We start from the raw sequence: 69,145 nt of genomic DNA, 5'->3' as shown, positions 1-69,145 counted from the left end.
CTTACTTCCAGGCATGGCTTCATGCGGGGTGTGCCGGGAGCCACACAGCACGCTAAGGTGCTGACTTTCTCCTCGAGCAGAGTGACTTCAGGCACGAGGGCGGGCCTCGCAGTGTTGCAAGCACAGCGTTCTCTCATGGCAGCTCACACAAGGGCCGTGACAGAGTCTTCCTGGGCACCTCGCACCCACCAGCCATGTTGTCCCGAAGGGCGTTCGAGGGCTCTGGAGATGTAGCGCTCCTCAAGGAACGCGCAGTGTGTGGTTGCCCAGCACTCGGCACGCACGGGGGTCCTCCGAGGGAATCAACCAATGGACCTCGACGTTGCTCAGCCGGCCCACAGGTGTCTGGAGGCACTCAGGGACCTTGGAGGGAAAACGCTGCACGCCCCTGGGGCCTAGGAGTCCCCGGGCGTGTACTGCCTTGAAAGCAAAGCGACTAAGAACTCCCGGAAAGAGCTGCATGCCTCCCTTTCTGCACGGCTACTCAGGGCCTAACCTGGAGGCCAGTTCTCACGTTGAGGCTCCCTTTGGCTCTGGAGCCTGCCGTGCGGACCGCCACCGCGGCCGCGGCAGCCCCTGGTTTAGAGAGAGCAAACTCATGATTTTCCCCGAAGCACTCTTCCAGGGCTCACTGGCCTGTCGGGAGCCGGGAATGTCAGGGAGCGTCAAGGCAGGCATGAATGCTGCCCTCAAAATGGGAAAGCAGGGCTAGTTCCAGCAGGCCCCCGTGTTCATGGGCACACTCAGCGTACATCCCTGTGGTTTCTGACGAGTCCCAGGAGACACCGGTTACCCTGCGTTTCCTTCCCCGAGTCAACTTATCGCAGGAGGGAGTCCCGCATCCAGCGAACTGTCTCAACCAAGGAACGCCGTAGCCGCTCCTCTGGGCCTGGGGCTGCCTGCAGTGCCAAAGAAGGAACAGGACTTGAATTGCAGTAAGAACCCAAGCCGCCGTCCTCTAGGAGGCACGGTGCCTTCAGTCAGGAGGTCCTGGATGGAATGCGAAGACGAGGGTTACTCTGAGCGCAGCTCCGATTAGGGCAACGCGTAAGACCTCCGCGCCATGTGGGATGTGGCAGAACGGCGTTCGTGAACGTGTGCGAGTGCTGAGGAAACCAAGCTGCTCCAAAAGAGAGGGCAGTGCGTTTCCCTACGCTCGGCGTGCACAGAGGGGCTCTAAGGGGCTACGGGCCTGGATGGTGCTTAGCAGAGCCAGGTGCGCCTTGGGTTGGTTACTCAGTGTTCCTGCCGGGAACAGGGCGCCCCGGCTAGCCTCCCAGGTGTCCAGAAGGCTGTGCTGCCGTTCAAGGTATGCAGAGCAGAGGCCACCGCCTCCTGGAAAGTGCAGCACGCCTCCGCTTCTGCACGGCAAACCAGGGCCTTACTTCCAGGCATGGCTTCATGCTGGGTGTGCCGGGAGCCACACAGCACGCTAAGGTGCTGACTTTCTCCTCGAGCAGAGTGACTTCAGGCACGAGGGCGGGCCTCGCAGTGTTGCAAGCACAGCGTTCTCTCATGGCAGCTCACACAAGGGCCGTGACAGAGTCTTCCTGGGCACCTCGCACCCACCAGCCATGTTGTCCTGAAGGGCGTTCGAGGGCTCTGGAGATGTAGCGCTCCTCAAGGAACACGCAGTGTGTGGTTGCCCAGCACTCGGCACGCACGGGGGTCCTCCGAGGGAATCAACCAATGGACCTCGACGTTGCTCAGCCGGCCCACAGGTGTCTGGAGGCACTCAGGGACCTTGGAGGGAAAACGCTGCACGCCCCTGGGGCCTAGGAGTCCCCGGGCGTGTACTGCCTTGAAAGCAAAGCGACTAAGAACTCCCGGAAAGAGCTGCATGCCTCCCTTTCTGCACGGCTACTCAGGGCCTAACCTGGAGGCCAGTTCTCACGTTGAGGCTCCCTTTGGCTCTGGAGCCTGCCGTGCGGACCGCCACCGCGGCCGCGGCAGCCCCTGGTTTAGAGAGAGCAAACTCATGATTTTCCCCGAAGCACTCTTCCAGGGCTCACTGGCCTGTCGGGAGCCGGGAATGTCAGGGAGCGTCAAGGCAGGCATGAATGCCGCCCTCAAAATGGGAAAGCAGGGCTAGTTCCAGCAGGCCCCCGTGTTCATGGGCACACTCAGCGTACATCCCTGTGGTTTCTGACGAGTCCCAGGAGACACCGGTTACCCTGCGTTTCCTTCCCCGAGTCAACTTATCGCAGGAGGGAGTCCCGCATCCAGCGAACTGTCTCAACCAAGGAACGCCGTAGCCGCTCCTCTGGGCCTGGGGCTGCCTGCAGTGCCAAAGAAGGAACAGGACTTGAATTGCAGTAAGAACCCAAGCCGCCGTCCTCTAGGAGGCACGGTGCCTTCAGTCAGGAGGTCCTGGATGGAATGCGAAGACGAGGGTTACTCTGAGCGCAGCTCCGATTAGGGCAACGCGTAAGACCTCCGCGCCATGTGGGATGTGGCAGAACGGCGTTCGTGAACGTGTGCGAGTGCTGAGGAAACCAAGCTGCTCCAAAAGAGAGGGCAGTGCGTTTCCCTACGCTCGGCGTGCACAGAGGGGCTCTAAGGGGCTACGGGCCTGGATGGTGCTTAGCAGAGCCAGGTGCGCCTGGGGTTACTCAGTGTTCCTGCCGGGAACAGGGCGCCCCGGCTAGCCTCCCAGGTGTCCAGAAGGCTGTGCTGCCGTTCAAGGTATGCAGAGCAGAGGCCACCGCCTCCTGGAAAGTGCAGCACGCCTCCGCTTCTGCACGGCAAACCAGGGCCTTACTTCCAGGCATGGCTTCATGCTGGGTGTGCCGGGAGCCACACAGCACGCTAAGGTGCTGACTTTCTCCTCGAGCAGAGTGACTTCAGGCACGAGGGCGGGCCTCGCAGTGTTGCAAGCACAGCGTTCTCTCATGGCAGCTCACACAAGGGCCATGACAGAGTCTTCCTGGGCACCTCGCACCCACCAGCCATGTTGTCCCGAAGGGCGTTCGAGGGCTCTGGAGATGTAGCGCTCCTCAAGGAACGCGCAGTGTGTGGTTGCCCAGCACTCGGCACGCACGGGGGTCCTCCGAGGGAATCAACCAATGGACCTCGACGTTGCTCAGCCGGCCCACAGGTGTCTGGAGGCACTCAGGGACCTTGGAGGGAAAACGCTGCACGCCCGTGGGGCCTAGGAGTCCCCGGGCGTGTACTGCCTTGAAAGCAAAGCGACTAAGAACTCCCGGAAAGAGCTGCATGCCTCCCTTTCTGCACGGCTACTCAGGGCCTAACCTGGAGGCCAGTTCTCACGTTGAGGCTCCCTTTGGCTCTGGAGCCTGCCGTGCGGACCGCCACCGCGGCCGCGGAAGCCCCTGGTTTAGAGAGAGCAAACTCATGATTTTCCCCGAAGCACTCTTCCAGGGCTCACTGGCCTGTCGGGAGCCGGGAATGTCAGGGAGCGTCAAGGCAGGCATGAATGCCGCCCTCAAAATGGGAAAGCAGGGCTAGTTCCAGCAGGCCCCCGTGTTCATGGGCACACTCAGCGTACATCCCTGTGGTTTCTGACGAGTCCCAGGAGACACCGGTTACCCTGCGTTTCCTTCCCCGAGTCAACTTATCGCAGGAGGGAGTCCCGCATCCAGCGAACTGTCTCAACCAAGGAACGCCGTAGCCGCTCCTCTGGGCCTGGGGCTGCCTGCAGTGCCAAAGAAGGAACAGGACTTGAATTGCAGTAAGAACCCAAGCCGCCGTCCTCTAGGAGGCACGGTGACTTCAGTCAGGAGGTCCTGGATGGAATGCGAAGACGAGGGTTACTCTGAGCGCAGCTCCGATTAGGGCAACGCGTAAGACCTCCGCGCCATGTGGGATGTGGCAGAACGGCGTTCGTGAACGTGTGCGAGTGCTGAGGAAACCAAGCTGCTCCAAAAGAGAGGGCAGTGCGTTTCCCTACGCTCGGCGTGCACAGAGGGGCTCTAAGGGGCTACGGGCCTGGATGGTGCTTAGCAGAGCCAGGTGCGCCTGGGGTTACTCAGTGTTCCTGCCGGGAACAGGGCGCCCCGGCTAGCCTCCCAGGTGTCCAGAAGGCTGTGCTGCCGTTCAAGGTATGCAGAGCAGAGGCCACCGCCTCCTGGAAAGTGCAGCACGCCTCCGCTTCTGCACGGCAAACCAGGGCCTTACTTCCAGGCATGGCTTCATGCGGGGTGTGCCGGGAGCCACACAGCACGCTAAGGTGCTGACTTTCTCCTCGAGCAGAGTGACTTCAGGCACGAGGGCGGGCCTCGCAGTGTTGCAAGCACAGCGTTCTCTCATGGCAGCTCACACAAGGGCCATGACAGAGTCTTCCTGGGCACCTCGCACCCACCAGCCATGTTGTCCCGAAGGGCGTTCGAGGGCTCTGGAGATGTAGCGCTCCTCAAGGAACGCGCAGTGTGTGGTTGCCCAGCACTCGGCACGCACGGGGGTCCTCCGAGGGAATCAACCAATGGACCTCGACGTTGCTCAGCCGGCCCACAGGTGTCTGGAGGCACTCAGGGACCTTGGAGGGAAAACGCTGCACGCCCCTGGGGCCTAGGAGTCCCCGGGCGTGTACTGCCTTGAAAGCAAAGCGACTAAGAACTCCCGGAAAGAGCTGTATGCCTCCCTTTCTGCACGGCTACTCAGGGCCTAACCTGGAGGCCAGTTCTCACGTTGAGGCTCCCTTTGGCTCTGGAGCCTGCCGTGCGGACCGCCACCGCGGCCGCGGCAGCCCCTGGTTTAGAGAGAGCAAACTCATGATTTTCCCCGAAGCACTCTTCCAGGGCTCACTGGCCTGTCGGGAGCCGGGAATGTCAGGGAGCGTCAAGGCAGGCATGAATGCCGCCCTCAAAATGGGAAAGCAGGGCTAGTTCCAGCAGGCCCCCGTGTTCATGGGCACACTCAGCGTACATCCCTGTGGTTTCTGACGAGTCCCAGGAGACACCGGTTACCCTGCGTTTCCTTCCCCGAGTCAACTTATCGCAGGAGGGAGTCCCGCATCCAGCGAACTGTCTCAACCAAGGAACGCCGTAGCCGCTCCTCTGGGCCTGGGGCTGCCTGCAGTGCCAAAGAAGGAACAGGACTTGAATTGCAGTAAGAACCCAAGCCGCCGTCCTCTAGGAGGCACGGTGCCTTCAGTCAGGAGGTCCTGGATGGAATGCGAAGACGAGGGTTACTCTGAGCGCAGCTCCGATTAGGGCAACGCGTAAGACCTCCGCGCCATGTGGGATGTGGCAGAACGGCGTTCGTGAACGTGTGCGAGTGCTGAGGAAACCAAGCTGCTCCAAAAGAGAGGGCAGTGCGTTTCCCTACGCTCGGCGTGCACAGAGGGGCTCTAAGGGGCTACGGGCCTGGATGGTGCTTAGCAGAGCCAGGTGCGCCTGGGGTTGGTTACTCAGTGTTCCTGCCGGGAACAGGGCGCCCCGGCTAGCCTCCCAGGTGTCCAGAAGGCTGTGCTGCCGTTCAAGGTATGCAGAGCAGAGGCCACCGCCTCCTGGAAAGTGCAGCACGCCTCCGCTTCTGCACGGCAAACCAGGGCCTTACTTCCAGGCATGGCTTCATGCGGGGTGTGCCGGGAGCCACACAGCACGCTAAGGTGCTGACTTTCTCCTCGAGCAGAGTGACTTCAGGCACGAGGGCGGGCCTCGCAGTGTTGCAAGCACAGCGTTCTCTCATGGCAGCTCACACAAGGGCCATGACAGAGTCTTCCTGGGCACCTCGCACCCACCAGCCATGTTGTCCCGAAGGGCGTTCGAGGGCTCTGGAGATGTAGCGCTCCTCAAGGAACGCGCAGTGTGTGGTTGCCCAGCACTCGGCACGCACGGGGGTCCTCCGAGGGAATCAACCAATGGACCTCGACGTTGCTCAGCCGGCCCACAGGTGTCTGGAGGCACTCAGGGACCTTGGAGGGAAAACGCTGCACGCCCCTGGGGCCTAGGAGTCCCCGGGCGTGTACTGCCTTGAAAGCAAAGCGACTAAGAACTCCCGGAAAGAGCTGCATGCCTCCCTTTCTGCACGGCTACTCAGGGCCTAACCTGGAGGCCAGTTCTCACGTTGAGGCTCCCTTTGGCTCTGGAGCCTGCCGTGCGGACCGCCACCGCGGCCGCGGCAGCCCCTGGTTTAGAGAGAGCAAACTCATGATTTTCCCCGAAGCACTCTTCCAGGGCTCACTGGCCTGTCGGGAGCCGGGAATGTCAGGGAGCGTCAAGGCAGGCATGAATGCCGCCCTCAAAATGGGAAAGCAGGGCTAGTTCCAGCAGGCCCCCGTGTTCATGGGCACACTCAGCGTACATCCCTGTGGTTTCTGACGAGTCCCAGGAGACACCGGTTACCCTGCGTTTCCTTCCCCGAGTCAACTTATCGCAGGAGGGAGTCCCGCATCCAGCGAACTGTCTCAACCAAGGAACGCCGTAGCCGCTCCTCTGGGCCTGGGGCTGCCTGCAGTGCCAAAGAAGGAACAGGACTTGAATTGCAGTAAGAACCCAAGCCGCCGTCCTCTAGGAGGCACGGTGCCTTCAGTCAGGAGGTCCTGGATGGAATGCGAAGACGAGGGTTACTCTGAGCGCAGCTCCGATTAGGGCAACGCGTAAGACCTCCGCGCCATGTGGGATGTGGCAGAACGGCGTTCGTGAACGTGTGCGAGTGCTGAGGAAACCAAGCTGCTCCAAAAGAGAGGGCAGTGCGTTTCCCTACGCTCGGCGTGCACAGAGGGGCTCTAAGGGGCTACGGGCCTGGATGGTGCTTAGCAGAGCCAGGTGCGCCTGGGGTTGGTTACTCAGTGTTCCTGCCGGGAACAGGGCGCCCCGGCTAGCCTCCCAGGTGTCCAGAAGGCTGTGCTGCCGTTCAAGGTATGCAGAGCAGAGGCCACCGCCTCCTGGAAAGTGCAGCACGCCTCCGCTTCTGCACGGCAAACCAGGGCCTTACTTCCAGGCATGGCTTCATGCGGGGTGTGCCGGGAGCCACACAGCACGCTAAGGTGCTGACTTTCTCCTCGAGCAGAGTGACTTCAGGCACGAGGGCGGGCCTCGCAGTGTTGCAAGCACAGCGTTCTCTCATGGCAGCTCACACAAGGGCCATGACAGAGTCTTCCTGGGCACCTCGCACCCACCAGCCATGTTGTCCCGAAGGGCGTTCGAGGGCTCTGGAGATGTAGCGCTCCTCAAGGAACGCGCAGTGTGTGGTTGCCCAGCACTCGGCACGCACGGGGGTCCTCCGAGGGAATCAACCAATGGACCTCGACGTTGCTCAGCCGGCCCACAGGTGTCTGGAGGCACTCAGGGACCTTGGAGGGAAAACGCTGCACGCCCCTGGGGCCTAGGAGTCCCCGGGCGTGTACTGCCTTGAAAGCAAAGCGACTAAGAACTCCCGGAAAGAGCTGCATGCCTCCCTTTCTGCACGGCTACTCAGGGCCTAACCTGGAGGCCAGTTCTCACGTTGAGGCTCCCTTTGGCTCTGGAGCCTGCCGTGCGGACCGCCACCGCGGCCGCGGCAGCCCCTGGTTTAGAGAGAGCAAACTCATGATTTTCCCCGAAGCACTCTTCCAGGGCTCACTGGCCTGTCGGGAGCCGGGAATGTCAGGGAGCGTCAAGGCAGGCATGAATGCCGCCCTCAAAATGGGAAAGCAGGGCTAGTTCCAGCAGGCCCCCGTGTTCATGGGCACACTCAGCGTACATCCCTGTGGTTTCTGACGAGTCCCAGGAGACACCGGTTACCCTGCGTTTCCTTCCCCGAGTCAACTTATCGCAGGAGGGAGTCCCGCATCCAGCGAACTGTCTCAACCAAGGAACGCCGTAGCCGCTCCTCTGGGCCTGGGGCTGCCTGCAGTGCCAAAGAAGGAACAGGACTTGAATTGCAGTAAGAACCCAAGCCGCCGTCCTCTAGGAGGCACGGTGCCTTCAGTCAGGAGGTCCTGGATGGAATGCGAAGACGAGGGTTACTCTGAGCGCAGCTCCGATTAGGGCAACGCGTAAGACCTCCGCGCCATGTGGGATGTGGCAGAACGGCGTTCGTGAACGTGTGCGAGTGCTGAGGAAACCAAGCTGCTCCAAAAGAGAGGGCAGTGCGTTTCCCTACGCTCGGCGTGCACAGAGGGGCTCTAAGGGGCTACGGGCCTGGATGGTGCTTAGCAGAGCCAGGTGCGCCTGGGGTTGGTTACTCAGTGTTCCTGCCGGGAACAGGGCGCCCCGGCTAGCCTCCCAGGTGTCCAGAAGGCTGTGCTGCCGTTCAAGGTATGCAGAGCAGAGGCCACCGCCTCCTGGAAAGTGCAGCACGCCTCCGCTTCTGCACGGCAAACCAGGGCCTTACTTCCAGGCATGGCTTCATGCGGGGTGTGCCGGGAGCCACACAGCACGCTAAGGTGCTGACTTTCTCCTCGAGCAGAGTGACTTCAGGCACGAGGGCGGGCCTCGCAGTGTTGCAAGCACAGCGTTCTCTCATGGCAGCTCACACAAGGGCCATGACAGAGTCTTCCTGGGCACCTCGCACCCACCAGCCATGTTGTCCCGAAGGGCGTTCGAGGGCTCTGGAGATGTAGCGCTCCTCAAGGAACGCGCAGTGTGTGGTTGCCCAGCACTCGGCACGCACGGGGGTCCTCCGAGGGAATCAACCAATGGACCTCGACGTTGCTCAGCCGGCCCACAGGTGTCTGGAGGCACTCAGGGACCTTGGAGGGAAAACGCTGCACGCCCCTGGGGCCTAGGAGTCCCCGGGCGTGTACTGCCTTGAAAGCAAAGCGACTAAGAACTCCCGGAAAGAGCTGCATGCCTCCCTTTCTGCACGGCTACTCAGGGCCTAACCTGGAGGCCAGTTCTCACGTTGAGGCTCCCTTTGGCTCTGGAGCCTGCCGTGCGGACCGCCACCGCGGCCGCGGAAGCCCCTGGTTTAGAGAGAGCAAACTCATGATTTTCCCCGAAGCACTCTTCCAGGGCTCACTGGCCTGTCGGGAGCCGGGAATGTCAGGGAGCGTCAAGGCAGGCATGAATGCCGCCCTCAAAATGGGAAAGCAGGGCTAGTTCCAGCAGGCCCCCGTGTTCATGGGCACACTCAGCGTACATCCCTGTGGTTTCTGACGAGTCCCAGGAGACACCGGTTACCCTGCGTTTCCTTCCCCGAGTCAACTTATCGCAGGAGGGAGTCCCGCATCCAGCGAACTGTCTCAACCAAGGAACGCCGTAGCTGCTCCTCTGGGCCTGGGGCTGCCTGCAGTGCCAAAGAAGGAACAGGACTTGAATTGCAGTAAGAACCCAAGCCGCCGTCCTCTAGGAGGCACGGTGCCTTCAGTCAGGAGGTCCTGGATGGAATGCGAAGACGAGGGTTACTCTGAGCGCAGCTCCGATTAGGGCAACGCGTAAGACCTCCGCGCCATGTGGGATTTGGCAGAACGGCGTTCGTGAACGTGTGCGAGTGCTGAGGAAACCAAGCTGCTCCAAAAGAGAGGGCAGTGCGTTTCCCTACGCTCGGCGTGCACAGAGGGGCTCTAAGGGGCTACGGGCCTGGATGGTGCTTAGCAGAGCCAGGTGCGCCTGGGGTTGGTTACTCAGTGTTCCTGCCGGGAACAGGGCGCCCCGGCTAGCCTCCCAGGTGTCCAGAAGGCTGTGCTGCCGTTCAAGGTATGCAGAGCAGAGGCCACCGCCTCCTGGAAAGTGCAGCACGCCTCCGCTTCCGCACGGCAAACCAGGGCCTTACTTCCAGGCATGGCTTCATGCTGGGTGTGCCGGGAGCCACACAGCACGCTAAGGTGCTGACTTTCTCCTCGAGCAGAGTGACTTCAGGCACGAGGGCGGGCCTCGCAGTGTTGCAAGCACAGCGTTCTCTCATGGCAGCTCACACAAGGGCCATGACAGAGTCTTCCTGGGCACCTCGCACCCACCAGCCATGTTGTCCCGAAGGGCGTTCGAGGGCTCTGGAGATGTAGCGCTCCTCAAGGAACGCGCAGTGTGTGGTTGCCCAGCACTCGGCACGCACGGGGGTCCTCCGAGGGAATCAACCAATGGACCTCGACGTTGCTCAGCCGGCCCACAGGTGTCTGGAGGCACTCAGGGACCTTGGAGGGAAAACGCTGCACGCCCGTGGGGCCTAGGAGTCCCCGGGCGTGTACTGCCTTGAAAGCAAAGCGACTAAGAACTCCCGGAAAGAGCTGCATGCCTCCCTTTCTGCACGGCTACTCAGGGCCTAACCTGGAGGCCAGTTCTCACGTTGAGGCTCCCTTTGGCTCTGGAGCCTGCCGTGCGGACCGCCACCGCGGCCGCGGCAGCCCCTGGTTTAGAGAGAGCAAACTCATGATTTTCCCCGAAGCACTCTTCCAGGGCTCACTGGCCTGTCGGGAGCCGGGAATGTCAGGGAGCGTCAAGGCAGGCATGAAGGCCGCCCTCAAAATGGGAAAGCAGGGCTAGTTCCAGCAGGCCCCCGTGTTCATGGGCACACTCAACGTACATCCCTGTGGTTTCTGACGAGTCCCAGGAGACACCGGTTACCCTGCGTTTCCTTCCCCGAGTCAACTTATCGCAGGAGGGAGTCCCGCATCCAGCGAACTGTCTCAACCAAGGAACGCCGTAGCCGCTCCTCTGGGCCTGGGGCTGCCTGCAGTGCCAAAGAAGGAACAGGACTTGAATTGCAGTAAGAACCCAAGCCGCCGTCCTCTAGGAGGCACGGTGCCTTCAGTCAGGAGGTCCTGGATGGAATGCGAAGACGAGGGTTACTCTGAGCGCAGCTCCGATTAGGGCAACGCGTAAGACCTCCGCGCCATGTGGGATGTGGCAGAACGGCGTTCGTGAACGTGTGCGAGTGCTGAGGAAACCAAGCTGCTCCAAAAGAGAGGGCAGTGCGTTTCCCTACGCTCGGCGTGCACAGAGGGGCTCTAAGGGGCTACGGGCCTGGATGGTGCTTAGCAGAGCCAGGTGCGCCTGGGGTTGGTTACTCAGTGTTCCTGCCGGGAACAGGGCGCCCCGGCTAGCCTCCCAGGTGTCCAGAAGGCTGTGCTGCCGTTCAAGGTATGCAGAGCAGAGGCCACCGCCTCCTGGAAAGTGCAGCACGCCTCCGCTTCTGCACGGCAAACCAGGGCCTTACTTCCAGGCATGGCTTCATGCGGGGTGTGCCGGGAGCCACACAGCACGCTAAGGTGCTGACTTTCTCCTCGAGCAGAGTGACTTCAGGCACGAGGGCGGGCCTCGCAGTGTTGCAAGCACAGCGTTCTCTCATGGCAGCTCACACAAGGGCCATGACAGAGTCTTCCTGGGCACCTCGCACCCACCAGCCATGTTGTCCCGAAGGGCGTTCGAGGGCTCTGGAGATGTAGCGCTCCTCAAGGAACGCGCAGTGTGTGGTTGCCCAGCACTCGGCACGCACGGGGGTCCTCCGAGGGAATCAACCAATGGACCTCGACGTTGCTCAGCCGGCCCACAGGTGTCTGGAGGCACTCAGGGACCTTGGAGGGAAAACGCTGCACGCCCCTGGGGCCTAGGAGTCCCCGGGCGTGTACTGCCTTGAAAGCAAAGCGACTAAGAACTCCCGGAAAGAGCTGCATGCCTCCCTTTCTGCACGGCTACTCAGGGCCTAACCTGGAGGCCAGTTCTCACGTTGAGGCTCCCTTTGGCTCTGGAGCCTGCCGTGCGGACCGCCACCGCGGCCGCGGCAGCCCCAGGTTTAGAGAGAGCAAACTCATGATTTTCCCCGAAGCACTCTTCCAGGGCTCACCGGCCTGTCGGGAGCCGGGAATGTCAGGGAGCGTCAAGGCAGGCATGAAGGCCGCCCTCAAAATGGGAAAGCAGGGCTAGTTCCAGCAGGCCCCCGTGTTCATGGGCACACTCAGCGTACATCCCTGTGGTTTCTGACGAGTCCCAGGAGACACCGGTTACCCTGCGTTTCCTTCCCCGAGTCAACTTATCGCAGGAGGGAGTCCCGCATCCAGCGAACTGTCTCAACCAAGGAACGCCGTAGCCGCTCCTCTGGGCCTGGGGCTGCCTGCAGTGCCAAAGAAGGAACAGGACTTGAATTGCAGTAAGAACCCAAGCCGCCGTCCTCTAGGAGGCACGGTGCCTTCAGTCAGGAGGTCCTGGATGGAATGCGAAGACGAGGGTTACTCTGAGCGCAGCTCCGATTAGGGCAACGCGTAAGACCTCCGCGCCATGTGGGATGTGGCAGAACGGCGTTCGTGAACGTGTGCGAGTGCTGAGGAAACCAAGCTGCTCCAAAAGAGAGGGCAGTGCGTTTCCCTACGCTCGGCGTGCACAGAGGGGCTCTAAGGGGCTACGGGCCTGGATGGTGCTTAGCAGAGCCAGGTGCGCCTGGGGTTGGTTACTCAGTGTTCCTGCCGGGAACAGGGCGCCCCGGCTAGCCTCCCAGGTGTCCAGAAGGCTGTGCTGCCGTTCAAGGTATGCAGAGCAGAGGCCACCGCCTCCTGGAAAGTGCAGCACGCCTCCGCTTCTGCACGGCAAACCAGGGCCTTACTTCCAGGCATGGCTTCATGCGGGGTGTGCCGGGAGCCACACAGCACGCTAAGGTGCTGACTTTCTCCTCGAGCAGAGTGACTTCAGGCACGAGGGCGGGCCTCGCAGTGTTGCAAGCACAGCGTTCTCTCATGGCAGCTCACACAAGGGCCATGACAGAGTCTTCCTGGGCACCTCGCACCCACCAGCCATGTTGTCCCGAAGGGCGTTCGAGGGCTCTGGAGATGTAGCGCTCCTCAAGGAACGCGCAGTGTGTGGTTGCCCAGCACTCGGCACGCACGGGGGTCCTCCGAGGGAATCAACCAATGGACCTCGACGTTGCTCAGCCGGCCCACAGGTGTCTGGAGGCACTCAGGGACCTTGGAGGGAAAACGCTGCACGCCCCTGGGGCCTAGGAGTCCCCGGGCGTGTACTGCCTTGAAAGCAAAGCGACTAAGAACTCCCGGAAAGAGCTGCATGCCTCCCTTTCTGCACGGCTACTCAGGGCCTAACCTGGAGGCCAGTTCTCACGTTGAGGCTCCCTTTGGCTCTGGAGCCTGCCGTGCGGACCGCCACCGCGGCCGCGGAAGCCCCTGGTTTAGAGAGAGCAAACTCATGATTTTCCCCGAAGCACTCTTCCAGGGCTCACTGGCCTGTCGGGAGCCGGGAATGTCAGGGAGCGTCAAGGCAGGCATGAATGCCGCCCTCAAAATGGGAAAGCAGGGCTAGTTCCAGCAGGCCCCCGTGTTCATGGGCACACTCAGCGTACATCCCTGTGGTTTCTGACGAGTCCCAGGAGACACCGGTTACCCTGCGTTTCCTTCCCCGAGTCAACTTATCGCAGGAGGGAGTCCCGCATCCAGCGAACTGTCTCAACCAAGGAACGCCGTAGCCGCTCCTCTGGGCCTGGGGCTGCCTGCAGTGCCAAAGAAGGAACAGGACTTGAATTGCAGTAAGAACCCAAGCCGCCGTCCTCTAGGAGGCACGGTGACTTCAGTCAGGAGGTCCTGGATGGAATGCGAAGACGAGGGTTACTCTGAGCGCAGCTCCGATTAGGGCAACGCGTAAGACCTCCGCGCCATGTGGGATGTGGCAGAACGGCGTTCGTGAACGTGTGCGAGTGCTGAGGAAACCAAGCTGCTCCAAAAGAGAGGGCAGTGCGTTTCCCTACGCTCGGCGTGCACAGAGGGGCTCTAAGGGGCTACGGGCCTGGATGGTGCTTAGCAGAGCCAGGTGCGCCTGGGGTTACTCAGTGTTCCTGCCGGGAACAGGGCGCCCCGGCTAGCCTCCCAGGTGTCCAGAAGGCTGTGCTGCCGTTCAAGGTATGCAGAGCAGAGGCCACCGCCTCCTGGAAAGTGCAGCACGCCTCCGCTTCTGCACGGCAAACCAGGGCCTTACTTCCAGGCATGGCTTCATGCGGGGTGTGCCGGGAGCCACACAGCACGCTAAGGTGCTGACTTTCTCCTCGAGCAGAGTGACTTCAGGCACGAGGGCGGGCCTCGCAGTGTTGCAAGCACAGCGTTCTCTCATGGCAGCTCACACAAGGGCCATGACAGAGTCTTCCTGGGCACCTCGCACCCACCAGCCATGTTGTCCCGAAGGGCGTTCGAGGGCTCTGGAGATGTAGCGCTCCTCAAGGAACGCGCAGTGTGTGGTTGCCCAGCACTCGGCACGCACGGGGGTCCTCCGAGGGAATCAACCAATGGACCTCGACGTTGCTCAGCCGGCCCACAGGTGTCTGGAGGCACTCAGGGACCTTGGAGGGAAAACGCTGCACGCCCCTGGGGCCTAGGAGTCCCCGGGCGTGTACTGCCTTGAAAGCAAAGCGACTAAGAACTCCCGGAAAGAGCTGCATGCCTCCCTTTCTGCACGGCTACTCAGGGCCTAACCTGGAGGCCAGTTCTCACGTTGAGGCTCCCTTTGGCTCTGGAGCCTGCCGTGCGGACCGCCACCGCGGCCGCGGCAGCCCCTGGTTTAGAGAGAGCAAACTCATGATTTTCCCCGAAGCACTCTTCCAGGGCTCACTGGCCTGTCGGGAGCCGGGAATGTCAGGGAGCGTCAAGGCAGGCATGAATGCCGCCCTCAAAATGGGAAAGCAGGGCTAGTTCCAGCAGGCCCCCGTGTTCATGGGCACACTCAGCGTACATCCCTGTGGTTTCTGACGAGTCCCAGGAGACACCGGTTACCCTGCGTTTCCTTCCCCGAGTCAACTTATCGCAGGAGGGAGTCCCGCATCCAGCGAACTGTCTCAACCAAGGAACGCCGTAGCCGCTCCTCTGGGCCTGGGGCTGCCTGCAGTGCCAAAGAAGGAACAGGACTTGAATTGCAGTAAGAACCCAAGCCGCCGTCCTCTAGGAGGCACGGTGCCTTCAGTCAGGAGGTCCTGGATGGAATGCGAAGACGAGGGTTACTCTGAGCGCAGCTCCGATTAGGGCAACGCGTAAGACCTCCGCGCCATGTGGGATGTGGCAGAACGGCGTTCGTGAACGTGTGCGAGTGCTGAGGAAACCAAGCTGCTCCAAAAGAGAGGGCAGTGCGTTTCCCTACGCTCGGCGTGCACAGAGGGGCTCTAAGGGGCTACGGGCCTGGATGGTGCTTAGCAGAGCCAGGTGCGCCTGGGGTTGGTTACTCAGTGTTCCTGCCGGGAACAGGGCGCCCCGGCTAGCCTCCCAGGTGTCCAGAAGGCTGTGCTGCCGTTCAAGGTATGCAGAGCAGAGGCCACCGCCTCCTGGAAAGTGCAGCACGCCTCCGCTTCTGCACGGCAAACCAGGGCCTTACTTCCAGGCATGGCTTCATGCGGGGTGTGCCGGGAGCCACACAGCACGCTAAGGTGCTGACTTTCTCCTCGAGCAGAGTGACTTCAGGCACGAGGGCGGGCCTCGCAGTGTTGCAAGCACAGCGTTCTCTCATGGCAGCTCACACAAGGGCCATGACAGAGTCTTCCTGGGCACCTCGCACCCACCAGCCATGTTGTCCCGAAGGGCGTTCGAGGGCTCTGGAGATGTAGCGCTCCTCAAGGAACGCGCAGTGTGTGGTTGCCCAGCACTCGGCACGCACGGGGGTCCTCCGAGGGAATCAACCAATGGACCTCGACGTTGCTCAGCCGGCCCACAGGTGTCTGGAGGCACTCAGGGACCTTGGAGGGAAAACGCTGCACGCCCCTGGGGCCTAGGAGTCCCCGGGCGTGTACTGCCTTGAAAGCAAAGCGACTAAGAACTCCCGGAAAGAGCTGCATGCCTCCCTTTCTGCACGGCTACTCAGGGCCTAACCTGGAGGCCAGTTCTCACGTTGAGGCTCCCTTTGGCTCTGGAGCCTGCCGTGCGGACCGCCACCGCGGCCGCGGCAGCCCCTGGTTTAGAGAGAGCAAACTCATGATTTTCCCCGAAGCACTCTTCCAGGGCTCACTGGCCTGTCGGGAGCCGGGAATGTCAGGGAGCGTCAAGGCAGGCATGAATGCCGCCCTCAAAATGGGAAAGCAGGGCTAGTTCCAGCAGGCCCCCGTGTTCATGGGCACACTCAGCGTACATCCCTGTGGTTTCTGACGAGTCCCAGGAGACACCGGTTACCCTGCGTTTCCTTCCCCGAGTCAACTTATCGCAGGAGGGAGTCCCGCATCCAGCGAACTGTCTCAACCAAGGAACGCCGTAGCCGCTCCTCTGGGCCTGGGGCTGCCTGCAGTGCCAAAGAAGGAACAGGACTTGAATTGCAGTAAGAACCCAAGCCGCCGTCCTCTAGGAGGCACGGTGCCTTCAGTCAGGAGGTCCTGGATGGAATGCGAAGACGAGGGTTACTCTGAGCGCAGCTCCGATTAGGGCAACGCGTAAGACCTCCGCGCCATGTGGGATGTGGCAGAACGGCGTTCGTGAACGTGTGTGAGTGCTGAGGAAACCAAGCTGCTCCAAAAGAGAGGGCAGTGCGTTTCCCTACGCTCGGCGTGCACAGAGGGGCTCTAAGGGGCTACGGGCCTGGATGGTGCTTAGCAGAGCCAGGTGCGCCTGGGGTTGGTTACTCAGTGTTCCTGCCGGGAACAGGGCGCCCCGGCTAGCCTCCCAGGTGTCCAGAAGGCTGTGCTGCCGTTCAAGGTATGCAGAGCAGAGGCCACCGCCTCCTGGAAAGTGCAGCACGCCTCCGCTTCTGCACGGCAAACCAGGGCCTTACTTCCAGGCATGGCTTCATGCGGGGTGTGCCGGGAGCCACACAGCACGCTAAGGTGCTGACTTTCTCCTCGAGCAGAGTGACTTCAGGCACGAGGGCGGGCCTCGCAGTGTTGCAAGCACAGCGTTCTCTCATGGCAGCTCACACAAGGGCCATGACAGAGTCTTCCTGGGCACCTCGCACCCACCAGCCATGTTGTCCCGAAGGGCGTTCGAGGGCTCTGGAGATGTAGCGCTCCTCAAGGAACGCGCAGTGTGTGGTTGCCCAGCACTCGGCACGCACGGGGGTCCTCCGAGGGAATCAACCAATGGACCTCGACGTTGCTCAGCCGGCCCACAGGTGTCTGGAGGCACTCAGGGACCTTGGAGGGAAAACGCTGCACGCCCCTGGGGCCTAGGAGTCCCCGGGCGTGTACTGCCTTGAAAGCAAAGCGACTAAGAACTCCCGGAAAGAGCTGCATGCCTCCCTTTCTGCACGGCTACTCAGGGCCTAACCTGGAGGCCAGTTCTCACGTTGAGGCTCCCTTTGGCTCTGGAGCCTGCCGTGCGGACCGCCACCGCGGCCGCGGCAGCCCCTGGTTTAGAGAGAGCAAACTCATGATTTTCCCCGAAGCACTCTTCCAGGGCTCACTGGCCTGTCGGGAGCCGGGAATGTCAGGGAGCGTCAAGGCAGGCATGAATGCCGCCCTCAAAATGGGAAAGCAGGGCTAGTTCCAGCAGGCCCCCGTGTTCATGGGCACACTCAGCGTACATCCCTGTGGTTTCTGACGAGTCCCAGGAGACACCGGTTACCCTGCGTTTCCTTCCCCGAGTCAACTTATCGCAGGAGGGAGTCCCGCATCCAGCGAACTGTCTCAACCAAGGAACGCCGTAGCCGCTCCTCTGGGCCTGGGGCTGCCTGCAGTGCCAAAGAAGGAACAGGACTTGAATTGCAGTAAGAACCCAAGCCGCCGTCCTCTAGGAGGCACGGTGCCTTCAGTCAGGAGGTCCTGGATGGAATGCGAAGACGAGGGTTACTCTGAGCGCAGCTCCGATTAGGGCAACGCGTAAGACCTCCGCGCCATGTGGGATGTGGCAGAACGGCGTTCGTGAACGTGTGCGAGTGCTGAGGAAACCAAGCTGCTCCAAAAGAGAGGGCAGTGCGTTTCCCTACGCTCGGCGTGCACAGAGGGGCTCTAAGGGGCTACGGGCCTGGATGGTGCTTAGCAGAGCCAGGTGCGCCTGGGGTTGGTTACTCAGTGTTCCTGCCGGGAACAGGGCGCCCCGGCTAGCCTCCCAGGTGTCCAGAAGGCTGTGCTGCCGTTCAAGGTATGCAGAGCAGAGGCCACCGCCTCCTGGAAAGTGCAGCACGCCTCCGCTTCTGCACGGCAAACCAGGGCCTTACTTCCAGGCATGGCTTCATGCGGGGTGTGCCGGGAGCCACACAGCACGCTAAGGTGCTGACTTTCTCCTCGAGCAGAGTGACTTCAGGCACGAGGGCGGGCCTCGCAGTGTTGCAAGCACAGCGTTCTCTCATGGCAGCTCACACAAGGGCCATGACAGAGTCTTCCTGGGCACCTCGCACCCACCAGCCATGTTGTCCCGAAGGGCGTTCGAGGGCTCTGGAGATGTAGCGCTCCTCAAGGAACGCGCAGTGTGTGGTTGCCCAGCACTCGGCACGCACGGGGGTCCTCCGAGGGAATCAACCAATGGACCTCGACGTTGCTCAGCCGGCCCACAGGTGTCTGGAGGCACTCAGGGACCTTGGAGGGAAAACGCTGCACGCCCCTGGGGCCTAGGAGTCCCCGGGCGTGTACTGCCTTGAAAGCAAAGCGACTAAGAACTCCCGGAAAGAGCTGCATGCCTCCCTTTCTGCACGGCTACTCAGGGCCTAACCTGGAGGCCAGTTCTCACGTTGAGGCTCCCTTTGGCTCTGGAGCCTGCCGTGCGGACCGCCACCGCGGCCGCGGAAGCCCCTGGTTTAGAGAGAGCAAACTCATGATTTTCCCCGAAGCACTCTTCCAGGGCTCACTGGCCTGTCGGGAGCCGGGAATGTCAGGGAGCGTCAAGGCAGGCATGAATGCCGCCCTCAAAATGGGAAAGCAGGGCTAGTTCCAGCAGGCCCCCGTGTTCATGGGCACACTCAGCGTACATCCCTGTGGTTTCTGACGAGTCCCAGGAGACACCGGTTACCCTGCGTTTCCTTCCCCGAGTCAACTTATCGCAGGAGGGAGTCCCGCATCCAGCGAACTGTCTCAACCAAGGAACGCCGTAGCCGCTCCTCTGGGCCTGGGGCTGCCTGCAGTGCCAAAGAAGGAACAGGACTTGAATTGCAGTAAGAACCCAAGCCGCCGTCCTCTAGGAGGCACGGTGCCTTCAGTCAGGAGGTCCTGGATGGAATGCGAAGACGAGGGTTACTCTGAGCGCAGCTCCGATTAGGGCAACGCGTAAGACCTCCGCGCCATGTGGGATTTGGCAGAACGGCGTTCGTGAACGTGTGCGAGTGCTGAGGAAACCAAGCTGCTCCAAAAGAGAGGGCAGTGCGTTTCCCTACGCTCGGCGTGCACAGAGGGGCTCTAAGGGGCTACGGGCCTGGATGGTGCTTAGCAGAGCCAGGTGCGCCTGGGGTTGGTTACTCAGTGTTCCTGCCGGGAACAGGGCGCCCCGGCTAGCCTCCCAGGTGTCCAGAAGGCTGTGCTGCCGTTCAAGGTATGCAGAGCAGAGGCCACCGCCTCCTGGAAAGTGCAGCACGCCTCCGCTTCCGCACGGCAAACCAGGGCCTTACTTCCAGGCATGGCTTCATGCTGGGTGTGCCGGGAGCCACACAGCACGCTAAGGTGCTGACTTTCTCCTCGAGCAGAGTGACTTCAGGCACGAGGGCGGGCCTCGCAGTGTTGCAAGCACAGCGTTCTCTCATGGCAGCTCACACAAGGGCCATGACAGAGTCTTCCTGGGCACCTCGCACCCACCAGCCATGTTGTCCCGAAGGGCGTTCGAGGGCTCTGGAGATGTAGCGCTCCTCAAGGAACGCGCAGTGTGTGGTTGCCCAGCACTCGGCACGCACGGGGGTCCTCCGAGGGAATCAACCAATGGACCTCGACGTTGCTCAGCCGGCCCACAGGTGTCTGGAGGCACTCAGGGACCTTGGAGGGAAAACGCTGCACGCCCGTGGGGCCTAGGAGTCCCCGGGCGTGTACTGCCTTGAAAGCAAAGCGACTAAGAACTCCCGGAAAGAGCTGCATGCCTCCCTTTCTGCACGGCTACTCAGGGCCTAACCTGGAGGCCAGTTCTCACGTTGAGGCTCCCTTTGGCTCTGGAGCCTGCCGTGCGGACCGCCACCGCGGCCGCGGCAGCCCCTGGTTTAGAGAGAGCAAACTCATGATTTTCCCCGAAGCACTCTTCCAGGGCTCACTGGCCTGTCGGGAGCCGGGAATGTCAGGGAGCGTCAAGGCAGGCATGAAGGCCGCCCTCAAAATGGGAAAGCAGGGCTAGTTCCAGCAGGCCCCCGTGTTCATGGGCACACTCAACGTACATCCCTGTGGTTTCTGACGAGTCCCAGGAGACACCGGTTACCCTGCGTTTCCTTCCCCGAGTCAACTTATCGCAGGAGGGAGTCCCGCATCCAGCGAACTGTCTCAACCAAGGAACGCCGTAGCCGCTCCTCTGGGCCTGGGGCTGCCTGCAGTGCCAAAGAAGGAACAGGACTTGAATTGCAGTAAGAACCCAAGCCGCCGTCCTCTAGGAGGCACGGTGCCTTCAGTCAGGAGGTCCTGGATGGAATGCGAAGACGAGGGTTACTCTGAGCGCAGCTCCGATTAGGGCAACGCGTAAGACCTCCGCGCCATGTGGGATGTGGCAGAACGGCGTTCGTGAACGTGTGCGAGTGCTGAGGAAACCAAGCTGCTCCAAAAGAGAGGGCAGTGCGTTTCCCTACGCTCGGCGTGCACAGAGGGGCTCTAAGGGGCTACGGGCCTGGATGGTGCTTAGCAGAGCCAGGTGCGCCTGGGGTTGGTTACTCAGTGTTCCTGCCGGGAACAGGGCGCCCCGGCTAGCCTCCCAGGTGTCCAGAAGGCTGTGCTGCCGTTCAAGGTATGCAGAGCAGAGGCCACCGCCTCCTGGAAAGTGCAGCACGCCTCCGCTTCTGCACGGCAAACCAGGGCCTTACTTCCAGGCATGGCTTCATGCGGGGTGTGCCGGGAGCCACACAGCACGCTAAGGTGCTGACTTTCTCCTCGAGCAGAGTGACTTCAGGCACGAGGGCGGGCCTCGCAGTGTTGCAAGCACAGCGTTCTCTCATGGCAGCTCACACAAGGGCCATGACAGAGTCTTCCTGGGCACCTCGCACCCACCAGCCATGTTGTCCCGAAGGGCGTTCGAGGGCTCTGGAGATGTAGCGCTCCTCAAGGAACGCGCAGTGTGTGGTTGCCCAGCACTCGGCACGCACGGGGGTCCTCCGAGGGAATCAACCAATGGACCTCGACGTTGCTCAGCCGGCCCACAGGTGTCTGGAGGCACTCAGGGACCTTGGAGGGAAAACGCTGCACGCCCCTGGGGCCTAGGAGTCCCCGGGCGTGTACTGCCTTGAAAGCAAAGCGACTAAGAACTCCCGGAAAGAGCTGCATGCCTCCCTTTCTGCACGGCTACTCAGGGCCTAACCTGGAGGCCAGTTCTCACGTTGAGGCTCCCTTTGGCTCTGGAGCCTGCCGTGCGGACCGCCACCGCGGCCGCGGCAGCCCCAGGTTTAGAGAGAGCAAACTCATGATTTTCCCCGAAGCACTCTTCCAGGGCTCACCGGCCTGTCGGGAGCCGGGAATGTCAGGGAGCGTCAAGGCAGGCATGAAGGCCGCCCTCAAAATGGGAAAGCAGGGCTAGTTCCAGCAGGCCCCCGTGTTCATGGGCACACTCAGCGTACATCCCTGTGGTTTCTGACGAGTCCCAGGAGACACCGGTTACCCTGCGTTTCCTTCCCCGAGTCAACTTATCGCAGGAGGGAGTCCCGCATCCAGCGAACTGTCTCAACCAAGGAACGCCGTAGCCGCTCCTCTGGGCCTGGGGCTGCCTGCAGTGCCAAAGAAGGAACAGGACTTGAATTGCAGTAAGAACCCAAGCCGCCGTCCTCTAGGAGGCACGGTGCCTTCAGTCAGGAGGTCCTGGATGGAATGCGAAGACGAGGGTTACTCTGAGCGCAGCTCCGATTAGGGCAACGCGTAAGACCTCCGCGCCATGTGGGATGTGGCAGAACGGCGTTCGTGAACGTGTGCGAGTGCTGAGGAAACCAAGCTGCTCCAAAAGAGAGGGCAGTGCGTTTCCCTACGCTCGGCGTGCACAGAGGGGCTCTAAGGGGCTACGGGCCTGGATGGTGCTTAGCAGAGCCAGGTGCGCCTGGGGTTGGTTACTCAGTGTTCCTGCCGGGAACAGGGCGCCCCGGCTAGCCTCCCAGGTGTCCAGAAGGCTGTGCTGCCGTTCAAGGTATGCAGAGCAGAGGCCACCGCCTCCTGGAAAGTGCAGCACGCCTCCGCTTCTGCACGGCAAACCAGGGCCTTACTTCCAGGCATGGCTTCATGCGGGGTGTGCCGGGAGCCACACAGCACGCTAAGGTGCTGACTTTCTCCTCGAGCAGAGTGACTTCAGGCACGAGGGCGGGCCTCGCAGTGTTGCAAGCACAGCGTTCTCTCATGGCAGCTCACACAAGGGCCATGACAGAGTCTTCCTGGGCACCTCGCACCCACCAGCCATGTTGTCCCGAAGGGCGTTCGAGGGCTCTGGAGATGTAGCGCTCCTCAAGGAACGCGCAGTGTGTGGTTGCCCAGCACTCGGCACGCACGGGGGTCCTCCGAGGGAATCAACCAATGGACCTCGACGTTGCTCAGCCGGCCCACAGGTGTCTGGAGGCACTCAGGGACCTTGGAGGGAAAACGCTGCACGCCCCTGGGGCCTAGGAGTCCCCGGGCGTGTACTGCCTTGAAAGCAAAGCGACTAAGAACTCCCGGAAAGAGCTGCATGCCTCCCTTTCTGCACGGCTACTCAGGGCCTAACCTGGAGGCCAGTTCTCACGTTGAGGCTCCCTTTGGCTCTGGAGCCTGCCGTGCGGACCGCCACCGCGGCCGCGGAAGCCCCTGGTTTAGAGAGAGCAAACTCATGATTTTCCCCGAAGCACTCTTCCAGGGCTCACCGGCCTGTCGGGAGCCGGGAATGTCAGGGAGCGTCAAGGCAGGCATGAAGGCCGCCCTCAAAATGGGAAAGCAGGGCTAGTTCCAGCAGGCCCCCGTGTTCATGGGCACACTCAGCGTACATCCCTGTGGTTTCTGACGAGTCCCAGGAGACACCGGTTACCCTGCGTTTCCTTCCCCGAGTCAACTTATCGCAGGAGGGAGTCCCGCATCCAGCGAACTGTCTCAACCAAGGAACGCCGTAGCCGCTCCTCTGGGCCTGGGGCTGCCTGCAGTGCCAAAGAAGGAACAGGACTTGAATTGCAGTAAGAACCCAAGCTGCCGTCCTCTAGGAGGCACGGTGCCTTCAGTCAGGAGGTCCTGGATGGAATGCGAAGACGAGGGTTACTCTGAGCGCAGCTCCGATTAGGGCAACGCGTAAGACCTCCGCGCCATGTGGGATGTGGCAGAAGGGCGTTCGTGAACGTGTGCGAGTGCTGAGGAAACCAAGCTGCTCCAAAAGAGAGGGCAGTGCGTTTCCCTACGCTCGGCGTGCACAGAGGGGCTCTAAGGGGCTACGGGCCTGGATGGTGCTTAGCAGAGCCAGGTGCGCCTGGGGTTGGTTACTCAGTGTTCCTGCCGGGAACAGGGCGCCCCGGCTAGCCTCCCAGGTGTCCAGAAGGCTGTGCTGCCGTTCAAGGTATGCAGAGCAGAGGCCACCGCCTCCTGGAAAGTGCAGCACGCCTCCGCTTCTGCACGGCAAACCAGGGCCTTACTTCCAGGCATGGCTTCATGCTGGGTGTGCCGGGAGCCACACAGCACGCTAAGGTGCTGACTTTCTCCTCGAGCAGAGTGACTTCAGGCACGAGGGCGGGCCTCGCAGTGTTGCAAGCACAGCGTTCTCTCATGGCAGCTCACACAAGGGCCATGACAGAGTCTTCCTGGGCACCTCGCACCCACCAGCCATGTTGTCCCGAAGGGCGTTCGAGGGCTCTGGAGATGTAGCGCTCCTCAAGGAACGCGCAGTGTGTGGTTGCCCAGCACTCGGCACGCACGGGGGTCCTCCGAGGGAATCAACCAATGGACCTCGACGTTGCTCAGCCGGCCCACAGGTGTCTGGAGGCACTCAGGGACCTTGGAGGGAAAACGCTGCACGCCCCTGGGGCCTAGGAGTCCCCGGGCGTGTACTGCCTTGAAAGCAAAGCGACTAAGAACTCCCGGAAAGAGCTGCATGCCTCCCTTTCTGCACGGCTACTCAGGGCCTAACCTGGAGGCCAGTTCTCACGTTGAGGCTCCCTTTGGCTCTGGAGCCTGCCGTGCGGACTGCCACCGCGGCCGCGGAAGCCCCTGGTTTAGAGAGAGCAAACTCATGATTTTCCCCGAAGCACTCTTCCAGGGCTCACCGGCCTGTCGGGAGCCGGGAATGTCAGGGAGCGTCAAGGCAGGCATGAAGGCCGCCCTCAAAATGGGAAAGCAGGGCTAGTTCCAGCAGGCCCCCGTGTTCATGGGCACACTCAGCGTACATCCCTGTGGTTTCTGACGAGTCCCAGGAGACACCGGTTACCCTGCGTTTCCTTCCCCGAGTCAACTTATCGCAGGAGGGAGTCCCGCATCCAGCGAACTGTCTCAACCAAGGAACGCCGTAGCCGCTCCTCTGGGCCTGGGGCTGCCTGCAGTGCCAAAGAAGGAACAGGACTTGAATTGCAGTAAGAACCCAAGCCGCCGTCCTCTAGGAGGCACGGTGCCTTCAGTCAGGAGGTCCTGGATGGAATGCGAAGACGAGGGTTACTCTGAGCGCAGCTCCGATTAGGGCAACGCGTAAGACCTCCGCGCCATGTGGGATGTGGCAGAAGGGCGTTCGTGAACGTGTGCGAGTGCTGAGGAAACCAAGCTGCTCCAAAAGAGAGGGCAGTGCGTTTCCCTACGCTCGGCGTGCACAGAGGGGCTCTAAGGGGCTACGGGCCTGGATGGTGCTTAGCAGAGCCAGGTGCGCCTGGGGTTGGTTACTCAGTGTTCCTGCCGGGAACAGGGCGCCCCGGCTAGCCTCCCAGGTGTCCAGAAGGCTGTGCTGCCGTTCAAGGTATGCAGAGCAGAGGCCACCGCCTCCTGGAAAGTGCAGCACGCCTCCGCTTCTGCACGGCAAACCAGGGCCTTACTTCCAGGCATGGCTTCATGCTGGGTGTGCCGGGAGCCACACAGCACGCTAAGGTGCTGACTTTCTCCTCGAGCAGAGTGACTTCAGGCACGAGGGCGGGCCTCGCAGTGTTGCAAGCACAGCGTTCTCTCATGGCAGCTCACACAAGGGCCATGACAGAGTCTTCCTGGGCACCTCGCACCCACCAGCCATGTTGTCCCGAAGGGCGTTCGAGGGCTCTGGAGATGTAGCGCTCCTCAAGGAACGCGCAGTGTGTGGTTGCCCAGCACTCGGCACGCACGGGGGTCCTCCGAGGGAATCAACCAATGGACCTCGACGTTGCTCAGCCGGCCCACAGGTGTCTGGAGGCACTCAGGGACCTTGGAGGGAAAACGCTGCACGCCCCTGGGGCCTAGGAGTCCCCGGGCGTGTACTGCCTTGAAAGCAAAGCGACTAAGAACTCCCGGAAAGAGCTGCATGCCTCCCTTTCTGCACGGCTACTCAGGGCCTAACCTGGAGGCCAGTTCTCACGTTGAGGCTCCCTTTGGCTCTGGAGCCTGCCGTGCGGACCGCCACCGCGGCCGCGGAAGCCCCTGGTTTAGAGAGAGCAAACTCATGATTTTCCCCGAAGCACTCTTCCAGGGCTCACCGGCCTGTCGGGAGCCGGGAATGTCAGGGAGCGTCAAGGCAGGCATGAAGGCCGCCCTCAAAATGGGAAAGCAGGGCTAGTTCCAGCAGGCCCCCGTGTTCATGGGCACACTCAGCGTACATCCCTGTGGTTTCTGACGAGTCCCAGGAGACACCGGTTACCCTGCGTTTCCTTCCCCGAGTCAACTTATCGCAGGAGGGAGTCCCGCATCCAGCGAACTGTCTCAACCAAGGAACGCCGTAGCCGCTCCTCTGGGCCTGGGGCTGCCTGCAGTGCCAAAGAAGGAACAGGACTTGAATTGCAGTAAGAACCCAAGCCGCCGTCCTCTAGGAGGCACGGTGCCTTCAGTCAGGAGGTCCTGGATGGAATGCGAAGACGAGGGTTACTCTGAGCGCAGCTCCGATTAGGGCAACGCGTAAGACCTCCGCGCCATGTGGGATGTGGCAGAACGGCGTTCGTGAACGTGTGCGAGTGCTGAGGAAACCAAGCTGCTCCAAAAGAGAGGGCAGTGCGTTTCCCTACGCTCGGCGTGCACAGAGGGGCTCTAAGGGGCTACGGGCCTGGATGGTGCTTAGCAGAGCCAGGTGCGCCTGGGGTTGGTTACTCAGTGTTCCTGCCGGGAACAGGGCGCCCCGGCTAGCCTCCCAGGTGTCCAGAAGGCTGTGCTGCCGTTCAAGGTATGCAGAGCAGAGGCCACCGCCTCCTGGAAAGTGCAGCACGCCTCCGCTTCTGCACGGCAAACCAGGGCCTTACTTCCAGGCATGGCTTCATGCGGGGTGTGCCGGGAGCCACACAGCACGCTAAGGTGCTGACTTTCTCCTCGAGCAGAGTGACTTCAGGCACGAGGGCGGGCCTCGCAGTGTTGCAAGCACAGCGTTCTCTCATGGCAGCTCACACAAGGGCCATGACAGAGTCTTCCTGGGCACCTCGCACCCACCAGCCATGTTGTCCCGAAGGGCGTTCGAGGGCTCTGGAGATGTAGCGCTCCTCAAGGAACGCGCAGTGTGTGGTTGCCCAGCACTCGGCACGCACGGGGGTCCTCCGAGGGAATCAACCAATGGACCTCGACGTTGCTCAGCCGGCCCACAGGTGTCTGGAGGCACTCAGGGACCTTGGAGGGAAAACGCTGCACGCCCCTGGGGCCTAGGAGTCCCCGGGCGTGTACTGCCTTGAAAGCAAAGCGACTAAGAACTCCCGGAAAGAGCTGCATGCCTCCCTTTCTGCACGGCTACTCAGGGCCTAACCTGGAGGCCAGTTCTCACGTTGAGGCTCCCTTTGGCTCTGGAGCCTGCCGTGCGGACCGCCACCGCGGCCGCGGAAGCCCCTGGTTTAGAGAGAGCAAACTCATGATTTTCCCCGAAGCACTCTTCCAGGGCTCACTGGCCTGTCGGGAGCCGGGAATGTCAGGGAGCGTCAAGGCAGGCATGAAGGCCGCCCTCAAAATGGGAAAGCAGGGCTAGTTCCAGCAGGCCCCCGTGTTCATGGGCACACTCAGCGTACATCCCTGTGGTTTCTGACGAGTCCCAGGAGACACCGGTTACCCTGCGTTTCCTTCCCCGAGTCAACTTATCGCAGGAGGGAGTCCCGCATCCAGCGAACTGTCTCAACCAAGGAACGCCGTAGCCGCTCCTCTGGGCCTGGGGCTGCCTGCAGTGCCAAAGAAGGAACAGGACTTGAATTGCAGTAAGAACCCAAGCCGCCGTCCTCTAGGAGGCACGGTGCCTTCAGTCAGGAGGTCCTGGATGGAATGCGAAGACGAGGGTTACTCTGAGCGCAGCTCCGATTAGGGCAACGCGTAAGACCTCCGCGCCATGTGGGATGTGGCAGAACGGCGTTCGTGAACGTGTGCGAGTGCTGAGGAAACCAAGCTGCTCCAAAAGAGAGGGGAGTGCGTTTCCCTACGCTCGGCGTGCACAGAGGGGCTCTAAGGGGCTACGGGCCTGGATGGTGCTTAGCAGAGCCAGGTGCGCCTGGGGTTGGTTACTCAGTGTTCCTGCCGGGAACAGGGCGCCCCGGCTAGCCTCCCAGGTGTCCAGAAGGCTGTGCTGCCGTTCAAGGTATGCAGAGCAGAGGCCACCGCCTCCTGGAAAGTGCAGCACGCCTCCGCTTCTGCACGGCAAACCAGGGCCTTACTTCCAGGCATGGCTTCATGCGGGGTGTGCCGGGAGCCACACAGCACGCTAAGGTGCTGACTTTCTCCTCGAGCAGAGTGACTTCAGGCACGAGGGCGGGCCTCGCAGTGTTGCAAGCACAGCGTTCTCTCATGGCAGCTCACACAAGGGCCATGACAGAGTCTTCCTGGGCACCTCGCACCCACCAGCCATGTTGTCCCGAAGGGCGTTCGAGGGCTCTGGAGATGTAGCGCTCCTCAAGGAACGCGCAGTGTGTGGTTGCCCAGCACTCGGCACGCACGGGGGTCCTCCGAGGGAATCAACCAATGGACCTCGACGTTGCTCAGCCGGCCCACAGGTGTCTGGAGGCACTCAGGGACCTTGGAGGGAAAACGCTGCACGCCCCTGGGGCCTAGGAGTCCCCGGGCGTGTACTGCCTTGAAAGCAAAGCGACTAAGAACTCCCGGAAAGAGCTGCATGCCTCCCTTTCTGTACGGCTACTCAGGGCCTAACCTGGAGGCCAGTTCTCACGTTGAGGCTCCCTTTGGCTCTGGAGCCTGCCGTGCGGACCGCCACCGCGGCCGCGGCAGCCCCTGGTTTAGAGAGAGCAAACTCATGATTTTCCCCGAAGCACTCTTCCAGGGCTCACCGGCCTGTCGGGAGCCGGGAATGTCAGGGAGCGTCAAGGCAGGCATGAATGCCGCCCTCAAAATGGGAAAGCAGGGCTAGTTCCAGCAGGCCCCCGTGTTCATGGGCACACTCAGCGTACATCCCTGTGGTTTCTGACGAGTCCCAGGAGACACCGGTTACCCTGCGTTTCCTTCCCCGAGTCAACTTATCGCAGGAGGGAGTCCCGCATCCAGCGAACTGTCTCAACCAAGGAACGCCGTAGCCGCTCCTCTGGGCCTGGGGCTGCCTGCAGTGCCAAAGAAGGAACAGGACTTGAATTGCAGTAAGAACCCAAGCCGCCGTCCTCTAGGAGGCACGGTGCCTTCAGTCAGGAGGTCCTGGATGGAATGCGAAGACGAGGGTTACTCTGAGCGCAGCTCCGATTAGGGCAACGCGTAAGACCTCCGCGCCATGTGGGATGTGGCAGAACGGCGTTCGTGAACGTGTGCGAGTGCTGAGGAAACCAAGCTGCTCCAAAAGAGAGGGCAGTGCGTTTCCCTACGCTCGGCGTGCACAGAGGGGCTCTAAGGGGCTACGGGCCTGGATGGTGCTTAGCAGAGCCAGGTGCGCCTGGGGTTACTCAGTGTTCCTGCCGGGAACAGGGCGCCCTGGCTAGCCTCCCAGGTGTCCAGAAGGCTGTGCTGCCGTTCAAGGTATGCAGAGCAGAGGCCACCGCCTCCTGGAAAGTGCAGCACGCCTCCGCTTCTGCACGGCAAACCAGGGCCTTACTTCCAGGCATGGCTTCATGCTGGGTGTGCCGGGAGCCACACAGCACGCTAAGGTGCTGACTTTCTCCTCGAGCAGAGTGACTTCAGGCACGAGGGCGGGCCTCGCAGTGTTGCAAGCACAGCGTTCTCTCATGGCAGCTCACACAAGGGCCGTGACAGAGTCTTCCTGGGCACCTCGCACCCACCAGCCATGTTGTCCCGAAGGGCGTTCGAGGGCTCTGGAGATGTAGCGCTCCTCAAGGAACGCGCAGTGTGTGGTTGCCCAGCACTCGGCACGCACGGGGGTCCTCCGAGGGAATCAACCAATGGACCTCGACGTTGCTCAGCCGGCCCACAGGTGTCTGGAGGCACTCAGGGACCTTGGAGGGAAAACGCTGCACGCCCGTGGGGCCTAGGAGTCCCCGGGCGTGTACTGCCTTGAAAGCAAAGCGACTAAGAACTCCCGGAAAGAGCTGCATGCCTCCCTTTCTGCACGGCTACTCAGGGCCTAACCTGGAGGCCAGTTCTCACGTTGAGGCTCCCTTTGGCTCTGGAGCCTGCCGTGCGGACCGCCACCGCGGCCGTGGCAGCCCCTGGTTTAGAGAGAGCAAACTCATGATTTTCCCCGAAGCACTCTTCCAGGGCTCACTGGCCTGTCGGGAGCCGGGAATGTCAGGGAGCGTCAAGGCAGGCATGAAGGCCGCCCTCAAAATGGGAAAGCAGGGCTAGTTCCAGCAGGCCCCCGTGTTCATGGGCACACTCAGCGTACATCCCTGTGGTTTCTGACGAGTCCCAGGAGACACCGGTTACCCTGCGTTTCCTTCCCCGAGTCAACTTATCGCAGGAGGGAGTCCCGCATCCAGCGAACTGTCTCAACCAAGGAACGCCGTAGCCGCTCCTCTGGGCCTGGGGCTGCCTGCAGTGCCAAAGAAGGAACAGGACTTGAATTGCAGTAAGAACCCAAGCCGCCGTCCTCTAGGAGGCACGGTGCCTTCAGTCAGGAGGTCCTGGATGGAATGCGAAGACGAGGGTTACTCTGAGCGCAGCTCCGATTAGGGCAACGCGTAAGACCTCCGCGCCATGTGGGATGTGGCAGAACGGCGTTCGTGAACGTGTGCGAGTGCTGAGGAAACCAAGCTGCTCCAAAAGAGAGGGCAGTGCGTTTCCCTACGCTCGGCGTGCACAGAGGGGCTCTAAGGGGCTACGGGCCTGGATGGTGCTTAGCAGAGCCAGGTGCGCCTGGGGTTACTCAGTGTTCCTGCCGGGAACAGGGCGCCCCGGCTAGCCTCCCAGGTGTCCAGAAGGCTGTGCTGCCGTTCAAGGTATGCAGAGCAGAGGCCACCGCCTCCTGGAAAGTGCAGCACGCCTCCGCTTCTGCACGGCAAACCAGGGCCTTACTTCCAGGCATGGCTTCATGCGGGGTGTGCCGGGAGCCACACAGCACGCTAAGGTGCTGACTTTCTCCTCGAGCAGAGTGACTTCAGGCACGAGGGCGGGCCTCGCAGTGTTGCAAGCACAGCGTTCTCTCATGGCAGCTCACACAAGGGCCGTGACAGAGTCTTCCTGGGCACCTCGCACCCACCAGCCATGTTGTCCCGAAGGGCGTTCGAGGGCTCTGGAGAGGTAGCGCTCCTCAAGGAACGCGCAGTGTGTGGTTGCCCAGCACTCGGCACGCACGGGGGTCCTCCGAGGGAATCAACCAATGGACCTCGACGTTGCTCAGCCGGCCCACAGGTGTCTGGAGGCACTCAGGGACCTTGGAGGGAAAACGCTGCACGCCCCTGGGGCCTAGGAGTCCCCGGGCGTGTACTGCCTTGAAAGCAAAGCGACTAAGAACTCCCGGAAAGAGCTGCATGCCTCCCTTTCTGCACGGCTACTCAGGGCCTAACCTGGAGGCCAGTTCTCACGTTGAGGCTCCCTTTGGCTCTGGAGCCTGCCGTGCGGACCGCCACCGCGGCCGCGGCAGCCCCTGGTTTAGAGAGAGCAAACTCATGATTTTCCCCGAAGCACTCTTCCAGGGCTCACTGGCCTGTCGGGAGCCGGGAATGTCAGGGAGCGTCAAGGCAGGCATGAAGGCCGCCCTCAAAATGGGAAAGCAGGGCTAGTTCCAGCAGGCCCCCGTGTTCATGGGCACACTCAGCGTACATCCCTGTGGTTTCTGACGAGTCCCAGGAGACACCGGTTACCCTGCGTTTCCTTCCCCGAGTCAACTTATCGCAGGAGGGAGTCCCGCATCCAGCGAACTGTCTCAACCAAGGAACGCCGTAGCCGCTCCTCTGGGCCTGGGGCTGCCTGCAGTGCCAAAGAAGGAACAGGACTTGAATTGCAGTAAGAACCCAAGCCGCCGTCCTCTAGGAGGCACGGTGCCTTCAGTCAGGAGGTCCTGGATGGAATGCGAAGACGAGGGTTACTCTGAGCGCAGCTCCGATTAGGGCAACGCGTAAGACCTCCGCGCCATGTGGGATGTGGCAGAACGGCGTTCGTGAACGTGTGCGAGTGCTGAGGAAACCAAGCTGCTCCAAAAGAGAGGGCAGTGCGTTTCCCTACGCTCGGCGTGCACAGAGGGGCTCTAAGGGGCTACGGGCCTGGATGGTGCTTAGCAGAGCCAGGTGCGCCTGGGGTTACTCAGTGTTCCTGCCGGGAACAGGGCGCCCCGGCTAGCCTCCCAGGTGTCCAGAAGGCTGTGCTGCCGTTCAAGGTATGCAGAGCAGAGGCCACCGCCTCCTGGAAAGTGCAGCACGCCTCCGCTTCTGCACGGCAAACCAGGGCCTTACTTCCAGGCATGGCTTCATGCTGGGTGTGCCGGGAGCCACACAGCACGCTAAGGTGCTGACTTTCTCCCCGAGCAGAGTGACTTCAGGCACGAGGGCGGGCCTCGCAGTGTGGCAAGCACAGCGTTCTCTCATGGCAGCTCACACAAGGGCCGTGACAGAGTCTTCCTGGGCACCTCGCACCCACCAGCCATGTTGTCCCGAAGGGCGTTCGAGGGCTCTGGAGAGGTAGCGCTCCTCAAGGAACACGCAGTGTGTGGTTGCCCAGGACTCGGCACGCACGGGGGTCCTCCGAGGGAATCAACCAATGGACCTCGATGTTGCTCAGCCGGCCCACAGGTGTCTGGAGGCACTCAGGGACCTTGGAGGGAAAACGCTGCACGCCCCTGGGGCCTAGGAGTCCCCGGGCGTGTACTGCCTTGAAAGCAAAGCGACTAAGAACTCCCGGAAAGAGCTGCATGCCTCCCTTTCTGCACGGCTACTCAGGGCCTAACCTGGAGGCCAGTTCTCACGTTGAGGCTCCCTTTGGCTCTGGAGCCTGCCGTGCGGACCGCCACCGCGGCCGCGGCAGCCCCTGGTTTAGAGAGAGCAAACTCATGATTTTCCCCGAAGCACTCTTCCAGGGCTCACTGGCCTGTCGGGAGCCGGGAATGTCAGGGAGCGTCAAGGCAGGCATGAAGGCCGCCCTCAAAATGGGAAAGCAGGGCTAGTTCCAGCAGGCCCCCGTGTTCATGGGCACACTCAGCGTACATCCCTGTGGTTTCTGACGAGTCCCAGGAGACACCGGTTACCCTGCGTTTCCTTCCCCGAGTCAACTTATCGCAGGAGGGAGTCCCGCATCCAGCGAAGTGTCTCAACCAAGGAACGCCGTAGCCGCTCCTCTGGGCCTGGGGCTGCCTGCAGTGCCAAAGAAGGAACAGGACTTGAATTGCAGTAAGAACCCAAGCCGCCGTCCTCTAGGAGGCACGGTGCCTTCAGTCAGGAGGTCCTGGATGGAATGCGAAGACGAGGGTTACTCTGAGCGCAGCTCCGATTAGGGCAACGCGTAAGACCTCCACGCCATGTGGGATGTGGCAGAACGGCGTTCGTGAACGTGTGCGAGTGCTGAGGAAACCAAGCTGCTCCAAAAGAGAGGGCAGTGCGTTTCCCTACGCTCGGCGTGCACAGAGGGGCTCTAAGGGGCTACGGGCCTGGATGGTGCTTAGCAGAGCCAGGTGCGCCTGGGGTTACTCAGTGTTCCTGCCGGGAACAGGGCGCCCCGGCTAGCCTCCCAGGTGTCCAGAAGGCTGTGCTGCCGTTCAAGGTATGCAGAGCAGAGGCCACCGCCTCCTGGAAAGTGCAGCACGCCTCCGCTTCTGCACGGCAAACCAGGGCCTTACTTCCAGGCATGGCTTCATGCTGGGTGTGCCGGGAGCCACACAGCACGCTAAGGTGCTGACTTTCTCCCCGAGCAGAGTGACTTCAGGCACGAGGGCGGGCCTCGCAGTGTGGCAAGCACAGCGTTCTCTCATGGCAGCTCACACAAGGGCCGTGACAGAGTCTTCCTGGGCACCTCGCACCCACCAGCCATGTTGTCCCGAAGGGCGTTCGAGGGCTCTGGAGAGGTAGCGCTCCTCAAGGAACACGCAGTGTGTGGTTGCCCAGGACTCGGCACGCACGGGGGTCCTCCGAGGGAATCAACCAATGGACCTCGACGTTGCTCAGCCGGCCCACAGGTGTCTGGAGGCACTCAGGGACCTTGGAGGGAAAACGCTGCACGCCCGTGGGGCCTAGGAGTCCCCGGGCGTGTACTGCCTTGAAAGCAAAGCGACTAAGAACTCCCGGAAAGAGCTGCATGCCTCCCTTTCTGCACGGCTACTCAGGGCCTAACCTGGAGGCCAGTTCTCACGTTGAGGCTCCCTTTGGCTCTGGAGCCTGCCGTGAGGACCGCCACCGCGGCCGCGGCAGCCCCTGGTTTAGAGAGAGCAAACTCATGATTTTCCCTGAAGCACTCTTCCAGGGCTCACTGGCCTGTCGGGAGCCGGGAATGTCAGGGAGCGTCAAGGCAGGCATGAATGCCGCCCTCAAAATGGGAAAGCAGGGCTAGTTCCAGCAGGCCCCCGTGTTCATGGGCACACTCAGCGTACATCCCTGTGGTTTCTGACGAGTCCCAGGAGACACCGGTTACCCTGCGTTTCCTTCCCCGAGTCAACTTATCGCAGGAGGGAGTCCCGCATCCAGCGAACTGTCTCACCAAGGAACGCCGTAGCCGCTCCTCTGGGCCTGGGGCTGCCTGCAGTGCCAAAGAAGGAACAGGACTTGAATTGCAGTAAGAACCCAAGCCGCCGTCCTCTAGGAGGCACGGTGCCTTCAATCAGGAGGTCCTGGATGGAATGCGAAGACGAGGGTTACTCTGAGCGCAGCTCCGATTAGGGCAACGCGTAAGACCTCCGCGCCATGTGGGATGTGGCAGAACGGCGTTCGTGAACGTGTGCGAGTGCTGAGGAAACCAAGCTGCTCCAAAAGAGAGGGCAGTGCGTTTCCCTACGCTCGGCGTGCACAGAGGGGCTCTAAGGGGCTACGGGCCTGGATGGTGCTTAGCAGAGCCAGGTGCGCCTGGGGTTACTCAGTGTTCCTGCCGGGAACAGGGCGCCCCGGCTAGCCTCCCAGGTGTCCAGAAGGCTGTGCTGCCGTTCAAGGTATGCAGAGCAGAGGCCACCGCCTCCTGGAAAGTGCAGCACGCCTCCGCTTCTGCACGGCAAACCAGGGCCTTACTTCCAGGCATGGCTTCATGCGGGGTGTGCCGGGAGCCACACAGCACGCTAAGGTGCTGACTTTCTCCTCGAGCAGAGTGACTTCAGGCACGAGGGCGGGCCTCGCAGTGTTGCAAGCACAGCGTTCTCTCATGGCAGCTCACACAAGGGCCGTGACAGAGTCTTCCTGGGCACCTCGCACCCACCAGCCATGTTGTCCCGAAGGGCGTTCGAGGGCTCTGGAGATGTAGCGCTCCTCAAGGAACGCGCAGTGTGTGGTTGCCCAGCACTCGGCACGCACGGGGGTCCTCCGAGGGAATCAACCAATGGACCTCGACGTTGCTCAGCCGGCCCACAGGTGTCTGGAGGCACTCAGGGACCTTGGAGGGAAAACGCTGCACGCCCCTGGGGCCTAGGAGTCCCCGGGCGTGTACTGCCTTGAAAGCAAAGCGACTAAGAACTCCCGGAAAGAGCTGCATGCCTCCCTTTCTGCACGGCTACTCAGGGCCTAACCTGGAGGCCAGTTCTCACGTTGAGGCTCCCTTTGGCTCTGGAGCCTGCCGTGCGGACCGCCACCGCGGCCGCGGCAGCCCCTGGTTTAGAGAGAGCAAACTCATGATTTTCCCCGAAGCACTCTTCCAGGGCTCACCGGCCTGTCGGGAGCCGGGAATGTCAGGGAGCGTCAAGGCAGGCATGAAGGCCGCCCTCAAAATGGGAAAGCAGGGCTAGTTCCAGCAGGCCCCCGTGTTCATGGGCACACTCAGCGTACATCCCTGTGGTTTCTGACGAGTCCCAGGAGACACCGGTTACCCTGCGTTTCCTTCCCCGAGTCAACTTATCGCAGGAGGGAGTCCCGCATCCAGCGAACTGTCTCAACCAAGGAACGCCGTAGCCGCTCCTCTGGGCCTGGGGCTGCCTGCAGTGCCAAAGAAGGAACAGGACTTGAATTGCAGTAAGAACCCAAGCCGCCGTCCTCTAGGAGGCACGGTGCCTTCAGTCAGGAGGTCCTGGATGGAATGCGAAGACGAGGGTTACTCTGAGCGCAGCTCCGATTAGGGCAACGCGTAAGACCTCCGCGCCATGTGGGATGTGGCAGAACGGCGTTCGTGAACGTGTGCGAGTGCTGAGGAAACCAAGCTGCTCCAAAAGAGAGGGCAGTGCGTTTCCCTACGTTCGGCGTGCACAGAGGGGCTCTAAGGGGCTACGGGCCTGGATGGTGCTTAGCAGAGCCAGGTGCGCCTGGGGTTGGTTACTCAGTGTTCCTGCCGGGAACAGGGCGCCCCGGCTAGCCTCCCAGGTGTCCAGAAGGCTGTGCTGCCGTTCAAGGTATGCAGAGCAGAGGCCACCGCCTCCTGGAAAGTGCAGCACGCCTCCGCTTCTGCACGGCAAACCAGGGCCTTACTTCCAGGCATGGCTTCATGCTGGGTGTGCCGGGAGCCACACAGCACGCTAAGGTGCTGACTTTCTCCTCGAGCAGAGTGACTTCAGGCACGAGGGCGGGCCTCGCAGTGTTGCAAGCACAGCGTTCTCTCATGGCAGCTCACACAAGGGCCATGACAGAGTCTTCCTGGGCACCTCGCACCCACCAGCCATGTTGTCCCGAAGGGCGTTCGAGGGCTCTGGAGATGTAGCGCTCCTCAAGGAACGCGCAGTGTGTGGTTGCCCAGCACTCGGCACGCACGGGGGTCCTCCGAGGGAATCAACCAATGGACCTCGACGTTGCTCAGCCGGCCCACAGGTGTCTGGAGGCACTCAGGGACCTTGGAGGGAAAACGCTGCACGCCCCTGGGGCCTAGGAGTCCCCGGGCGTGTACTGCCTTGAAAGCAAAGCGACTAAGAACTCCCGGAAAGAGCTGCCTGCCTCCCTTTCTGCACGGCTACTCAGGGCCTAACCTGGAGGCCAGTTCTCACGTTGAGGCTCCCTTTGGCTCTGGAGCCTGCCGTGCGGACCGCCACCGCGGCCGCGGCAGCCCCTGGTTTAGAGAGAGCAAACTCATGATTTTCCCCGAAGCACTCTTCCAGGGCTCACTGGCCTGTCGGGAGCCGGGAATGTCAGGGAGCGTCAAGGCAGGCATGAAGGCCGCCCTCAAAATGGGAAAGCAGGGCTAGTTCCAGCAGGCCCCCGTGTTCATGGGCACACTCAGCGTACATCCCTGTGGTTTCTGACGAGTCCCAGGAGACACCGGTTACCCTGCGTTTCCTTCCCCGAGTCAACTTATCGCAGGAGGGAGTCCCGCATCCAGCGAACTGTCTCAACCAAGGAACGCCGTAGCCGCTCCTCTGGGCCTGGGGCTGCCTGCAGTGCCAAAGAAGGAACAGGACTTGAATTGCAGTAAGAACCCAAGCCGCCGTCCTCTAGGAGGCACGGTGCCTTCAGTCAGGAGGTCCTGGATGGAATGCGAAGACGAGGGTTACTCTGAGCGCAGCTCCGATTAGGGCAACGCGTAAGACCTCCGCGCCATGTGGGATGTGGCAGAACGGCGTTCGTGAACGTGTGCGAGTGCTGAGGAAACCAAGCTGCTCCAAAAGAGAGGGCAGTGCGTTTCCCTACGTTCGGCGTGCACAGAGGGGCTCTAAGGGGCTACGGGCCTGGATGGTGCTTAGCAGAGCCAGGTGCGCCTGGGGTTCCTCAGTGTTCCTGCCGGGAACAGGGCGCCCCGGCTAGCCTCCCAGGTGTCCAGAAGGCTGTGCTGCCGTTCAAGGTATGCAGAGCAGAGGCCACCGCCTCCTGGAAAGTGCAGCACGCCTCCGCTTCTGCACGGCAAACCAGGGCCTTACTTCCAGGCATGGCTTCATGCTGGGTGTGCCGGGAGCCACACAGCACGCTAAGGTGCTGACTTTCTCCTCGAGCAGAGTGACTTCAGGCACGAGGGCGGGCCTCGCAGTGTTGCAAGCACAGCGTTCTCTCATGGCAGCTCACACAAGGGCCATGACAGAGTCTTCCTGGGCACCTCGCACCCACCAGCCATGTTGTCCCGAAGGGCGTTCGAGGGCTCTGGAGATGTAGCGCTCCTCAAGGAACGCGCAGTGTGTGGTTGCCCAGCACTCGGCACGCACGGGGGTCCTCCGAGGGAATCAACCAATGGACCTCGACGTTGCTCAGCCGGCCCACAGGTGTCTGGAGGCACTCAGGGACCTTGGAGGGAAAACGCTGCACGCCCGTGGGGCCTAGGAGTCCCCGGGCGTGTACTGCCTTGAAAGCAAAGCGACTAAGAACTCCCGGAAAGAGCTGCATGCCTCCCTTTCTGCACGGCTACTCAGGGCCTAACCTGGAGGCCAGTTCTCACGTTGAGGCTCCCTTTGGCTCTGGAGCCTGCCGTGCGGACCGCCACGGCGGCCGCGGAAGCCCCTGGTTTAGAGAGAGCAAACTCATGATTTTCCCCGAAGCACTCTTCCAGGGCTCACCGGCCTGTCGGGAGCCGGGAATGTCAGGGAGCGTCAAGGCAGGCATGAAGGCCGCCCTCAAAATGGGAAAGCAGGGCTAGTTCCAGCAGGCCCCCGTGTTCATGGGCACACTCAGCGTACATCCCTGTGGTTTCTGACGAGTCCCAGGAGACACCGGTTACCCTGCGTTTCCTTCCCCGAGTCAACTTATCGCAGGAGGGAGTCCCGCATCCAGCGAACTGTCTCAACCAAGGAACGCCGTAGCCGCTCCTCTGGGCCTGGGGCTGCCTGCAGTGCCAAAGAAGGAACAGGACTTGAATTGCAGTAAGAACCCAAGCCGCCGTCCTCTAGGAGGCACGGTGCCTTCAGTCAGGAGGTCCTGGATGGAATGCGAAGACGAGGGTTACTCTGAGCGCAGCTCCGATTAGGGCAACGCGTAAGACCTCCGCGCCATGTGGGATGTGGCAGAACGGCGTTCGTGAACGTGTGCGAGTGCTGAGGAAACCAAGCTGCTCCAAAAGAGAGGGCAGTGCGTTTCCCTACGCTCGGCGTGCACAGAGGGGCTCTAAGGGGCTACGGGCCTGGATGGTGCTTAGCAGAGCCAGGTGCGCCTGGGGTTACTCAGTGTTCCTGCCGGGAACAGGGCGCCCCGGCTAGCCTCCCAGGTGTCCAGAAGGCTGTGCTGCCGTTCAAGGTATGCAGAGCAGAGGCCACCGCCTCCTGGAAAGTGCAGCACGCCTCCGCTTCTGCACGGCAAACCAGGGCCTTACTTCCAGGCATGGCTTCATGCGGGGTGTGCCGGGAGCCACACAGCACGCTAAGGTGCTGACTTTCTCCTCGAGCAGAGTGACTTCAGGCACGAGGGCGGGCCTCGCAGTGTTGCAAGCACAGCGTTCTCTCATGGCAGCTCACACAAGGGCCATGACAGAGTCTTCCTGGGCACCTCGCACCCACCAGCCATGTTGTCCCGAAGGGCGTTCGAGGGCTCTGGAGATGTAGCGCTCCTCAAGGAACGCGCAGTGTGTGGTTGCCCAGCACTCGGCACGCACGGGGGTCCTCCGAGGGAATCAACCAATGGACCTCGACGTTGCTCAGCCGGCCCACAGGTGTCTGGAGGCACTCAGGGACCTTGGAGGGAAAACGCTGCACGCCCCTGGGGCCTAGGAGTCCCCGGGCGTGTACTGCCTTGAAAGCAAAGCGACTAAGAACTCCCGGAAAGAGCTGCATGCCTCCCTTTCTGCACGGCTACTCAGGGCCTAACCTGGAGGCCAGTTCTCACGTTGAGGCTCCCTTTGGCTCTGGAGCCTGCCGTGCGGACCGCCACCGTGGCCGCGGAAGCCCCTGGTTTAGAGAGAGCAAACTCATGATTTTCCCCGAAGCACTCTTCCAGGGCTCACTGGCCTGTCGGGAGCCGGGAATGTCAGGGAGCGTCAAGGCAGGCATGAAGGCCGCCCTCAAAATGGGAAAGCAGGGCTAGTTCCAGCAGGCCCCCGTGTTCATGGGCACACTCAGCGTACATCCCTGTGGTTTCTGACGAGTCCCAGGAGACACCGGTTACCCTGCGTTTCCTTCCCCGAGTCAACTTATCGCAGGAGGGAGTCCCGCATCCAGCGAACTGTCTCAACCAAGGAACGCCGTAGCCGCTCCTCTGGGCCTGGGGCTGCCTGCAGTGCCAAAGAAGGAACAGGACTTGAATTGCAGTAAGAACCCAAGCCGCCGTCCTCTAGGAGGCACGGTGCCTTCAGTCAGGAGGTCCTGGATGGAATGCGAAGACGAGGGTTACTCTGAGCGCAGCTCCGATTAGGGCAACGCGTAAGACCTCCGCGCCATGTGGGATGTGGCAGAAGGGCGTTCGTGAACGTGTGCGAGTGCTGAGGAAACCAAGCTGCTCCAAAAGAGAGGGCAGTGCGTTTCCCTACGCTCGGCGTGCACAGAGGGGCTCTAAGGGGCTACGGGCCTGGATGGTGCTTAGCAGAGCCAGGTGCGCCTGGGGTTGGTTACTCAGTGTTCCTGCCGGGAACAGGGCGCCCCGGCTAGCCTCCCAGGTGTCCAGAAGGCTGTGCTGCCGTTCAAGGTATGCAGAGCAGAGGCCACCGCCTCCTGGAAAGTGCAGCACGCCTCCGCTTCTGCACGGCAAACCAGGGCCTTACTTCCAGGCATGGCTTCATGCTGGGTGTGCCGGGAGCCACACAGCACGCTAAGGTGCTGACTTTCTCCTCGAGCAGAGTGACTTCAGGCACGAGGGCGGGCCTCGCAGTGTTGCAAGCACAGCGTTCTCTCATGGCAGCTCACACAAGGGCCATGACAGAGTCTTCCTGGGCACCTCGCACCCACCAGCCATGTTGTCCCGAAGGGCGTTCGAGGGCTCTGGAGATGTAGCGCTCCTCAAGGAACGCGCAGTGTGTGGTTGCCCAGCACTCGGCACGCACGGGGGTCCTCCGAGGGAATCAACCAATGGACCTCGACGTTGCTCAGCCGGCCCACAGGTGTCTGGAGGCACTCAGGGACCTTGGAGGGAAAACGCTACACGCCCCTGGGGCCTAGGAGTCCCCGGGCGTGTACTGCCTTGAAAGCAAAGCGACTAAGAACTCCCGGAAAGAGCTGCATGCCTCCCTTTCTGCACGGCTACTCAGGGCCTAACCTGGAGGCCAGTTCTCACGTTGAGGCTCCCTTTGGCTCTGGAGCCTGCCGTGCGGACCGCCACCGCGGCCACGGCAGCCCCTGGTTTAGAGAGAGCAAACTCATGATTTTCCCCGAAGCACTCTTCCAGGGCTCACTGGCCTGTCGGGAGCCGGGAATGTCAGGGAGCGTCAAGGCAGGCATGAAGGCCGCCCTCAAAATGGGAAAGCAGGGCTAGTTCCAGCAGGCCCCCGTGTTCATGGGCACACTCAGCGTACATCCCTGTGGTTTCTGACGAGTCCCAGGAGACACCGGTTACCCTGCGTTTCCTTCCCCGAGTCAACTTATCGCAGGAGGGAGTCCCGCATCCAGCGAACTGTCTCAACCAAGGAACGCCGTAGCCGCTCCTCTGGGCCTGGGGCTGCCTGCAGTGCCAAAGAAGGAACAGGACTTGAATTGCAGTAAGAACCCAAGCCGCCATCCTCTAGGAGGCACGGTGCCTTCAGTCAGGAGGTCCTGGATGGAATGCGAAGACGAGGGTTACTCTGAGCGCAGCTCCGATTAGGGCAACGCGTAAGACCTCCGCGCCATGTGGGATGTGGCAGAACGGCGTTAGTGAACGTGTGCGAGTGCTGAGGAAACCAAGCTGCTCCAAAAGAGAGGGCAGTGCGTTTCCCTACGCTCGGCGTGCACAGAGGGGCTCTAAGGGGCTACGGGCCTGGATGGTGCTTAGCAGAGCCAGGTGCGCCTGGGGTTACTCAGTGTTCCTGCCGGGAACAGGGCGCCCCGGCTAGCCTCCCAGGTGTCCAGAAGGCTGTGCTGCCGTTCAAGGTATGCAGAGCAGAGGCCACCGCCTCCTGGAAAGTGCAGCACGCCTCCGCTTCTGCACGGCAAACCAGGGCCTTACTTCCAGGCATGGCTTCATGCGGGGTGTGCCGGGAGCCACACAGCACGCTAAGGTGCTGACTTTCTCCTCGAGCAGAGTGACTTCAGGCACGAGGGCGGGCCTCGCAGTGTTGCAAGCACAGCGTTCTCTCATGGCAGCTCACACAAGGGCCATGACAGAGTCTTCCTGGGCACCTCGCACCCACCAGCCATGTTGTCCCGAAGGGCGTTCGAGGGCTCTGGAGATGTAGCGCTCCTCAAGGAACGCGCAGTGTGTGGTTGCCCAGCACTCGGCACGCACGGGGGTCCTCCAAGGGAATCAACCAATGGACCTCGACGTTGCTCAGCCGGCCCACAGGTGTCTGGAGGCACTCAGGGACCTTGGAGGGAAAACGCTGCACGCCCCTGGGGCCTAGGAGTCCCCGGGCGTGTACTGCCTTGAAAGCAAAGCGACTAAGAACTCCCGGAAAGAGCTGCATGCCTCCCTTTCTGCACGGCTACTCAGGGCCTAACCTGGAGGCCAGTTCTCACGTTGAGGCTCCCTTTGGCTCTGGAGCCTGCCGTGCGGACCGCCACCGTGGCCGCGGAAGCCCCTGGTTTAGAGAGAGCAAACTCATGATTTTCCCCGAAGCACTCTTCCAGGGCTCACTGGCCTGTCGGGAGCCGGGAATGTCAGGGAGCGTCAAGGCAGGCATGAAGGCCGCCCTCAAAATGGGAAAGCAGGGCTAGTTCCAGCAGGCCCCCGTGTTCATGGGCACACTCAGCGTACATCCCTGTGGTTTCTGACGAGTCCCAGGAGACACCGGTTACCCTGCGTTTCCTTCCCCGAGTCAACTTATCGCAGGAGGGAGTCCCGCATCCAGCGAACTGTCTCAACCAAGGAACGCCGTAGCCGCTCCTCTGGGCCTGGGGCTGCCTGCAGTGCCAAAGAAGGAACAGGACTTGAATTGCAGTAAGAACCCAAGCCGCCGTCCTCTAGGAGGCACGGTGCCTTCAGTCAGGAGGTCCTGGATGGAATGCGAAGACGAGGGTTACTCTGAGCGCAGCTCCGATTAGGGCAACGCGTAAGACCTCCGCGCCATGTGGGATGTGGCAGAACGGCGTTCGTGAACGTGTGCGAGTGCTGAGGAAACCAAGCTGCTCCAAAAGAGAGGGCAGTGCGTTTCCCTACGCTCGGCGTGCACAGAGGGGCTCTAAGGGGCTACGGGCCTGGATGGTGCTTAGCAGAGCCAGGTGCGCCTGGGGTTGGTTACTCAGTGTTCCTGCCGGGAACAGGGCGCCCCGGCTAGCCTCCCAGGTGTCCAGAAGGCTGTGCTGCCGTTCAAGGTATGCAGAGCAGAGGCCACCGCCTCCTGGAAAGTGCAGCACGCCTCCGCTTCTGCACGGCAAACCAGGGCCTTACTTCCAGGCATGGCTTCATGCTGGGTGTGCCGGGAGCCACACAGCACGCTAAGGTGCTGACTTTCTCCTCGAGCAGAGTGACTTCAGGCACGAGGGCGGGCCTCGCAGTGTTGCAAGCACAGCGTTCTCTCATGGCAGCTCACACAAGGGCCATGACAGAGTCTTCCTGGGCACCTCGCACCCACCAGCCATGTTGTCCCGAAGGGCGTTCGAGGGCTCTGGAGATGTAGCGCTCCTCAAGGAACGCGCAGTGTGTGGTTGCCCAGCACTCGGCACGCACGGGGGTCCTCCGAGGGAATCAACCAATGGACCTCGACGTTGCTCAGCCGGCCCACAGGTGTCTGGAGGCACTCAGGGACCTTGGAGGGAAAACGCTGCACGCCCGTGGGGCCTAGGAGTCCCCGGGCGTGTACTGCCTTGAAAGCAAAGCGACTAAGAACTCCCGGAAAGAGCTGCATGCCTCCCTTTCTGCACGGCTACTCAGGGCCTAACCTGGAGGCCAGTTCTCACGTTGAGGCTCCCTTTGGCTCTGGAGCCTGCCGTGCGGACCGCCACCGCGGCCGCGGCAGCCCCTGGTTTAGAGAGAGCAAACTCATGATTTTCCCCGAAGCACTCTTCCAGGGCTCACTGGCCTGTCGGGAGCCGGGAATGTCAGGGAGCGTCAAGGCAGGCATGAAGGCCGCCCTCAAAATGGGAAAGCAGGGCTAGTTCCAGCAGGCCCCCGTGTTCATGGGCACACTCAGCGTACATCCCTGTGGTTTCTGACGAGTCCCAGGAGACACCGGTTACCCTGCGTTTCCTTCCCCGAGTCAACTTATCGCAGGAGGGAGTCCCGCATCCAGCGAACTGTCTCAACCAAGGAACGCCGTAGCCGCTCCTCTGGGCCTGGGGCTGCCTGCAGTGCCAAAGAAGGAACAGGACTTGAATTGCAGTAAGAACCCAAGCCGCCGTCCTCTAGGAGGCACGGTGCCTTCAGTCAGGAGGTCCTGGATGGAATGCGAAGACGAGGGTTACTCTGAGCGCAGCTCCGATTAGGGCAACGCGTAAGACCTCCGCGCCATGTGGGATGTGGCAGAACGGCGTTCGTGAACGTGTGCGAGTGCTGAGGAAACCAAGCTGCTCCAAAAGAGAGGGCAGTGCGTTTCCCTACGCTCGGCGTGCACAGAGGGGCTCTAAGGGGCTACGGGCCTGGATGGTGCTTAGCAGAGCCAGGTGCGCCTGGGGTTACTCAGTGTTCCTGCCGGGAACAGGGCGCCCCGGCTAGCCTCCCAGGTGTCCAGAAGGCTGTGCTGCCGTTCAAGGTATGCAGAGCAGAGGCCACCGCCTCCTGGAAAGTGCAGCACGCCTCCGCTTCTGCACGGCAAACCAGGGCCTTACTTCCAGGCATGGCTTCATGCGCGGTGTGCCGGGAGCCACACAGCACGCTAAGGTGCTGACTTTCTCCTCGAGCAGAGTGACTTCAGGCACGAGGGCGGGCCTCGCAGTGTTGCAAGCACAGCGTTCTCTCATGGCAGCTCACACAAGGGCCATGACAGAGTCTTCCTGGGCACCTCGCACCCACCAGCCATGTTGTCCCGAAGGGCGTTCGAGGGCTCTGGAGATGTAGCGCTCCTCAAGGAACGCGCAGTGTGTGGTTGCCCAGCACTCGGCACGCACGGGGGTCCTCCGAGGGAATCAACCAATGGACCTCGACGTTGCTCAGCCGGCCCACAGGTGTCTGGAGGCACTCAGGGACCTTGGAGGGAAAACGCTGCACGCCCCTGGGGCCTAGGAGTCCCCGGGCGTGTACTGCCTTGAAAGCAAAGCGACTAAGAACTCCCGGAAAGAGCTGCATGCCTCCCTTTCTGCACGGCTACTCAGGGCCTAACCTGGAGGCCAGTTCTCACGTTGAGGCTCCCTTTGGCTCTGGAGCCTGCCGTGCGGACCGCCACCGCGGCCGCGGCAGCCCCTGGTTTAGAGAGAGCAAACTCATGATTTTCCCCGAAGCACTCTTCCAGGGCTCACTGGCCTGTCGGGAGCCGGGAATGTCAGGGAGCGTCAAGGCAGGCATGAATGCCGCCCTCAAAATGGGAAAGCAGGGCTAGTTCCAGCAGGCCCCCGTGTTCATGGGCACACTCAGCGTACATCCCTGTGGTTTCTGACGAGTCCCAGGAGACACCGGTTACCCTGCGTTTCCTTCCCCGAGTCAACTTATCGCAGGAGGGAGTCCCGCATCCAGCGAACTGTCTCAACCAAGGAACGCCGTAGCCGCTCCTCTGGGCCTGGGGCTGCCTGCAGTGCCAAAGAAGGAACAGGACTTGAATTGCAGTAAGAACCCAAGCCGCCGTCCTCTAGGAGGCACGGTGCCTTCAGTCAGGAGGTCCTGGATGGAATGCGAAGACGAGGGTTACTCTGAGCGCAGCTCCGATTAGGGCAACGCGTAAGACCTCCGCGCCATGTGGGATGTGGCAGAACGGCGTTCGTGAACGTGTGCGAGTGCTGAGGAAACCAAGCTGCTCCAAAAGAGAGGGCAGTGCGTTTCCCTACGCTCGGCGTGCACAGAGGGGCTCTAAGGGGCTACGGGCCTGGATGGTGCTTAGCAGAGCCAGGTGCGCCTGGGGTTGGTTACTCAGTGTTCCTGCCGGGAACAGGGCGCCCCGGCTAGCCTCCCAGGTGTCCAGAAGGCTGTGCTGCCGTTCAAGGTATGCAGAGCAGAGGCCACCGCCTCCTGGAAAGTGCAGCACGCCTCCGCTTCTGCACGGCAAACCAGGGCCTTACTTCCAGGCATGGCTTCATGCGGGGTGTGCCGGGAGCCACACAGCACGCTAAGGTGCTGACTTTCTCCTCGAGCAGAGTGACTTCAGGCACGAGGGCGGGCCTCGCAGTGTTGCAAGCACAGCGTTCTCTCATGGCAGCTCACACAAGGGCCGTGACAGAGTCTTCCTGGGCACCTCGCACCCACCAGCCATGTTGTCCCGAAGGGCGTTCGAGGGCTCTGGAGATGTAGCGCTCCTCAAGGAACGTGCAGTGTGTGGTTGCCCAGCACTCGGCACGCACGGGGGTCCTCCGAGGGAATCAACCAATGGACCTCGACGTTGCTCAGCCGGCCCACAGGTGTCTGGAGGCACTCAGGGACCTTGGAGGGAAAACGCTGCACGCCCCTGGGGCCTAGGAGTCCCCGGGCGTGTACTGCCTTGAAAGCAAAGCGACTAAGAACTCCCGGAAAGAGCTGCATGCCTCCCTTTCTGCACGGCTACTCAGGGCCTAACCTGGAGGCCAGTTCTCACGTTGAGGCTCCCTTTGGCTCTGGAGCCTGCCGTGCGGACCGCCACCGCGGCCGCGGCAGCCCCTGGTTTAGAGAGAGCAAACTCATGATTTTCCCCGAAGCACTCTTCCAGGGCTCACCGGCCTGTCGGGAGCCGGGAATGTCAGGGAGCGTCAAGGCAGGCATGAAGGCCGCCCTCAAAATGGGAAAGCAGGGCTAGTTCCAGCAGGCCCCCGTGTTCATGGGCACACTCAGCGTACATCCCTGTGGTTTCTGACGAGTCCCAGGAGACACCGGTTACCCTGCGTTTCCTTCCCCGAGTCAACTTATCGCAGGAGGGAGTCCCGCATCCAGCGAACTGTCTCAACCAAGGAACGCCGTAGCCGCTCCTCTGGGCCTGGGGCTGCCTGCAGTGCCAAAGAAGGAACAGGACTTGAATTGCAGTAAGAACCCAAGCCGCCGTCCTCTAGGAGGCACGGTGCCTTCAGTCAGGAGGTCCTGGATGGAATGCGAAGACGAGGGTTACTCTGAGCGCAGCTCCGATTAGGGCAACGCGTAAGACCTCCGCGCCATGTGGGATGTGGCAGAAGGGCGTTCGTGAACGTGTGCGAGTGCTGAGGAAACCAAGCTGCTCCAAAAGAGAGGGCAGTGCGTTTCCCTACGCTCGGCGTGCACAGAGGGGCTCTAAGGGGCTACGGGCCTGGATGGTGCTTAGCAGAGCCAGGTGCGCCTGGGGTTGGTTACTCAGTGTTCCTGCCGGGAACAGGGCGCCCCGGCTAGCCTCCCAGGTGTCCAGAAGGCTGTGCTGCCGTTCAAGGTATGCAGAGCAGAGGCCACCGCCTCCTGGAAAGTGCAGCACGCCTCCGCTTCTGCACGGCAAACCAGGGCCTTACTTCCAGGCATGGCTTCATGCTGGGTGTGCCGGGAGCCACACAGCACGCTAAGGTGCTGACTTTCTCCTCGAGCAGAGTGACTTCAGGCACGAGGGCGGGCCTCGCAGTGTTGCAAGCACAGCGTTCTCTCATGGCAGCTCACACAAGGGCCATGACAGAGTCTTCCTGGGCACCTCGCACCCACCAGCCATGTTGTCCCGAAGGGCGTTCGAGGGCTCTGGAGATGTAGCGCTCCTCAAGGAACGCGCAGTGTGTGGTTGCCCAGCACTCGGCACGCACGGGGGTCCTCCGAGGGAATCAACCAATGGACCTCGACGTTGCTCAGCCGGCCCACAGGTGTCTGGAGGCACTCAGGGACCTTGGAGGGAAAACGCTGCACGCCCCTGGGGCCTAGGAGTCCCCGGGCGTGTACTGCCTTGAAAGCAAAGCGACTAAGAACTCCCGGAAAGAGCTGCATGCCTCCCTTTCTGCACGGCTACTCAGGGCCTAACCTGGAGGCCAGTTCTCACGTTGAGGCTCCCTTTGGCTCTGGAGCCTGCCGTGCGGACCGCCACCGCGGCCGCGGCAGCCCCTGGTTTAGAGAGAGCAAACTCATGATTTTCCCCGAAGCACTCTTCCAGGGCTCACCGGCCTGTCGGGAGCCGGGAATGTCAGGGAGCGTCAAGGCAGGCATGAAGGCCGCCCTCAAAATGGGAAAGCAGGGCTAGTTCCAGCAGGCCCCCGTGTTCATGGGCACACTCAGCGTACATCCCTGTGGTTTCTGACGAGTCCCAGGAGACACCGGTTACCCTGCGTTTCCTTCCCCGAGTCAACTTATCGCAGGAGGGAGTCCCGCATCCAGCGAACTGTCTCAACCAAGGAACGCCGTAGCCGCTCCTCTGGGCCTGGGGCTGCCTGCAGTGCCAAAGAAGGAACAGGACTTGAATTGCAGTAAGAACCCAAGCCGCCGTCCTCTAGGAGGCACGGTGCCTTCAGTCAGGAGGTCCTGGATGGAATGCGAAGACGAGGGTTACTCTGAGCGCAGCTCCGATTAGGGCAACGCGTAAGACCTCCGCGCCATGTGGGATGTGGCAGAACGGCGTTCGTGAACGTGTGCGAGTGCTGAGGAAACCAAGCTGCTCCAAAAGAGAGGGCAGTGCGTTTCCCTACGTTCGGCGTGCACAGAGGGGCTCTAAGGGGCTACGGGCCTGGATGGTGCTTAGCAGAGCCAGGTGCGCCTGGGGTTGGTTACTCAGTGTTCCTGCCGGGAACAGGGCGCCCCGGCTAGCCTCCCAGGTGTCCAGAAGGCTGTGCTGCCGTTCAAGGTATGCAGAGCAGAGGCCACCGCCTCCTGGAAAGTGCAGCACGCCTCCGCTTCTGCACGGCAAACCAGGGCCTTACTTCCAGGCATGGCTTCATGCTGGGTGTGCCGGGAGCCACACAGCACGCTAAGGTGCTGACTTTCTCCTCGAGCAGAGTGACTTCAGGCACGAGGGCGGGCCTCGCAGTGTTGCAAGCACAGCGTTCTCTCATGGCAGCTCACACAAGGGCCATGACAGAGTCTTCCTGGGCACCTCGCACCCACCAGCCATGTTGTCCCGAAGGGCGTTCGAGGGCTCTGGAGATGTAGCGCTCCTCAAGGAACGCGCAGTGTGTGGTTGCCCAGCACTCGGCACGCACGGGGGTCCTCCGAGGGAATCAACCAATGGACCTCGACGTTGCTCAGCCGGCCCACAGGTGTCTGGAGGCACTCAGGGACCTTGGAGGGAAAACGCTGCACGCCCCTGGGGCCTAGGAGTCCCCGGGCGTGTACTGCCTTGAAAGCAAAGCGACTAAGAACTCCCGGAAAGAGCTGCCTGCCTCCCTTTCTGCACGGCTACTCAGGGCCTAACCTGGAGGCCAGTTCTCACGTTGAGGCTCCCTTTGGCTCTGGAGCCTGCCGTGCGGACCGCCACCGCGGCCGCGGAAGCCCCTGGTTTAGAGAGAGCAAACTCATGATTTTCCCCGAAGCACTCTTCCAGGGCTCACTGGCCTGTCGGGAGCCGGGAATGTCAGGGAGCGTCAAGGCAGGCATGAAGGCCGCCCTCAAAATGGGAAAGCAGGGCTAGTTCCAGCAGGCCCCCGTGTTCATGGGCACACTCAGCGTACATCCCTGTGGTTTCTGACGAGTCCCAGGAGACACCGGTTACCCTGCGTTTCCTTCCCCGAGTCAACTTATCGCAGGAGGGAGTCCCGCATCCAGCGAACTGTCTCAACCAAGGAACGCCGTAGCCGCTCCTCTGGGCCTGGGGCTGCCTGCAGTGCCAAAGAAGGAACAGGACTTGAATTGCAGTAAGAACCCAAGCCGCCGTCCTCTAGGAGGCACGGTGCCTTCAGTCAGGAGGTCCTGGATGGAATGCGAAGACGAGGGTTACTCTGAGCGCAGCTCCGATTAGGGCAACGCGTAAGACCTCCGCGCCATGTGGGATGTGGCAGAACGGCGTTCGTGAACGTGTGCGAGTGCTGAGGAAACCAAGCTGCTCCAAAAGAGAGGGCAGTGCGTTTCCCTACGTTCGGCGTGCACAGAGGGGCTCTAAGGGGCTACGGGCCTGGATGGTGCTTAGCAGAGCCAGGTGCGCCTGGGGTTCCTCAGTGTTCCTGCCGGGAACAGGGCGCCCCGGCTAGCCTCCCAGGTGTCCAGAAGGCTGTGCTGCCGTTCAAGGTATGCAGAGCAGAGGCCACCGCCTCCTGGAAAGTGCAGCACGCCTCCGCTTCTGCACGGCAAACCAGGGCCTTACTTCCAGGCATGGCTTCATGCTGGGTGTGCCGGGAGCCACACAGCACGCTAAGGTGCTGACTTTCTCCTCGAGCAGAGTGACTTCAGGCACGAGGGCGGGCCTCGCAGTGTTGCAAGCACAGCGTTCTCTCATGGCAGCTCACACAAGGGCCATGACAGAGTCTTCCTGGGCACCTCGCACCCACCAGCCATGTTGTCCCGAAGGGCGTTCGAGGGCTCTGGAGATGTAGCGCTCCTCAAGGAACGCGCAGTGTGTGGTTGCCCAGCACTCGGCACGCACGGGGGTCCTCCGAGGGAATCAACCAATGGACCTCGACGTTGCTCAGCCGGCCCACAGGTGTCTGGAGGCACTCAGGGACCTTGGAGGGAAAACGCTGCACGCCCGTGGGGCCTAGGAGTCCCCGGGCGTGTACTGCCTTGAAAGCAAAGCGACTAAGAACTCCCGGAAAGAGCTGCATGCCTCCCTTTCTGCACGGCTACTCAGGGCCTAACCTGGAGGCCAGTTCTCACGTTGAGGCTCCCTTTGGCTCTGGAGCCTGCCGTGCGGACCGCCACGGCGGCCGCGGAAGCCCCTGGTTTAGAGAGAGCAAACTCATGATTTTCCCCGAAGCACTCTTCCAGGGCTCACCGGCCTGTCGGGAGCCGGGAATGTCAGGGAGCGTCAAGGCAGGCATGAAGGCCGCCCTCAAAATGGGAAAGCAGGGCTAGTTCCAGCAGGCCCCCGTGTTCATGGGCACACTCAGCGTACATCCCTGTGGTTTCTGACGAGTCCCAGGAGACACCGGTTACCCTGCGTTTCCTTCCCCGAGTCAACTTATCGCAGGAGGGAGTCCCGCATCCAGCGAACTGTCTCAACCAAGGAACGCCGTAGCCGCTCCTCTGGGCCTGGGGCTGCCTGCAGTGCCAAAGAAGGAACAGGACTTGAATTGCAGTAAGAACCCAAGCCGCCGTCCTCTAGGAGGCACGGTGCCTTCAGTCAGGAGGTCCTGGATGGAATGCGAAGACGAGGGTTACTCTGAGCGCAGCTCCGATTAGGGCAACGCGTAAGACCTCCGCGCCATGTGGGATGTGGCAGAACGGCGTTCGTGAACGTGTGCGAGTGCTGAGGAAACCAAGCTGCTCCAAAAGAGAGGGCAGTGCGTTTCCTACGCTCGGCGTGCACAGAGGGGCTCTAAGGGGCTACGGGCCTGGATGGTGCTTAGCAGAGCCAGGTGCGCCTGGGGTTACTCAGTGTTCCTGCCGGGAACAGGGCGCCCCGGCTAGCCTCCCAGGTGTCCAGAAGGCTGTGCTGCCGTTCAAGGTATGCAGAGCAGAGGCCACCGCCTCCTGGAAAGTGCAGCACGCCTCCGCTTCTGCACGGCAAACCAGGGCCTTACTTCCAGGCATGGCTTCATGCGGGGTGTGCCGGGAGCCACACAGCACGCTAAGGTGCTGACTTTCTCCTCGAGCAGAGTGACTTCAGGCACGAGGGCGGGCCTCGCAGTGTTGCAAGCACAGCGTTCTCTCATGGCAGCTCACACAAGGGCCATGACAGAGTCTTCCTGGGCACCTCGCACCCACCAGCCATGTTGTCCCGAAGGGCGTTCGAGGGCTCTGGAGATGTAGCGCTCCTCAAGGAACGCGCAGGTGTGGTTGCCCAGCACTCGGCACGCACGGGGGTCCTCCGAGGGAATCAACCAATGGACCTCGACGTTGCTCAGCCGGCCCACAGGTGTCTGGAGGCACTCAGGGACCTTGGGAGGGAAAACGCTGCACGCCCCTGGGGCCTAGGAGTCCCCGGGCGTGTACTGCCTTGAAAGCAAAGCGACTAAGAACTCCCGGAAAGAGCTGCATGCCTCCCTTTCTGCACGGCTACTCAGGGCCTAACCTGGAGGCCAGTTCTCACGTTGAGGCTCCCTTTGGCTCTGGAGCCTGCCGTGCGGACCGCCACCGTGGCCGCGGAAGCCCCTGGTTTAGAGAGAGCAAACTCATGATTTTCCCGAAGCACTCTTCCAGGGCTCACTGGCCTGTCGGGAGCCGGGAATGTCAGGGAGCGTCAAGGCAGGCATGAAGGCCGCCCTCAAAATGGGAAAGCAGGGCTAGTTCCAGCAGGCCCCCGTGTTCATGGGCACACTCAGCGTACATCCCTGTGGTTTCTGACGAGTCCCAGGAGACACCGGTTACCCTGCGTTTCCTTCCCCGAGTCAACTTATCGCAGGAGGGAGTCCCGCATCCAGCGAACTGTCTCAACCAAGGAACGCCGTAGCCGCTCCTCTGGGCCTGGGCTGCCTGCAGTGCCAAAGAAGGAACAGGACTTGAATTGCAGTAAGACCCAAGCCGCCGTCCTCTAGGAGGGCACTGTGCCTTCAGTCAGGAGGTCCTGGATGGAATGCGAAGACGAGGGTTACTCTGAGCGCAGCTCGATTAGGGCAACGCGTAAGACCTCCGCGCCATGTGGGATGTGGCAGAAGGGCGTTCGTGAACGTTGTGCGAGTCGCTGAGGAAACCAAGCTGCTCCAAAAGAGAGGGCAGTGCGTTTCCCTACGCTCGGCGTGCACAGAGGGGCTCTAAGGGGCTACGGGCCTGGATGGTGCTTAGCAGAGCCAGGTGCGCCTGGGGTTGGTTACTCAGTGTTCCTGCCGGGAACAGGGCGCCCCGGCTAGCCTCCCAGGTGTCCAGAAGGCTGTGCTGCCGTTCAAGGTATGCAGAGCAGAGGCCACCGCCTCCTGGAAAGTGCAGCACGCCTCCGCTTCTGCACGGCAAACCAGGGCCTTACTTCCAGGCATGGCTTCATGCTGGGTGTGCCGGGAGCCACAACAGCACGCTAAGGTGCTGACTTTCTCCTCGAGCAGAGTGACTTCAGGCACGAGGGCGGGCCTCGCAGTGTTGCAAGCACAGCGTTCTCTCATGGCAGCTCACACAAGGGCCATGACAGAGTCTTCCTGGGCACCTCGCACCCACCAGCCATGTTTGTCCCGAAGGGCGTTCGAGGGCTCTGGAGATGTAGCGCTCCTCAAGGAACGCGCAGTGTGGTGTGGTTGCCCAGCACTCGGCACGCACGGGGGTCCTCCGAGGGAATCAACCAATGGACCTCGACGTTGCTCAGCCGGCCCACAGGTGTCTGGAGGCACTCAGGGACCTTGGAGGGAAAACGCTACACGCCCCTGGGGGCCTAGGAGTCCCCGGGCGTGTACTGCCTTGAAAGCAAAGCGACTAAGAACTCCCGGAAAGAGCTGCATGCCTCCCTTTCTGCACGGCTACTCAGGGCCTAACCTGGAGGCCAGTTCTCACGTTGAGGCTCCTTTGGCTCTGGAGCCTGCCGTGCGGACCGCCACCGCGGCCACGGCAGCCCTGGTTTAGAGAGAGCAAACTCATGATTTTCCCCGAAGCACTCTTCCAGGACTCACTGGCCTGTCGGGAGCCGGGAATGTCAGGGAGCGTCAAGGCAGGCATGAAGGCCGCCCTCAAAATGGGAAAGCAGGGCTAGTTCCAGCAGGCCCCCGTGTTCATGGGCACACTCAGCGTACATCCCTGTGGTTTCTGACGAGTCCCAGGAGACACCGGTTACCCTGCGTTTCCTTCCCGAGTCAACTTATCGCAGGAGGGAGTCCCGCATCCAGCGAACTGTCTCAACCAAGGAACGCCGTAGCCGCTCCTCTGGGCCTGGGGCTGCCTGCAGTGCCAAAGAAGGAACAGGACTTGAATTGCAGTAAGAACCCAAGCCGCCATCCTCTAGGAGGCACGGTGCCTTCAGTCAGGAGGTCCTGGATGGAATGCGAAGACGAGGGTTACTCTGAGCGCAGCTCCGATTAGGGCAACGCGTAAGACCTCCGCGCCATGTGGGATGTGGCAGAACGGCGTTAGTGAACGTGTGCGAGTGCTGAGGAAACCAAGCTGCTCCAAAAGAGAGGGCAGTGCGTTTCCCTACGCTCGGCGTGCACAGAGGGGCTCTAAGGGGCTACGGGCCTGGATGGTGCTTAGCAGAGCCAGGTGCGCCTGGGGTTACTCAGTGTTCCTGCCGGGAACAGGGCGCCCCGGCTAGCCTCCCAGGTGTCCAGAAGGCTGTGCTGCCGTTCAAGGTATGCAGAGCAGAGGCCACCGCCTCCTGGAAAGTGCAGCACGCCTCCGCTTCTGCACGGCAAACCAGGGCCTTACTTCCAGGCATGGCTTCATGCGGGGTGTGCCGGGAGCCACACAGCACGCTAAGGTGCTGACTTTCTCCTCGAGCAGAGTGACTTCAGGCACGAGGGCGGGCCTCGCAGTGTTGCAAGCACAGCGTTCTCTCATGGCAGCTCACACAAGGGCCATGACAGAGTCTTCCTGGGCACCTCGCACCCACCAGCCATGTTGTCCCGAAGGGCGTTCGAGGGCTCTGGAGATGTAGCGCTCCTCAAGGAACGCGCAGTGTGTGGTTTGCCCAGCACTCGGCACGCACGGGGGGTCCTCCAAGGGAATCAACCAATGGACCTCGACGTTGCTCAGCCGGCCCACAGGTTGTCTGGAGGCACTCAGGGACCTTGGAGGGAAAACGCTGCACGCCCCTGGGGCCTAGGAGTCCCGGGCGTGTACTGCCTTGAAAGCAAAGCGACTAAGAACTCCCGGAAAGAGCTGCATGCCTCCCTTTCTGCACGGCTACTCAGGGCCTAACCTGGAGGCCAGTTCTCACGTTGAGGCTCCCTTTGGCTCTGGAGCCTGCCGTGCGGACCGCCACCGTGGCGCGGAAGCCCCTGGTTTAGAGAGAGCAAACTCATGATTTTCCCCGAAGCACTCTTCCAGGCTCACTGGCCTGTCGGGAGCCGGGAATGTCAGGGAGCGTCAAGGCAGCATGAAGGCCGCCCTCAAAATGGGAAAGCAGGGCTAGTTCCAGCAGGCCCCCGTGTTCATGGGCACACTCAGCGTACATCCCTGTGGTTTCTGACGAGTCCCAGGAGACACCGGTTACCCTGCGTTTCCTTCCCCGAGTCAACTTATCGCAGGAGGGAGTCCCGCATCCAGCGAACTGTCTCAACCAAGGAACGCCGTAGCCGCTCCTCTGGGCCTGGGGCTGCCTGCAGTGCCAAAGAAGGAACAGGACTTGAATTGCAGTAAGAACCCAAGCCGCCGTCCTCTAGGAGGCACGGTGCCTTCAGTCAGGAGGTCCTGGATGGAATGCGAAGACGAGGGTTACTCTGAGCGCAGCTCCGATTAGGGCAACGCGTAAGACTCCGCGCCATGTGGGATGTGGCAGAACGGCGTTCGTGAACGTGTGCGAGTGCTGAGGAAACCAAGCTGCTCCAAAAGAGAGGGCAGTGCGTTTCCCTACGCTCGGCGTGCACAGAGGGGCTCTAAGGGGCTACGGGCCTGGATGGTGCTTAGCAGAGCCAGGTGCGCCTGGGGTTGGTTACTCAGTGTTCCTGCCGGGAACAGGGCGCCCCGGCTAGCCTCCCAGGTGTCCAGAAGGCTGTGCTGCCGTTCAAGGTATGCAGAGCAGAGGCCACCGCCTCCTGGAAAGTGCAGCACGCCTCCGCTTCTGCACGGCAAACCAGGGCCTTACTTCCAGGCATGGCTTCATGCTGGGTGTGCCGGGAGCCACACAGCACGCTAAGGTGCTGACTTTCTCCTCGAGCAGAGTGACTTCAGGCACGAGGGCGGGCCTCGCAGTGTTGCAAGCACAGCGTTCTCTCATGCAGCTCACACAAGGGCCATGACAGAGTCTTCCTGGGCACCTCGCACCCACCAGCCATGTTGTCCCGAAGGGCGTTCGAGGGCTCTGGAGATGTAGCGCTCCTCAAGGAACGCGCAGTGTGTGGTTGCCCAGCACTCGGCACGCACGGGGGTCCTCCGAGGGAATCAACCAATGGACCTCGACGTTGCTCAGCCGGCCCACAGGTGTCTGGAGGCACTCAGGGACCTTGGAGGGAAAACGCTGCACGCCCGTGGGGCCTAGGAGTCCCGGGCGTGTACTGCCTTGAAAGCAAAGCGCTAAGAACTCCCGGAAAGAGCTGCATGCCTCCCTTTCTGCACGGCTACTCAGGGCCTAACCTGGAGGCCAGTTCTCACGTTGAGGCTCCCTTTGGCTCTGGAGCCTGCCGTGCGGACCGCCACCGCGGCCGCGCAGCCCCTGGTTTAGAGAGAGCAAACTCATGATTTTCCCCGAAGCACTCTTCCAGGGCTCACTGGCCTGTCGGGAGCCGGGAATGTCAGGGAGCGTCAAGGCAGGCATGAAGGCCGCCCTCAAAATGGGAAAGCAGGGCTAGTTCCAGCAGGCCCCCGTGTTCATGGCACACTCAGCGTACATCCCTGTGGTTTCTGACGAGTCCCAGGAGACACCGGTTACCCTGCGTTTCCTTCCCCGAGTCAACTTATCGCAGGAGGGAGTCCCGCATCCAGCGAACTGTCTCAACCAAGGAACGCCGTAGCCGCTCCTCTGGGCCTGGGGCTGCCTGCAGTGCCAAAGAAGGAACAGGACTTGAATTGCAGTAAGAACCCAAGCCGCCGTCCTCTAGGAGGCACGGTGCCTTCAGTCAGGAGGTCCTGGATGGAATGCGAAGACGAGGGTTACTCTGAGCGCAGCTCCGATTAGGGCAACGCGTAAGACCTCCGCGCCATGTGGGATGTGGCAGAACGGCGTTCGTGAACGTGTGCGAGTGCTGAGGAAACCAAGCTGCTCCAAAAGAGAGGGCAGTGCGTTTCCTACGCTCGGCGTGCACAGAGGGGCTCTAAGGGGCTACGGCCTGGATGGTGCTTAGCAGAGCCAGGTGCGCCTGGGGTTACTCAGTGTTCCTGCCGGGAACAGGGCGCCCCGGCTAGCCTCCCAGGTGTCCAGAAGGCTGTGCTGCCGTTCAAGGTATGCAGAGCAGAGGCCACCGCCTCCTGGAAAGTGCAGCACGCCTCCGCTTCTGCACGGCAAACCAGGGCCTTACTTCCAGGCATGGCTTCATGCGCGGTGTGCCGGGAGCCACACAGCACGCTAAGGTGCTGACTTTCTCCTCGAGCAGAGTGACTTCAGGCACGAGGGCGGGCCTCGCAGTGTTGCAAGCACAGCGTTCTCTCATGGCAGCTCACACAAGGGCCATGACAGAGTCTTCCTGGGCACCTCGCACCCACCAGCCATGTTGTCCCGAAGGGCGTTCGAGGGCTCTGGAGATGTAGCGCTCTGCTCAAGGAACGCGCAGTGTGTGGTTGCCCAGCACTCGGCACGCACGGGGGTCCTCCGAGGGAATCAACCAATGGACCTCGACGTTGCTCAGCCGGCCCACAGGTGTCTGGAGGCACTCAGGGACCTTGGAGGGAAAACGCTGCACGCCCCTGGGGCCTAGGAGTCCCCGGGCGTGTACTGCCTTGAAAGCAAAGCGACTAAGAACTCCCGAAAGAGCTGCATGCCTCCCTTTCTGCACGGCTACTCAGGGCCTAACCTGGAGGCCAGTTCTCACGTTGAGGCTCCCTTTGGCTCTGGAGCCTGCCGTGCGGACCGCCACCGCGGCCGCGGCAGCCCCTGGTTTAGAGAGAGCAAACTCATGATTTTCCCGGATTTTCCCCGAAGCACTCTTCCAGGGCTCACTGGCCTGTCGGGAGCCGGGAATGTCAGGGAGCGTCAAGGCAGGCATGAATGCCGCCCTCAAAATGGGAAAGCAGGGCTAGTTCCAGCAGGCCCCCGTGTTCATGGGCACACTCAGCGTACATCCCTGTGGTTTCTGACGAGTCCCAGGAGACACCGGTTACCCTGCGTTTCCTTCCCCGAGTCAACTTATCGCAGGAGGGAGTCCCGCATCCAGCGAACTGTCTCAACCAAGGAACGCCGTAGCCGCTCCTCTGGGCCTGGGGCTGCCTGCAGTGCCAAAGAAGGAACAGGACTTGAATTGCAGTAAGAACCCAAGCCGCCGTCCTCTAGGAGGCACGGTGCCTTCAGTCAGGAGGTCCTGGATGGAATGCGAAGACGAGGGTTACTCTGAGCGCAGCTCCGATTAGGGCAACGCGTAAGACCTCCGCGCCATGTGGGATGTGGCAGAACGGCGTTCGTGAACGTGTGCGAGTGCTGAGGAAACCAAGCTGCTCCAAAAGAGAGGGCAGTGCGTTTCCCTACGCTCGGCGTGCACAGAGGGGCTCTAAGGGGCTACGGGCCTGGATGGTGCTTAGCAGAGCCAGGTGCGCCTTGGGTTGGTTACTCAGTGTTCCTGCCGGGAACAGGGCGCCCCGGCTAGCCTCCCAGGTGTCCAGAAGGCTGTGCTGCCGTTCAAGGTATGCAGAGCAGAGGCCACCGCCTCCTGGAAAGTGCAGCACGCCTCCGCTTCTGCACGGCAAACCAGGGCCTTACTTCCAGGCATGGCTTCATGCGGGGTGTGCCGGGAGCCACACAGCACGCTAAGGTGCTGACTTTCTCCTCGAGCAGAGTGACTTCAGGCACGAGGGCGGGCCTCGCAGTGTTGCAAGCACAGCGTTCTCTCATGGCAGCTCACACAAGGGCCGTGACAGAGTCTTCCTGGGCACCTCGCACCCACCAGCCATGTTGTCCCGAAGGGCGTTCGAGGGCTCTGGAGATGTAGCGCTCCTAAAGGAACGCGCAGTGTGTGGTTGCCCAGCACTCGGCACGCACGGGGGTCCTCCGAGGGAATCAACCAATGGACCTCGACGTTGCTCAGCCGGCCCACAGGTGTCTGGAGGCACTCAGGGACCTTGGAGGGAAAACGCTGCACGTCCCTGGGGCCTAGGAGTCCCCGGGCGTGTACTGCCTTGAAAGCAAAGCGACTAAGAACTCCCGGAAAGAGCTGCATGCCTCCCTTTCTGCACGGCTACTCAGGGCCTAACCTGGAGGCCAGTTCTCACGTTGAGGCTCCCTTTGGCTCTGGAGCCTGCCGTGCGGACCGCCACCGCGGCCGCGGCAGCCCCTGGTTTAGAGAGAGCAAACTCATGATTTTCCCCGAAGCACTCTTCCAGGGCTCACTGGCCTGTCGGGAGCCGGGAATGTCAGGGAGCGTCAAGGCAGGCATGAATGCCGCCCTCAAAATGGGAAAGCAGGGCTAGTTCCAGCAGGCCCCCGTGTTCATGGGCACACTCAGCGTACATCCCTGTGGTTTCTGACGAGTCCCAGGAGACACCGGTTACCCTGCGTTTCCTTCCCTGAGTCAACTTATCGCAGGAGGGAGTCCCGCATCCAGCGAACTGTCTCAACCAAGGAACGCCGTAGCCGCTCCTCTGGGCCTGGGGCTGCCTGCAGTGCCAAAGAAGGAACAGGACTTGAATTGCAGTAAGAACCCAAGCCGCCGTCCTCTAGGAGGCACGGTGCCTTCAGTCAGGAGGTCCTGGATGGAATGCGAAGACGAGGGTTACTCTGAGCGCAGCTCCGATTAGGGCAACGCGTAAGACCTCCGCGCCATGTGGGATGTGGCAGAACGGCGTTCGTGAACGTGTGCGAGTGCTGAGGAAACCAAGCTGCTCCAAAAGAGAGGGCAGTGCGTTTCCCTACGCTCGGCGTGCACAGAGGGGCTCTAAGGGGCTACGGGCCTGGATGGTGCTTAGCAGAGCCAGGTGCGCCTGGGGTTACTCAGTGTTCCTGCCGGGAACAGGGCGCCCCGGCTAGCCTCCCAGGTGTCCAGAAGGCTGTGCTGCCGTTCAAGGTATGCAGAGCAGAGGCCACCGCCTCCTGGAAAGTGCAGCACGCCTCCGCTTCTGCACGGCAAACCAGGGCCTTACTTCCAGGCATGGCTTCATGCGGGGTGTGCCGGGAGCCACACAGCACGCTAAGGTGCTGACTTTCTCCTCGAGCAGAGTGACTTCAGGCACGAGGGCGGGCCTCGCAGTGTTGCAAGCACAGCGTTCTCTCATGGCAGCTCACACAAGGGCCGTGACAGAGTCTTCCTGGGCACCTCGCACCCACCAGCCATGTTGTCCCGAAGGGCGTTCGAGGGCTCTGGAGATGTAGCGCTCCTCAAGGAACGCGCAGTGTGTGGTTGCCCAGCACTCGGCACGCACGGGGGTCCTCCGAGGGAATCAACCAATGGACCTCGACGTTGCTCAGCCGGCCCACAGGTGTCTGGAGGCACTCAGGGACCTTGGAGGGAAAACGCTGCACGTCCCTGGGGCCTAGGAGTCCCCGGGCGTGTACTGCCTTGAAAGCAAAGCGACTAAGAACTCCCGGAAAGAGCTGCATGCCTCCCTTTCTGCACGGCTACTCAGGGCCTAACCTGGAGGCCAGTTCTCACGTTGAGGCTCCCTTTGGCTCTGGAGCCTGCCGTGCGGACCGCCACCGCGGCCGCGGCAGCCCCTGGTTTAGAGAGAGCAAACTCATGATTTTCCCCGAAGCACTCTTCCAGGGCTCACTGGCCTGTCGGGAGCCGGGAATGTCAGGGAGCGTCAAGGCAGGCATGAATGCCGCCCTCAAAATGGGAAAGCAGGGCTAGTTCCAGCAGGCCCCCGTGTTCATGGGCACACTCAGCGTACATCCCTGTGGTTTCTGACGAGTCCCAGGAGACACCGGTTACCCTGCGTTTCCTTCCCCGAGTCAACTTATCGCAGGAGGGAGTCCCGCATCCAGCGAACTGTCTCAACCAAGGAACGCCGTAGCCGCTCCTCTGGGCCTGGGGCTGCCTGCAGTGCCAAAGAAGGAACAGGACTTGAATTGCAGTAAGAACCCAAGCCGCCGTCCTCTAGGAGGCACGGTGCCTTCAGTCAGGAGGTCCTGGATGGAATGCGAAGACGAGGGTTACTCTGAGCGCAGCTCCGATTAGGGCAACGCGTAAGACCTCCGCGCCATGTGGGATGTGGCAGAACGGCGTTCGTGAACGTGTGCGAGTGCTGAGGAAACCAAGCTGCTCCAAAAGAGAGGGCAGTGCGTTTCCCTACGCTCGGCGTGCACAGAGGGGCTCTAAGGGGCTACGGGCCTGGATGGTGCTTAGCAGAGCCAGGTGCGCCTGGGGTTACTCAGTGTTCCTGCCGGGAACAGGGCGCCCCGGCTAGCCTCCCAGGTGTCCAGAAGGCTGTGCTGCCGTTCAAGGTATGCAGAGCAGAGGCCACCGCCTCCTGGAAAGTGCAGCACGCCTCCGCTTCTGCACGGCAAACCAGGGCCTTACTTCCAGGCATGGCTTCATGCGGGGTGTGCCGGGAGCCACACAGCACGCTAAGGTGCTGACTTTCTCCTCGAGCAGAGTGACTTCAGGCACGAGGGCGGGCCTCGCAGTGTTGCAAGCACAGCGTTCTCTCATGGCAGCTCACACAAGGGCCGTGACAGAGTCTTCCTGGGCACCTCGCACCCACCAGCCATGTTGTCCCGAAGGGCGTTCGAGGGCTCTGGAGATGTAGCGCTCCTCAAGGAACGCGCAGTGTGTGGTTGCCCAGCACTCGGCACGCACGGGGGTCCTCCGAGGGAATCAACCAATGGACCTCGACGTTGCTCAGCCGGCCCACAGGTGTCTGGAGGCACTCAGGGACCTTGGAGGGAAAACGCTGCACGCCCCTGGGGCCTAGGAGTCCCCGGGCGTGTACTGCCTTGAAAGCAAAGCGACTAAGAACTCCCGGAAAGAGCTGCATGCCTCCCTTTCTGCACGGCTACTCAGGGCCTAACCTGGAGGCCAGTTCTCACGTTGAGGCTCCCTTTGGCTCTGGAGCCTGCCGTGCGGACCGCCACCGCGGCCGCGGCAGCCCCTGGTTTAGAGAGAGCAAACTCATGATTTTCCCCGAAGCACTCTTCCAGGGCTCACTGGCCTGTCGGGAGCCGGGAATGTCAGGGAGCGTCAAGGCAGGCATGAAGGCCGCCCTCAAAATGGGAAAGCAGGGCTAGTTCCAGCAGGCCCCCGTGTTCATGGGCACACTCAGCGTACATCCCTGTGGTTTCTGACGAGTCCCAGGAGACACCGGTTACCCTGCGTTTCCTTCCCCGAGTCAACTTATCGCAGGAGGGAGTCCCGCATCCAGCGAACTGTCTCAACCAAGGAACGCCGTAGCCGCTCCTCTGGGCCTGGGGCTGCCTGCAGTGCCAAAGAAGGAACAGGACTTGAATTGCAGTAAGAACCCAAGCCGCCGTCCTCTAGGAGGCACGGTGCCTTCAGTCAGGAGGTCCTGGATGGAATGCGAAGACGAGGGTTACTCTGAGCGCAGCTCCGATTAGGGCAACGCGTAAGACCTCCGCGCCATGTGGGATGTGGCAGAACGGCGTTCGTGAACGTGTGCGAGTGCTGAGGAAACCAAGCTGCTCCAAAAGAGAGGGCAGTGCGTTTCCCTACGCTCGGCGTGCACAGAGGGGCTCTAAGGGGCTACGGGCCTGGATGGTGCTTAGCAGAGCCAGGTGCGCCTTGGGTTGGTTACTCAGTGTTCCTGCCGGGAACAGGGCGCCCCGGCTAGCCTCCCAGGTGTCCAGAAGGCTGTGCTGCCGTTCAAGGTATGCAGAGCAGAGGCCACCGCCTCCTGGAAAGTGCAGCACGCCTCCGCTTCTGCACGGCAAACCAGGGCCTTACTTCCAGGCATGGCTTCATGCGGGGTGTGCCGGGAGCCACACAGCACGCTAAGGTGCTGACTTTCTCCTCGAGCAGAGTGACTTCAGGCACGAGGGCGGGCCTCGCAGTGTTGCAAGCACAGCGTTCTCTCATGGCAGCTCACACAAGGGCCGTGACAGAGTCTTCCTGGGCACCTCGCACCCACCAGCCATGTTGTCCCGAAGGGCGTTCGAGGGCTCTGGAGATGTAGCGCTCCTCAAGGAACGCGCAGTGTGTGGTTGCCCAGCACTCGGCACGCACGGGGGTCCTCCGAGGGAATCAACCAATGGACCTCGACGTTGCTCAGCCGGCCCACAGGTGTCTGGAGGCACTCAGGGACCTTGGAGGGAAAACGCTGCACGTCCCTGGGGCCTAGGAGTCCCCGGGCGTGTACTGCCTTGAAAGCAAAGCGACTAAGAACTCCCGGAAAGAGCTGCATGCCTCCCTTTCTGCACGGCTACTCAGGGCCTAACCTGGAGGCCAGTTCTCACGTTGAGGCTCCCTTTGGCTCTGGAGCCTGCCGTGCGGACCGCCACCGCGGCCGCGGCAGCCCCTGGTTTAGAGAGAGCAAACTCATGATTTTCCCCGAAGCACTCTTCCAGGGCTCACTGGCCTGTCGGGAGCCGGGAATGTCAGGGAGCGTCAAGGCAGGCATGAATGCCGCCCTCAAAATGGGAAAGCAGGGCTAGTTCCAGCAGGCCCCCGTGTTCATGGGCACACTCAGCGTACATCCCTGTGGTTTCTGACGAGTCCCAGGAGACACCGGTTACCCTGCGTTTCCTTCCCCGAGTCAACTTATCGCAGGAGGGAGTCCCGCATCCAGCGAACTGTCTCAACCAAGGAACGCCGTAGCCGCTCCTCTGGGCCTGGGGCTGCCTGCAGTGCCAAAGAAGGAACAGGACTTGAATTGCAGTAAGAACCCAAGCCGCCGTCCTCTAGGAGGCACGGTGCCTTCAGTCAGGAGGTCCTGGATGGAATGCGAAGACGAGGGTTACTCTGAGCGCAGCTCCGATTAGGGCAACGCGTAAGACCTCCGCGCCATGTGGGATGTGGCAGAACGGCGTTCGTGAACGTGTGCGAGTGCTGAGGAAACCAAGCTGCTCCAAAAGAGAGGGCAGTGCGTTTCCCTACGCTCGGCGTGCACAGAGGGGCTCTAAGGGGCTACGGGCCTGGATGGTGCTTAGCAGAGCCAGGTGCGCCTGGGGTTACTCAGTGTTCCTGCCGGGAACAGGGCGCCCCGGCTAGCCTCCCAGGTGTCCAGAAGGCTGTGCTGCCGTTCAAGGTATGCAGAGCAGAGGCCACCGCCTCCTGGAAAGTGCAGCACGCCTCCGCTTCTGCACGGCAAACCAGGGCCTTACTTCCAGGCATGGCTTCATGCGGGGTGTGCCGGGAGCCACACAGCACGCTAAGGTGCTGACTTTCTCCTCGAGCAGAGTGACTTCAGGCACGAGGGCGGGCCTCGCAGTGTTGCAAGCACAGCGTTCTCTCATGGCAGCTCACACAAGGGCCGTGACAGAGTCTTCCTGGGCACCTCGCACCCACCAGCCATGTTGTCCCGAAGGGCGTTCGAGGGCTCTGGAGATGTAGCGCTCCTCAAGGAACGCGCAGTGTGTGGTTGCCCAGCACTCGGCACGCACGGGGGTCCTCCGAGGGAATCAACCAATGGACCTCGACGTTGCTCAGCCGGCCCACAGGTGTCTGGAGGCACTCAGGGACCTTGGAGGGAAAACGCTGCACGTCCCTGGGGCCTAGGAGTCCCCGGGCGTGTACTGCCTTGAAAGCAAAGCGACTAAGAACTCCCGGAAAGAGCTGCATGCCTCCCTTTCTGCACGGCTACTCAGGGCCTAACCTGGAGGCCAGTTCTCACGTTGAGGCTCCCTTTGGCTCTGGAGCCTGCCGTGCGGACCGCCACCGCGGCCGCGGCAGCCCCTGGTTTAGAGAGAGCAAACTCATGATTTTCCCCGAAGCACTCTTCCAGGGCTCACTGGCCTGTCGGGAGCCGGGAATGTCAGGGAGCGTCAAGGCAGGCATGAATGCCGCCCTCAAAATGGGAAAGCAGGGCTAGTTCCAGCAGGCCCCCGTGTTCATGGGCACACTCAGCGTACATCCCTGTGGTTTCTGACGAGTCCCAGGAGACACCGGTTACCCTGCGTTTCCTTCCCCGAGTCAACTTATCGCAGGAGGGAGTCCCGCATCCAGCGAACTGTCTCAACCAAGGAACGCCGTAGCCGCTCCTCTGGGCCTGGGGCTGCCTGCAGTGCCAAAGAAGGAACAGGACTTGAATTGCAGTAAGAACCCAAGCCGCCGTCCTCTAGGAGGCACGGTGCCTTCAGTCAGGAGGTCCTGGATGGAATGCGAAGACGAGGGTTACTCTGAGCGCAGCTCCGATTAGGGCAACGCGTAAGACCTCCGCGCCATGTGGGATGTGGCAGAACGGCGTTCGTGAACGTGTGCGAGTGCTGAGGAAACCAAGCTGCTCCAAAAGAGAGGGCAGTGCGTTTCCCTACGCTCGGCGTGCACAGAGGGGCTCTAAGGGGCTACGGGCCTGGATGGTGCTTAGCAGAGCCAGGTGCGCCTGGGGTTACTCAGTGTTCCTGCCGGGAACAGGGCGCCCCGGCTAGCCTCCCAGGTGTCCAGAAGGCTGTGCTGCCGTTCAAGGTATGCAGAGCAGAGGCCACCGCCTCCTGGAAAGTGCAGCACGCCTCCGCTTCTGCACGGCAAACCAGGGCCTTACTTCCAGGCATGGCTTCATGCGCGGTGTGCCGGGAGCCACACAGCACGCTAAGGTGCTGACTTTCTCCTCGAGCAGAGTGACTTCAGGCACGAGGGCGGGCCTCGCAGTGTTGCAAGCACAGCGTTCTCTCATGGCAGCTCACACAAGGGCCGTGACAGAGTCTTCCTGGGCACCTCGCACCCACCAGCCATGTTGTCCCGAAGGGCGTTCGAGGGCTCTGGAGATGTAGCGCTCCTCAAGGAACGCGCAGTGTGTGGTTGCCCAGCACTCGGCACGCACGGGGGTCCTCCGAGGGAATCAACCAATGGACCTCGACGTTGCTCAGCCGGCCCACAGGTGTCTGGAGGCACTCAGGGACCTTGGAGGGAAAACGCTGCACGCCCCTGGGGCCTAGGAGTCCCCGGGCGTGTACTGCCTTGAAAGCAAAGCGACTAAGAACTCCCGGAAAGAGCTGCATGCCTCCCTTTCTGCACGGCTACTCAGGGCCTAACCTGGAGGCCAGTTCTCACGTTGAGGCTCCCTTTGGCTCTGGAGCCTGCCGTGCGGACCGCCACCGCGGCCGCGGCAGCCCCTGGTTTAGAGAGAGCAAACTCATGATTTTCCCCGAAGCACTCTTCCAGGGCTCACTGGCCTGTCGGGAGCCGGGAATGTCAGGGAGCGTCAAGGCAGGCATGAAGGCCGCCCTCAAAATGGGAAAGCAGGGCTAGTTCCAGCAGGCCCCCGTGTTCATGGGCACACTCAGCGTACATCCCTGTGGTTTCTGACGAGTCCCAGGAGACACCGGTTACCCTGCGTTTCCTTCCCCGAGTCAACTTATCGCAGGAGGGAGTCCCGCATCCAGCGAACTGTCTCAACCAAGGAACGCCGTAGCCGCTCCTCTGGGCCTGGGGCTGCCTGCAGTGCCAAAGAAGGAACAGGACTTGAATTGCAGTAAGAACCCAAGCCGCCGTCCTCTAGGAGGCACGGTGCCTTCAGTCAGGAGGTCCTGGATGGAATGCGAAGACGAGGGTTACTCTGAGCGCAGCTCCGATTAGGGCAACGCGTAAGACCTCCGCGCCATGTGGGATGTGGCAGAACGGCGTTCGTGAACGTGTGCGAGTGCTGAGGAAACCAAGCTGCTCCAAAAGAGAGGGCAGTGCGTTTCCCTACGCTCGGCGTGCACAGAGGGGCTCTAAGGGGCTACGGGCCTGGATGGTGCTTAGCAGAGCCAGGTGCGCCTGGGGTTACTCAGTGTTCCTGCCGGGAACAGGGCGCCCCGGCTAGCCTCCCAGGTGTCCAGAAGGCTGTGCTGCCGATCAAGGTATGCAGAGCAGAGGCCACCGCCTCCTGGAAAGTGCAGCACGCCTCCGCTTCTGCACGGCAAACCAGGGCCTTACTTCCAGGCATGGCTTCATGCGGGGTGTGCCGGGAGCCACACAGCACGCTAAGGTGCTGACTTTCTCCTCGAGCAGAGTGACTTCAGGCACGAGGGCGGGCCTCGCAGTGTTGCAAGCACAGCGTTCTCTCATGGCAGCTCACACAAGGGCCGTGACAGAGTCTTCCTGGGCACCTCGCACCCACCAGCCATGTTGTCCCGAAGGGCGTTCGAGGGCTCTGGAGATGTAGCGCTCCTCAAGGAACGCGCAGTGTGTGGTTGCCCAGCACTCGGCACGCACGGGGGTCCTCCGAGGGAATCAACCAATGGACCTCGACGTTGCTCAGCCGGCCCACAGGTGTCTGGAGGCACTCAGGGACCTTGGAGGGAAAACGCTGCACGCCCCTGGGGCCTAGGAGTCCCCGGGCGTGTACTGCCTTGAAAGCAAAGCGACTAAGAACTCCCGGAAAGAGCTGCATGCCTCCCTTTCTGCACGGCTACTCAGGGCCTAACCTGGAGGCCAGTTCTCACGTTGAGGCTCCCTTTGGCTCTGGAGCCTGCCGTGCGGACCGCCACCGCGGCCGCGGCAGCCCCTGGTTTAGAGAGAGCAAACTCATGATTTTCCCCGAAGCACTCTTCCAGGGCTCACTGGCCTGTCGGGAGCCGGGAATGTCAGGGAGCGTCAAGGCAGGCATGAATGCCGCCCTCAAAATGGGAAAGCAGGGCTAGTTCCAGCAGGCCCCCGTGTTCATGGGCACACTCAGCGTACATCCCTGTGGTTTCTGACGAGTCCCAGGAGACACCGGTTACCCTGCGTTTCCTTCCCCGAGTCAACTTATCGCAGGAGGGAGTCCCGCATCCAGCGAACTGTCTCAACCAAGGAACGCCGTAGCCGCTCCTCTGGGCCTGGGGCTGCCTGCAGTGCCAAAGAAGGAACAGGACTTGAATTGCAGTAAGAACCCAAGCCGCCGTCCTCTAGGAGGCACGGTGCCTTCAGTCAGGAGGTCCTGGATGGAATGCGAAGACGAGGGTTACTCTGAGCGCAGCTCCGATTAGGGCAACGCGTAAGACCTCCGCGCCATGTGGGATGTGGCAGAACGGCGTTCGTGAACGTGTGCGAGTGCTGAGGAAACCAAGCTGCTCCAAAAGAGAGGGCAGTGCGTTTCCCTACGCTCGGCGTGCACAGAGGGGCTCTAAGGGGCTACGGGCCTGGATGGTGCTTAGCAGAGCCAGGTGCGCCTGGGGTTACTCAGTGTTCCTGCCGGGAACAGGGCGCCCCGGCTAGCCTCCCAGGTGTCCAGAAGGCTGTGCTGCCGTTCAAGGTATGCAGAGCAGAGGCCACCGCCTCCTGGAAAGTGCAGCACGCCTCCGCTTCTGCACGGCAAACCAGGGCCTTACTTCCAGGCATGGCTTCATGCGGGGTGTGCCGGGAGCCACACAGCACGCTAAGGTGCTGACTTTCTGCTCGAGCAGAGTGACTTCAGGCACGAGGGCGGGCCTCGCAGTGTTGCAAGCACAGCGTTCTCTCATGGCAGCTCACACAAGGGCCGTGACAGAGTCTTCCTGGGCACCTCGCACCCACCAGCCATGTTGTCCCGAAGGGCGTTCGAGGGCTCTGGAGAGGTAGCGCTCCTCAAGGAACGCGCAGTGTGTGGTTGCCCAGCACTCGGCACGCACGGGGGTCCTCCGAGGGAATCAACCAATGGACCTCGACGTTGCTCAGCCGGCCCACAGGTGTCTGGAGGCACTCAGGGACCTTGGAGGGAAAACGCTGCACGCCCCTGGGGCCTAGGAGTCCCCGGGCGTGTACTGCCTTGAAAGCAAAGCGACTAAGAACTCCCGGAAAGAGCTGCATGCCTCCCTTTCTGCACGGCTACTCAGGGCCTAACCTGGAGGCCAGTTCTCACGTTGAGGCTCCCTTTGGCTCTGGAGCCTGCCGTGCGGACCGCCACCGCGGCCGCGGCAGCCCCTGGTTTAGAGAGAGCAAACTCATGATTTTCCCCGAAGCACTCTTCCAGGGCTCACTGGCCTGTCGGGAGCCGGGAATGTCAGGGAGCGTCAAGGCAGGCATGAATGCCGCCCTCAAAATGGGAAAGCAGGGCTAGTTCCAGCAGGCCCCCGTGTTCATGGGCACACTCAGCGTACATCCCTGTGGTTTCTGACGAGTCCCAGGAGACACCGGTTACCCTGCGTTTCCTTCCCCGAGTCAACTTATCGCAGGAGGGAGTCCCGCATCCAGCGAACTGTCTCACCAAGGAACGCCGTAGCCGCTCCTCTGGGCCTGGGGCTGCCTGCAGTGCCAAAGAAGGAACAGGACTTGAATTGCAGTAAGAACCCAAGCCGCCGTCCTCTAGGAGGCACGGTGCCTTCAGTCAGGAGGTCCTGGATGGAATGCGAAGACGAGGGTTACTCTGAGCGCAGCTCCGATTAGGGCAACGCGTAAGACCTCCGCGCCATGTGGGATGTGGCAGAACGGCGTTCGTGAACGTGTGCGAGTGCTGAGGAAACCAAGCTGCTCCAAAAGAGAGGGCAGTGCGTTTCCCTACGCTCGGAGTGCACAGAGGGGCTCTAAGGGGCTACGGGCCTGGATGGTGCTTAGCAGAGCCAGGTGCGCCTGGGGTTACTCAGTGTTCCTGCCGGGAACAGGGCGCCCCGGCTAGCCTCCCAGGTGTCCAGAAGGCTGTGCTGCCGTTCAAGGTATGCAGAGCAGAGGCCACCGCCTCCTGGAAAGTGCAGCACGCCTCCGCTTCTGCACGGCAAACCAGGGCCTTACTTCCAGGCATGGCTTCATGCTGGGTGTGCCGGGAGCCACACAGCACGCTAAGGTGCTGACTTTCTCCTCGAGCAGAGTGACTTCAGGCACGAGGGCGGGCCTCGCAGTGTTGCAAGCACAGCGTTCTCTCATGGCAGCTCACACAAGGGCCGTGACAGAGTCTTCCTGGGCACCTCGCACCCACCAGCCATGTTGTCCCGAAGGGCGTTCGAGGGCTCTGGAGATGTAGCG

The sequence above is a fragment of the Lagenorhynchus albirostris genome, chromosome 12 (genome assembly GCF_949774975.1).
Source record: "Lagenorhynchus albirostris chromosome 12, mLagAlb1.1, whole genome shotgun sequence".
Classification (NCBI taxonomy): Eukaryota; Metazoa; Chordata; class Mammalia; order Artiodactyla; family Delphinidae; genus Lagenorhynchus; species Lagenorhynchus albirostris.
The sequence above is the reverse complement of the archived record's forward strand: the minus strand, read 5'-3'. Positions refer to the sequence as shown.